This window comes from Zingiber officinale, chromosome 1B (genome assembly GCF_018446385.1).
Source record: "Zingiber officinale cultivar Zhangliang chromosome 1B, Zo_v1.1, whole genome shotgun sequence".
In the NCBI taxonomy this organism is placed as follows: domain Eukaryota; kingdom Viridiplantae; phylum Streptophyta; class Magnoliopsida; order Zingiberales; family Zingiberaceae; genus Zingiber; species Zingiber officinale.
The window spans coordinates 134439127-134510981 of NC_055986.1; the positions used below are offsets into that span (position 1 = coordinate 134439127).

At 40.8% G+C, this 71855-nt stretch overlaps 4 protein-coding genes and 1 non-coding gene across 5 annotated transcripts; 3 read left to right on the forward strand and 2 right to left on the reverse strand.

The window, feature by feature from the left end:
• Window positions 1-592: 592 nt before the first annotated feature.
• On the reverse strand, window positions 593-8665 carry LOC121980362 (ABC transporter G family member 41-like). The gene is made up of 23 exons (XM_042532372.1): window positions 7962-8665; window positions 7736-7859; window positions 7490-7569; window positions 7295-7382; window positions 6891-7050; window positions 6731-6807; window positions 6526-6579; window positions 6330-6420; window positions 5870-6171; window positions 5503-5784; window positions 5114-5427; window positions 4682-5024; window positions 4450-4603; window positions 4224-4364; window positions 4046-4119; window positions 3651-3983; window positions 3208-3498; window positions 2721-2804; window positions 2139-2272; window positions 1783-2010; window positions 1390-1561; window positions 1052-1306; window positions 593-934 (listed from the first exon to the last, which is right to left on the reverse strand). The coding sequence occupies exons 1-23, from the start codon at window positions 8465-8467 to the stop codon at window positions 668-670; spliced, it is 4554 nt and encodes a 1517-aa protein (XP_042388306.1). The 5' UTR covers window positions 8468-8665; the 3' UTR covers window positions 593-667.
• Window positions 8666-23154: 14489 nt separating this feature from the next.
• LOC122042400 lies at window positions 23155-25332 on the forward strand. The gene is made up of 5 exons (XM_042602511.1): window positions 23155-23385; window positions 23488-23688; window positions 23773-24002; window positions 24198-24384; window positions 24568-25332. The coding sequence occupies exons 1-5, from the start codon at window positions 23155-23157 to the stop codon at window positions 25330-25332; spliced, it is 1614 nt and encodes a 537-aa protein (XP_042458445.1).
• On the reverse strand, window positions 23528-23633 carry LOC121994251. Its single transcript, XR_006115659.1, has one exon. It is a non-coding gene; the product is annotated as a small nucleolar RNA R71 (small nucleolar RNA).
• Window positions 25333-45211: 19879 nt separating the features above from the next.
• LOC122000753 (probable tyrosine-protein phosphatase DSP2) lies at window positions 45212-49702 on the forward strand. Its single transcript, XM_042555240.1, has 5 exons — window positions 45212-45550; window positions 45669-45762; window positions 49087-49138; window positions 49212-49255; window positions 49334-49702. The coding sequence occupies exons 1-5, from the start codon at window positions 45315-45317 to the stop codon at window positions 49565-49567; spliced, it is 660 nt and encodes a 219-aa protein (XP_042411174.1). The 5' UTR covers window positions 45212-45314; the 3' UTR covers window positions 49568-49702.
• Window positions 49703-59969: 10267 nt separating this feature from the next.
• LOC121980371 lies at window positions 59970-62176 on the forward strand. The gene is made up of 2 exons (XM_042532382.1): window positions 59970-61849; window positions 61943-62176. Exon 1 carries the CDS (start codon window positions 60039-60041, stop codon window positions 61818-61820), a length of 1782 nt encoding a protein of 593 aa, XP_042388316.1. The 5' UTR covers window positions 59970-60038; the 3' UTR covers window positions 61821-61849; window positions 61943-62176.
• Window positions 62177-71855: the final 9679 nt, after the last annotated feature.

The window sequence follows — 71855 nt, forward strand, 5'->3', positions numbered from 1 at the left end:
AACAAGCATGTTTGTCCGACAAAAATTAAAATATTCGTCGTTACAAATTACGATGGATATTAAAATATCCATCGCTACAGTGCCAATGATTGATATCTAACATGATAGTGCGCTTTCCGTCATTATTCCGTTGTAATATGTCTTTAGCAACGGAATAGTGACGGATAATTATTATAAAATGTGAAGGAAAAAAATGAAAAGGGGAATTCATTTTATTTTATTTTATTTTATTTTTATAATTACCCAGCTAACATATTTTATATAATAATATATTAAAATTTAAATTATTGGAATGAAGTTTTACATTATAATCTCACATCTAATGTGATATGAGGATACCTCATCGTTCAACCATGAAACAAAATTGGACTAAAATATTTCAAAAGAGAACAAAAGACTTTCTACAACCATTCACATCGTAACTAAAGCACAAGCCATAAAACAATAGCTATATCACATGTGAATTTGTGTTGTTTTACTGTTTTTGTTTGTGTGTGTTGTGATTGTATTGAATAATACAATCAAGAAAGCATGTGCTCCTTGACGTTTTGCTTCTCCAGATCTCTTAAATAGTTCATATCTTTTTCTCCCTTAATTCATATCTCTTAACTAATACAATCTTTCACACTATTAAAGTTCTTTTAGTTACATGTATCCCAAACTTCGATTACCTTCTCTGAAAATTTAGTTTCCCAATACAATAACCGAAAAGGAAAGCATAGGTCATAGGGAAAACAAGAAGCACAATAGCAACAAGTACTAGAAGATTGTGGTTGAAACCAAAATAATCTCCGAGGAAAGAAGCTACTGATTTGGGCTCTCCAAACACAGGAATTTGTCGCTGTATATCTCCATATTGTGAACTAAATAGCCCATGCAGTGACCAGGAAAACGGAGTAAGGTAGTATAGCCAAATCCACCACTTGGGAATTTGCTGCAGGGAAAAAAAATGATGATTATATTTTGTTGTTTTGCCATGAGGTTGCACTTGATCTATTTGTTAATGTCTAAATGCTTTTGAACTGATTTGAAGAGTGAATGTTCGACTTACAGGTCTTGGCACAACGAAGCCTGAAAAGAGATTAAACAAGCCGTAGCAAACAGATGACAATACCGAAGCCACTTGAATGTTTGGGGTCATGGCTACAAGCAACATCCCTAAGTAAACAAAGTAGAGCACCGTGCAGAACATGGTGTAATAGAACCAAAAAAACTTGGAGGCTGTCCAGAAGTAACCAATTGATGGATATGTAACAATCATATAAATTGTTACTTGTATAAGCACGTAGGGGATCTCGATAGTCACCTGAAAGGTGTAGTTTTATCTTGGTTAAACTTCAGGAACATTTAAACTTACTAGCTAAAACCCTACTAAAGTTGCTACTGAACCTGGGCGAGAGAGTAGATCCATGAGGAGTACATTCCTGCAAATTTCTCCCGGTATACAACGGTTCTCTCAATTGAAACAAATGGTAAAATGGACGAGCAGTTGTTTATTCCAATGAAGATTGCGGCAGAATATAACGACCCCAACATATTGAACAGATTTTGTTGGTTGTCTCTTCAAGGAAAAGCAAATGTTTTAAGACTCTGACATGCATTACTTAAAGATGACGAAACAAATAGGAATAAGTAGGGTGAGGTAAAACAGGCAACGTATAGAAATTAACTAGCTATTAAACTAAAAGAGAAGACAATGATGCCAAATTGATTGAGTCTCACTGCTGCATAATTACTGGTTCACAGGAAAATGGATTTTGCATGAAGAAAGGTGGAACTTACAGTTGCTTTCCTTGCTGCCAGAATACCGCACCTAGTGCAACTGATGTGCAAAGCGTAAATAAAATCCGCACCAGATTGTATTGAGGACTCCTCCAATAAGACAAACACTGTTTCCACAGGCATGCTTTATATTGAACCCAACTGTTCTGTGGATAGCAAGTCGGAAAAGTGAGCTCTTTCAAGTCGGGTGATGGTGTGCTCAAGCGTTTAACCATCTCCTTGCTTTCGCTGCGTTGAAAATTATAACAAAAGAACACGGTGAGTATTTTAGTATTGGCAAATTATTAGCTATGTCATCGTATTTTCAGCAACTGAAATTTATTTAATGCAGAGTTTGAGCATAATTGGATGCTTACTTGCAAAGAGATGATTCCTGGTAAATTTTAGCAAAGTCTACACTCAATTGTATCTCCATCGATCTATTGGTAACATCCAGCATCCATGTAGCTGGATTGTGATTGTGTCTAATCCTCGGTACTCCAGGTATTCCCTGCCATATCAAACATGGATTCCATGGTTCTAAATTATTACTCTTGCTTTATTTAAAACTTGGTCAGTATGGTAACTTGCATTCCTATCCAATGGGACAAATCATGGTACCACTTTTCTCATTAGGGTTTAGGGTTTCTGTTAGTCTACCAAGCAACAATATCAAGCCTATTGGCTAGATTCTACCAACTACTGTTCTTTATTTACAGTTTTTTGTGTTATTATACAAGTTATTCTTGTTGCAATGATATATAGAAACTCCTTTGTAGTAAAAAAAATTCACTGAATTCAACAATTACTGCTGAACTAAAATGGCAGGAAATCAAACATACAAAATGTGCAAGTTAAAACATTTAGCTCTTGTTATTAGCACATACTATCTTATAGATGTTATCCATTTGAAACAAGCAGGGAATAATTGATATTGACTAAATTTGACAATAACTTGCCTCAAAATATTCAATGATTTTACTCGAATGCTTTCCAATTGGTCCTGTATAGATCAACTCTCCTCCTCTTTTCATCAAAATTAGCTGTGGAAAAATGAAGAAAGATAATATTTAATGAGACAACATTACTGGATTCGAACAATAGATTTTTGGATTGTTTTCATTCGGGTCACTGAACTTTCAGCTTTGCTAATGGCATTCAGATGGTTTAAGGACCATATATGTAATAAATTCAATGTTTAATTGTGCTTCTTTTGTAATTTTATTTGAAATATGAGCTTAGCTTTAAGTATCTCTAGGATTTTCTTTTAGATCCTTGTACTATCTATACCTAGACATTAACTCTGTTTTTTTGCAATAAGTTGAAAGTTATCTGGATATATATATTTTATCATTCTTTTGTTGTGCTGCATAACTCCATGATAGAGGTACCATATCAGCCTAGTTACCTGATGTTTTCTTATTTTAGAAAAAAAAATCTAGTTACCTGATCGAATGCTTCAAAAATATCAATACTAGGCTGGTGGATGGTGCATACAACTGTTCTTCCAGTTTCAGAAACATTTTTCACTGCACGCATGACAATAGCTGCAGCTCGTGCATCTAGACCCGATGTCGGTTCATCCATAAACACAATAGATGGATTAGAAACAAGCTCTACAGCTATGGTTAGTCTTTTTCGTTGCTCAGTAGACAGGCCAGTGACCCCCTGTATTCCAACTAGTGAATCTTTGATTCCATCGAGCTCAATTATCTCAAGAACTTCATTTACAAATTCCTGTAAACGTTCAAAATTTAAAAGTGGTTTCAAGGAAATGGATCAATTATAAAGCCTAAGATTCCAACTCTACTGTATTAAAATTCTAGTGTTTAACAAATGCAAGCCCTTAAAGTACTATAGGAAGAGATTTCGTGCAATATGAAACTTACAGATCTTGTCTTCGCATCAATTTGAGGTGGAAGACGCAGCCATGCTGAATATGTGACAGATTCTTTTACCGTGATTTGTGGGGAATGTATATCAAACTGTTCGCAATAACCTGATATTCTAGCATATGTCTCTTGGACCTTTGTGTACCCTCCAATTCTTATGTCTCCTTCGATGTATCCGCCTGTTTTTCTTCCTGAAAGAACATCTAATAGTGTGGTTTTCCCTGCTCCACTTGCTCCCATCAGTGCCGTCAGAATTCCTGGCTGGAAAGCTCCTGTGATATTGTGGAGAAGTTGCAGTCGTTTTTCCGCAAAGCCTTGCTCTCTAAGTTCCTGTGGCATACAAAGTACAAATTAAACCAGATTTTAACTGATTAATATTGTTACTGCCTTACCGGAGTGGTGTCGACATAGTAATTCACATCTTGAAATGATACTGTGAAGGGAATAAATGGTAAAACCATGTTTCCTGCACCATTAACCATGATTGTTACCCAAGTTAATATTGTTTTCCCTCTACGCCTTTCCTCCTTATGTTATAAAACCACAACAAGAGTTTGTAGACAGTTTTACCAGTTCTCTTAGGCTCTTTCAAGGTTGTAGGTGATCTAATCGTAGAATGGCTATTTCTGTTTTCTTGTCCCTCTTCATTTTCCATGTTTTGTATCTGAGCGAGCTTTTCACGAGAAATAATGGCCCTTGAAACGCCGACAGCTGAAAATAGAACTTGCTATTGCTGTTAAGTGAAGAAAAGAGTGCAAACATGTGAACTGTTTGTAGCTACGACCATTGGACTTACGCTTTTTAAGAGTTAAAGCCAAAGTGAAACCAACATTCATCAGAAAAACTGATAGTAGAAGTGCCCCTATCGCTATCCAGTAGAAGTAGCCATTATAGTTGAGTCCACGGCTGGATAAAACTTGGTTCCCTATTGTCTCATTTCCTGATAATATCTGTATTCAATATTTGTTTTATTTATCCAAATATTTGCTATTTGCTGTATTCTTAATCGAAGACAAATTTACTATCACCTTTTGCCATCTTGATGCACCAAATTCATTAACAGTTAAACCAATCTCTGTGTAAGACAATGGAGAAATCCAGAAGCCCCACTTTAACCAACCAGGTAAAGATGCTGCGATGTGAAAGAAAGGTAATATTATGTTTATCAAAACTAATACCAGCTTTTTAATCAAGTTTGGAGATGTCTTACGTTTTGGAACAATGAAGCCGCCAAATAACAAAATTACTAGTAAGCATAAGATGCCATTGACTGTAGAAGCCACTGCTGTCTGAAAATAGGAGGCGACGAGGCGATATAATGATAATGACATTTGATGCTCACAAAAGAGTAGAAGCAATTGGCGGAAGTACCTATATAGCATAAGGAGGAGAAGATGATTTACAAGTTCTGTTAAACAGGAAATGGCTAAATAAAGTTATAGAATCTTACTTATCCTTACCTTGTTGCCTCAGGACTATATCCAATAATATAATAAGTAATTGTTGTCCAAACTATTGATTCTATTAAAGAGACAGGAATCTTAAGGAGAGCAGCAGGAATAGAATATGCCCATGCAGGATAGAAGTAATAGTCTCGTTGCTTGTAGAAAACTGGAAGTCTTGAAACTGTCATAGCCAGCTCAGGGAATCCGTTTACCATAAATAAGAGAAGTGCATAATAGAGGGAACCCATGTAGTAATTTGCATGAACTATGTCCACTCCCAAGCGTGTTCTCAAAAAGACAGTGGAGGTGATGATTGCATTCATAGCAAGCTGCAAGGAAGATAACTACCTGAGTTTCTGATTATAAGTAATAGACTAATAGTGATAACATAAAGTAGTACCTACCTGGGCTGTTTTAAATATGTAAATAAATGAGTTTCTTCTCATCAGGAGATATTCTCTTTCCATGCAAGCTTTAAGTAGTTCCCATTTTGATAAAGAGTACTTGTTGAAAGATAGAGCATGTTTATGGCACTGAGACTTATCATAAGGCTTTGACAGTTCCTCGCTTAGCTTTTTTCCTACTTGAAATGATTTGAAAAGTTTTGATAACTGATCTATAGAAACATAACTATAGTTTTCATGCGAACGAGACCAGTATTGCCCTTGATCTTTTCTTGACAACACCTGAATGCACAAACATGCTTGTATAAGCAACTGATGTGTGTGCATGAAAATAAGTTTTTTTGTAAGCTAATGAAGTTGATAATACCTCCTGGAGAAAATCAGCTACTCCTTTCCTCTCGGGGCATTTGAATCCACATTCTTCAAAGAAATCAAGAATATGACTGCGAGGACCATGGTAAACAATCTTTCCCTCTGCCATTAAGATAATGTCATCAAAGAGTTCATAGATCTCTGGTGCTGGCTGAAGAAGTGAAACCACAACAGTAGATTCTGTTATGTGTGCAAATTGATGGAGACATGTAATTATCTGATATGTTGTAGAGCTGTCCAAGCCGGTTGATATTTCATCCATAAAAAGAGCATTTGTTGGTCCAACAATCATCTCTCCTGTTAGACAACAAGAGACAATTAGAAAGTTTTGTAGGTTGAAAACTATCCCATTTACAGTGTGTTTTTTAGTTGAGCCTGGAGAGCTGAAGTACAAATTTATAAATTAGCAACGGCATGCAATGTGGAATGTCATTTTCACTGTGCTTTGATGATACCTGTTGTCAGTCTTTTCTTTTCACCACCTGAAATACCTCTTCTCATAGCATCCCCTACCATTGTGTCTGAACAAATGTCCAGCCCCATTATCTGGAAATAAGCCAAGTCAAAGTAACTAATCCAGGATTTATATGCAATACCAAACACTAAGAGGAGAAGTCAGTGCTAGTTTCTTTATTTTCTGAGAGCAATTACCTTCATGATATAATCTGTTACGAGGCTTCTTTCTAATCCTTGAACTGATATTGCCTATACAGAAAGACTACCATTATATGTCCAAGGTCATGATGCAGATATGTTTAACTTGTAAAATATGTCACACAGTGTTTTTGTAGATGACAAACCAATTTTCTTGTTATATAACTTGAAGGCAATCTAAATGAAGTTAATTGTGGCATACCTTCATGAATGTATCTATGTCAGGATCTGGTATGATTCCTGCCTGCTTCTCTCTTCTACTCACTTCCTTCATTATCTCTTTAAAATTCATGCTCAGTAAGCTTTCGTGTTAACTTCGGATCTCATGTTTCTAAGATACTGAAAGATGGATAATGTCTCACCTGCTCGGCTACCAACCCCCTGAAAGCGTGCAGAAAAATCCAATGTCTCCCTCACTGTCATCTCTGGAATGTGGAGGTCATATTGGCTTATATAAGCTGATGTTTTTCCTGGAACAAACTCTTCCAAGGCAAATCCATTGTAAGATACTTCTCCTCTGACCTGTGAACACATGCAATTTTTCAATGAGAAACAAAGATTCCATCATTTCATGTTGACTCTACTTTGTAGAATGATCCCTTGTTTTTTGTGAAACCAATTTAAGCCTTAGTTCACTTAGAATTTTTATAGAATAATTTGAAAAACACATGAGGTGCATCTTCAGTTGAATACTACGTGAACTTTACCCTGGGAGAAAAACTTAAGACGCTGAAACTAAAATTTTTTAGTAGGCAAAAATACACACCTTGAGAGATTTATTTAATTTCCCTGAGAGAGCTAGTAGGAAGGTTGTTTTGCCACATCCTGGAGGTCCAAGTAAAAGAGTCATCCTGCGTTTATGTATGCATACCATTGTCAGATGGAGTTTTAACTAGTTTAAAAAGTTTGTTTTTTTAATTTTTTTCCTTTTAAAGTTTGAAAGTTCTTAAATACTTTCCTGGAAGGCTTGATGACTCCACTGATATCTTTGAGAATGTGAATCTTGGTTTCTGTCTTCAATCCTGGCAACATTATGAGACCCTGTTTTGCAGAAACTTCAAGCTTAGTTCTAATGGATTCAGTAAAATGTTCACTCTGACCTTACAACCATTCCTTCCAGAATTTATATGTTTTGTGTCATAATATATGCATCAGAATATATATGAATCAACAATTTATGAGATTTGTGGTGACTCAATAATCTTACTGATAATACGCTCTTTGCGGTATTCAATAAAGTCGGCAGGGGCTTTCCGTCCACGACTTGGCATTTTGCTTCAACAGATAAATTCTTGTATCGCACCTCAATTGTGGGCAATTTCACATTTACTCTGAAATTATTCATGATTACTTCAGATTTTATACAATCCATCGAACTTACTGATTGCACACATAAATCATATACAAGTAGCTTATATGCAACAAGAGCTCACCTATCTATTCTTTCTCTCAGCTTCTGCAACAGATGGCGGTTATCATTTTCAATATGCTTGATCATATTTTCAATAAGCAAATGTCTTTCCACTGCTCCTAACTTCGTGACATCAACTGGCTTTTTCCCACTTTTTTCTGAACTTCCATTTTGATTATCTAAATGATGAAATAGAGATGTTCTTACCCGTTCAAAGGTTGGCAATCTCTCAATGGCAGCCCAAGTCAACTCATATTCATCTTCATCTTGAACTCTAAAGGAACCAACACTGGAGCTTCTTCGAGAACTCGATACGGCATTCTGAAATGAAGATCTGATGCTCCTTCCTATCTCAGCCTGCTCAATTTCGAGGGGCTCACCTTCGCTAATGCTCAACTTAGCCATCCTACAAACAACAGATGAAGATGAAACATACAGATCTCCTTCTGCCTCACTGCCTCTATTTATGTTTGAGCTCACTTGCTCTTGTTGAGTTCCCACTTCTCCAGACTTGTTGGATTTCAGCATTAATCAATGTGCTTTTGTCAATATATTTGGCTGCGCCGGCAAACCTGAAGATCCACACTACAAGGCTTCATTTTCCCTGTGACGACTGTTAAATCTTTCAAATCTCAAGTGAGGTAAATATTTTGAAGATTCATTTTTAAATGTGTATAAAATACATTCCGGATTTATCAAATAGATTAACTAGAAAGGAAGATCGTCTAGGACTCATGAACAGTTGCTTTGCCAGCTGCTATGTTTGAATATAAACAGCTTGTGTTTCGAAGCAAAATGCTGACAGCCACATTTTTATAGTTGTTTGACCAGTTTCTCATATATTCTAATTTTAATCATCTAAAATATCGTATTTTAAATAGCGAATAAAATACCTTAAGTTGATCCTGGACTCGAAAATGTCAGACAAATGGCCACTGCATGCGATTCCATTTCATGCATCGGATCCAGAGATGGAAGTCAACTGCCATATCCATCGCCCAGAAAAGTGATGTTCGTAAGCCATGACGAAACCTGATGCCGTTGACTTTTACTTGTAATCCAATCTTCTGACTATCGTCATTCTTGAGATCCAGACTACTATATTCATCACTTCATGCTGCATGTGCATGCGTTTTTCTACAGTTGACGTCTCGACTCGAGGTTGTATTTAGAGCTGTAAATGAATCAAACATTCGTAAATAAATTTGATATTCGATTTGATAAAAGTTTATTTATGTTCGTTCAATATACATAAGATTAATTAAGTAAACAAGTTTGAACAGCTCGTTAAGTTAAACAAATAAACTTGAACACATATGTGTTCAGCTCGTTAACGTTTGTGAACAATGTTCGTGAATAACGTTCATGAACATTGTTCACGAACCATATTTATTAATAAAACTCTTTTCAATATGCTAAATAAATAATAAAATAAAATAACTAAATTTAAATTATCAAACTCAATAACCAATCAAATAACTAAAAGTTTTAAATAATCAAACAAGCTTGAATCAAAAACTTGATAACATCTAAACGAACCAAGCTCGAACCAAGCTCAAGCCAAGTTCGAACCAAGCTCAAACCAAGTTTGAATTGAGAACTTGATAATATCTAAACGAATCAAGCTCAAGCCAAGCTTCAAACAAGTTCAAGTTTATAAAAAATAAACCAAACCAAGCTTGAACACTCATTTCAAAAGTTTGTTCATTTTAAACTCGGCTCGGCTCGGCTTGATTACCTTATCAAACAAGCTTGAATATCCCTAAACTCGATTCGACTCGACTTGTTTACAACTCTAGTTGAATTGCCTCTCTCAAAACATTTTTTCTAATTTTCATCGTCACATATTAATACGACTAAAACAAATGATAAAAAAAAAAAGAATATATGGACCGGTTAAATTAAAATATAAATTAAATAACATTAAATTAGAGTGTTATTTTGCTATTTGTATTCGAGGAAAAGGGAGACTTGACAAGCAAGGCAAAGGGGTTGGATGGATACATTTAATAAAATCAAGTAAATTATATAGGGATTAGATGGTTTTTCACCTTGTTATGATTCAATTCTCTCTTTCTTTAACCAGCTTAATTACTTTGTTCAAATAATTGTTGTAGAAAGCAGTAGGTAGATTTGTGATTTTATATATTTACGTTCAGTCCAATCGTCCCTCGTAACTTATTTCTAGATTACATAAAGAAAAATAAATTACATAATCTAGCTGACTGTTTAATGACTCAGTCATTAACTTGGAAGGATTTTTTTTTTCAAAAATATACTCCCGAAACGAAATCACCTTGTTACTTTTACTTCATTAATATAGTTGACTTCAAAAGTTGATTATCTAGTACATTTCAGAAGCTCATTTAAATGGTCAAAAGTTGTCGTTTTATTGTAGGGCCTTTTTTCGAAAATTATTAATATCTCCATCTATATTTTTTTTTTAAAAAAAAACATATATTCCTATAGTTTATCTTACTTAATTGAAGTTGTTTTATCTTCCTAAACTTAACTATCGGATTGAGATAATCGAAAATTTAAAAAGTTAAATAGAAAATAAAATTTAAAAAAAAAAAACTAATGTTGCCCTGGGTGCAAAGGCGCGTACAACATGAGGAACAACATAACACATTAATTCAATAAAATAACTCTACAAAAAATTAGAGACGGTAGTATAGTTCAAAGACATCATATCTATTATCAATCATTAAACAATCAAATCTATATAAAGAAATATTCAAGGGTAAAATCTATTTATTATATGCTTGACTTAATTGTTGAATATTATCATATACTTTATTTCCATTCATGTGAGAGATTGTTGAATATGTTTGAATGGAGAAGAGGTGGAAGAGGATAGAAGTTCTATTGTGAATGAGATTTTAGTCCCATATTGGGAGCTTTAAGATATGTTGGTTAGTTTATATTGATTCATATGCATTTAAGATGTGAATAAATACATGGGAAGAGGCTTGCCTCATGCGTTAGGGTGGAATCGGATAGAGGCCCGAATGTTTGGGATCCCCATCTCTCAATTCAATCTCGTTGACACAATGCCATTCAGAGAGGTTGTCCTTTTTCTCCTCGCCACTGTTATATTAGCTTGGCTTTTATGGGTTCGTGAATGACTGCGTTGACAGCGCTCGCCATCTCTGTCGGCGACCTAAACCTGTCGTTGTTCATGTTATCAGAGTTCACAATTCAATTAAGTATATTTAATCATGTGTGAACATTCAGAGCATTCTGAGTTTTTGAAACAATAATAAATTAGGAGTTGGAATTTTACTGATTGTGAAATTAGAAGTTCAAAGCATCCACTATTTTGCTAATAAAATAAAATTTCAGATTTTATTTAGCAATTTATCAAAGGGATACCGTATTGACACAAAAAGTGGCAACATTGGGAAGTCAGATTTTTTTCTTAGCAAGTATAAGGTTCACAAGGGGCAATTACAAAAGCAAACTTGATAGACATTAGGACAGCCAACTTTTCCTGAGACAATAACTAGTTGCTACTATAAAAGTAGAATGAGGTCCTCCCTCGAGTCAAGAAAGCTCCATCAGAAAGTACAGAACATAAGATAAACATCATCAGCAATCATGAGATACCAGAACGTTTGTTAACTAGATACCTTGGAGGATAGATGGTGTCATATGAAACTGGTGCAAAATGTTTGGATGCAAGGCTGTCTCAAAATTTAGGGTCCTGGCAGCAAGAAATGCAGCTCCAGCAGCGATATGACGAGGTTTAAACTTTAAACTGAAGGCAAAGTGAAGTTCTATAACTGCAGATCAAAAAATAGTCAGTGAGCTGTATATTTGATAGTTAAATTGGTATAATCAAAGCATCATAGAATGAAAACTAGGAAGAGTCATCAGCCAAACCATTTTGTCGCAAGCAGAAAAGTGGCAATGCTACATGAGGTGGTCGGTGAATTAAAATAAACATATCAGATGTGTTGGCAAATAGAAAGATACAAGCAAATCAGGACTAGAGCAAAACATACAATCCTAGATACAAAGACTCCTTACCAAAATCAAAGCAACAGTCCATCTGATAATCTTCAGTTGAAATTCTATTTTAGTGCAAAACATCCACAATTAAGCATTGACGGTATCTACAAACAACAAATATCATATAAGCATAGTCTATATTTTATAGTCTATACAAAGATAAACAAATTAAATATTGACTTACTTGTGACCACTTCTTCACAATCTTTATAAAAGTTGAATTCATCTTCTGTCGGCTCCTTGTATAAGTTAATTTCTTCACCTCTAAACCAGTCAGTAGTGCACACTAGTGCCTCCACCATTTTGGGATGCAATGATGCCCTAAATGGATCTACAACCCTCCTCCCAAGGCTAAAAGCATTCTCACTAGCAACAGTAGATGAAGGGACTGAAAAAAATATCCTTGGCAATCTTAGACAAAACTGGAAATGTCGTTGTATTTCCTTTCCACCATTCCAAAATATCGAACCTTGAGCTCCATTTCACAAAAGGATCCGAGAAGTACTTGTCCACCTCATTGGTTATTTCTGCTTGCTTTTGAGCTTTTCTTAGTTGAGCCATTTTCAGATGATAGTTTAGTTTAATGGGATCATTCTTATACATTTCCATCAAATCTTTATTTACATCGCCATCATCAATCCCATTAATATGATCCAAAGGTGAATTCCCTTTATATGCATGATACAACTCCATTAGACAATTCTTTAAACCGTCAACAAAGGATTGTATTTTACTAACATCCAATTTCATATCTCCCAAATGGATTCCAATCATTTGAAGTTTATAACGAGGATCTAGAATGTGACCTAGGAAAACAAGCTTGTTCACCTTCTCAAGATTACCCCAATACTTATTGAACTTACTCTCCATTCTCTTAGCAACTTCTTGTAATGAAGGATCAGTAGTGTCAAGTATTGTCTCATTAATGATCATCCTCATTGCAACTATTTCCTCCCAAATCAAGGGTGATGTAGTTTTCTTGGTAGCACAAAGTTGCAATGTAGTATCATGAAACCTCTTGAGAAAATTCACAAAGACTTGTGCCTTCTCCCAATCTTTTTCCATAGGAGGCCCCACTCTCTTTTTCTTCTCTGAACCATCTACTTCTTCAAAGTATTCAACAAATTGAACATTCTCTGCCATCCTACCAAACACTTTTTTAAACTTGTATGCAACAAAAAGCATTGTATAGGTGGAATTCCATCTCGTAGGCACATCCATTGGAACGGTTGACATTTTATCCATCTTCAATAGGATAGCATACTCTCTAAATTGGTCCAACCGTGTCCCAGAAGAGTGAATATATTTCACACAATTTCTAATGGACTCAACTGACTCATTAAGAAACTTCAACCCACTCTTGACAATTAAATTTATAATATGGCAACAACATCTCAAATGCAAGTATTTACCATCAAATAATAGAGTGCCCATTTCCTTTAGCCTCTTTACCTTGTACTCCACCGCTTTATCATTTGTGCTAGCATTATCAACTGTGATAGTGAAAACTTTATCTATCCCCCAATCGCTCAAGCATGCTTCTAAAACTTTGCCAATGTCATCTCCTTTGTGAGAGGTAATCTTGGTGAAATTTATTATTCGCTTATGCAACTTCCAATCATTGTCCAAGAAATGAGCTGTGATTACTATGTAATTGATATTCTGAATTGAGGTCCAAGTATCGGTCATGATACTTATCCTTTGATCACCAATGACACTCTTTATCTTAGCCATCTCCAGTGCATATAAATCCCATACAAGAGATGCAATTTTCTTTCTGTTAGGAATCTTGAATCGAGATTGAGCTTCCTTCATCATCTCTACAAACCCTGCCCCTTCCACTACCCTAAATGGCATCTCATCTTTAACAACAAATGCAACAACCTTATCTTCAAGCTTTTTTTGGCAAAAGATGTGGGGTGTCAAAGCATTATTCATGGATGATTGTGTTAAGATTGGTTGAGAAGAACCTGACTTCACCGCATTATGAGGATTCTTTTTGCATTTCTTCACATGCCCATCAATGCCATTATTCCCATGTGTTTTGCTATGGGCAGGAACTTCAGTTTTGCAATAATTGCAAATAGCAACAACAGCAGTGACCTCATTTTTGTCATTTCTCCTTATAATTTTCTTGGCGTGTGGCCATACATCCACTACTTTTTTCCTTTTACCTCCAATATCTACTACTTCCTCATGAATGATTGATGTTTTGGATGGAGATACTGCTACTGTGTGAGGTTGAGTGATGGAAGGAGAGCTACCACTTCCACTAGATGCATCCATGAATGAACTTATGAATGGCTACAATAATATGAATATCGTTCAGAATAAGATAGCTGCATAGTTAGAAACATTCAAATATTACTAATTAAAGAGAATGCTAGGTGAGCAAGATTTAAGAAAAATAGAGATTGACAATTTGACATCATGTTAAAAATGTATATAGAAATATATCGCAAGACAGAACACTTTTGAATCAACACTTTATTGAGCCCCCAAGGAACTTATCATGTTAAAAATGTATATAGAAATATTTAGATAGTTGTACTAGACAAAATAGCATACAAATGCATGTTCATGATACTCAAGTAATTAGGGACCAAGATTTAAGAAAAATATAAAATCTATATAACACATAGAAAACATTATAAGAAATTCAGTTCATCAGAAATATAATACACATACCATCATGGTGAACAAATTGATTGAATCCATATGAAAGCAACAACATCAAACATAAGTTATTACAGTAATACTCATGCTAGTAAGTAGTAACTTGAACACTAGTCATACAATAACAAAAAAAATTGACTTGGATATTTCCATAAACTACCATAACCATACAAAATTCAACATGATCTAGGACCAAAATCCATAGCCACAGGCAATCTGATAACTATAAGCAAAAATTGCCCCAAGATCCATTTATAGTTATTGGACATATCACAATGAACAACTAGAAATTACATCCCTATTCACTATAGCTTACCGCTGAAGGTGCCTGCTAACTGTCGGAAAGCGACTGTCGCTAAAGGAGGTGTGGCCGTGTGGGCGTCGGCTAGGGTTCCAGTGGAATAAATCGGCGAACGACGAAGGGCGAAGGGTGAGGGAGAGACCGCGAGGGCGAGGACGAAGGGAGAGGGCCAGACCGCGAGGGCGAGGGTGAAGGGCGAGGGCGAGACGCGAGGGCGAGACCGCGAGGGCGAAGGGCTAGGGCGAGACCGTGAGGGCGAGGGCGAAGGGCGAGACCGCGAGGGCGAGGAGCCGAGGACGAAGGGTGAATGGTGAACGAGCGAAGGGCGAATGGCGAACGACAGATTCACGTGTGGCGTGAAGTGAACGAGGAGTGAATGAGAATTTGAGAATTGAGATGCATAACAACGGAACCCTAGTTTGCTACTTTACTGAATTACTGTTTAGTTATTTTTCTATTTTTCTTTTTTTATTTTTTAAAATCATACTTCAGTTAAAGTTTGATATTTTAATTTTTAAACCTATTTATTATATTATTTTTTAAAAAAAAGTTGAATTAAAAATTATTATTAATATATTCGGGTCGGGAAGCCCGTCGGGTAGAACTTTTGTACCCGATCCTGTTCCTGATTTTAGTCGGGTCGGGAAAAATCCCGACCACTTGGGTCGGGAAAGATTCGAGTCGGGAAAAATTCGGGACGGGAACGGGTTGGGAGTCGGGAAGGGTCGGGAATTATGTAAAAAATTCCAGCCCTACAACTTGCATGCCGAATGCCGGACCGGTTGGGGCAAAATTTGCCCAAGTAGAACAACCAACATTGTGTCACGTAAACTTTTTGTTGCTGTGTAACGGATGCATTAAATCAAGATTGATGCAGAATCATAACGGTTGAGTGATAATGAGTGAAACGATGGGTGTTTCACTGCTCGACGAGTAATGGTCATTAATCGACCATCAACATTGTCGTTGATCTAAGCTCCTATATAAGGAAGCTGCGATCATAGGCAGAGAACACACAAGTAACAACTCTCCACCTTCATTCCCTCCTCTATTGTGCAACTCTTGCTGCAGAGTGCCTGTGACAGCAATCTGGTCTCACTCAGTTCGTCGTGACCACCAGTGCTTGGTGGGGATCACGATCAACCATTGTATCCTGGGAAACAAACGACCCAAGTAAGCCTCGAAGCACAGTCGGAGGTGGGTGAATCTGTTTCAAGGAAACTGTGTCAATCGTAGGCCTCGGTCAGCTCGCCTAGTCTCTTCATCCGCCTGGTCGGCCTCTCCACTCGCCCGGTCGATCTCTTTGACCGCTCGACCAACCTCTTTGATTGCTCGGCCTGTCTGCTTCGCCCAACCGGCCACTTGTTCGGTCAGTCTCCTCGCCCGGTCGGCTTATCTGCTTCTCCCGACCGGCCACTCGCTCGACTGCCTGTCTGTTCGCTCGACCGACCTTTAGCTAGGCTTACCTACTCGCCCGGTCAGCTCTCTGTCTGGTCGAGCTTGCTCAGCCTTACTTCTCGGTCAGCCTCTTTTTGTTTGCCCGGTCGACCTCTTTCTGTCCGCCTGATCGACCTCTTTCTGTCCGCCCGGTCGGCCTCTCTGCCCGCCCGATCGTACTGCTCGATCAGCCTCTCTGATCGGACGGTTGCTCTGCCCGATCAAACTCTGTGCTCTCGACTGCTCGGCAACACAGGCTAGCATCTTAGCCTATCTGCTCGTTTAGTGACTCAGCCTGATCTGCCGCTCTTGGGCACATAGCAAAAACCATCCCTTGCTGACAGCTTGAGATTATTCGCTCAAGTCATCTCGACTATAAGTTGAATTTAATTCAGTGTACTTTAAATTCAGCTAATACCCCATAAATCTCCGGCAACAGATTGTTTCTTCCAACAATCTTAAAATAAATTCGGTTCTGTTGAGATAACCAAAGGATAGAATATTGAGGTGCAACAGACTCAACACCTGAAGGATCCCTCCGCCCCGATTGAAACTGTGTCAATTAATCATCGGGAAAAGCCAGAGAAGTTTAGTGGACTGAGCTTCAAGAGGTGGTAGTAGAAGATGTTCTTTTACTTGACCACTCAACCTAGCTCAGTTCTTGACCGAGGACCCTCCCAAGCGTGCTGAGCATGTTGATGCGCAAACCATCAGTGCAGTCAAGACATGGACTCATTCTGAGTTCCTTTGCCAAAACTACCTCCTCAACTACATTGCCGACTCACTGTACGTTGTGTATAGCATGAAGAGAACGACTAAGGAGCTATGGGAGTCCTTGGACAAGAAGTACAAGATGGAGGATGCAGGGGCCAAGAAGTTCATAGTGGGTTGATTCTTGGACTATAAGATGGTTGACTCCAAGACAACGATCAGCCAAGTCCAGGAGCTTCAAGTGATCTTGCATAAGCTCCACTCAGAAGGGATGATTCTGAGTGAAACCTTCAAGGTGGCTGCTATTATTGAGAAGTTGCCCCCCGGTTGGAAGGACTTCAAGAACTACCTGAAGCACAAGAGGAAGGAGATGAATGTGGAGGAACTCATTGTTAGACTTCGCATCGAAGAAGACAATAAGAGCTTAGAGAGAAAGGTGTTCTCTCATGCTACTATGAAAGCCAACATGGTCGAGCACAGTCAAAGCTCGAAACGGAAGAACCCCAAGTCTTCCAAGTGTTGGGATTACAAGGTTGCAAACATATTCCCACATTGAAAACACATGGGAAATATCATGAGTTTATAAGAGAAAGATACCTCCATTGGCATGAGGCCTTTTGGGGAGAGCCCAAGAGCAAATCCATGAGGGCCTAGGCTCAAAGTGGACAATATCATGTCATTATGGAGATATCTAAATTCTTTTCGATTCTACACCAAGATGGGGCCCAGAGGAGGCATCAGCAAGAAGAAGTTATCTGGGAAGTGCTTCAACTATGATAAAGTAGGTCACAAATCTTCGGAGTGTAGAAAGCCAAAGAAGAAGCAGGAGGCTAACCTGAACAAGGGACCAGAAATGGACGACCTTTGCGCAGTGGTCTCAAAACTGAACTTGGTCGGTTCAAAACCGCAACAATTGTGGATCGATACTGGAGTCACCAGACATGTGTACTGCAACAAGGAGTTGCTCCACAACTTCGAAGAAATCACTGGAGACAAACTGTTCATGGAAAACTCAACAACCTCAAACATCATGGGCCAAGGAAAGGTGGTGCTGAAGATGACCTCAGGCAAGGACCATACTCTAAGCAATGTGTTGTATGTTCCAGAGATTTGGAAGAATCTAGTGTCCGGATCACTGTTAAGCAAACATGACTTCGCATTATTTTTGAGTCAAACAGGGTTGTATTGTCCAAGAATGGAATGTTTGTAGGAAGAGGCTATGTATCTGATGGGTTGTTCAAGCTCAATGTAATGACCATTAGGCTTAAGATGAATAAAAATGTGAGTTCTTCTCCTTATATGCTTGAGTCTTTATGTTTGTGGCATGGTAAACTAGGACATGTTAATTACGATGTGTTGCGTAGATTCCTACATTCCATCTTGACCCGAATCACAAGTGTGAGATTTATGTAGAAGCGAATTGACAAGGTCATCCTTTCAACATGTTGAAAGAAGCAATGAACCACTCGGGCTAATCCACACCGGCGTGTGTGGCCTTAAAGGTACACAAACACGTGGTAGGAATAAATACTTCATCACTTTTATAGATGATAACACAAGATACTATTATGTGTATCTTCTCAAAAGTAAGGATGAAGCTATAGAGAAATTTGCTCTTTATAAGAATGAGGTTAAAAACCAACTTAATAGAAAGATTAAGGTAGTTCAAAGTGATCGAGACGGTGAATATGTATCACCGTTTGTTGAGTTGTGTGTTGAACATGAGATCAGACACGAAACAACAGCTCCTTATACTCGTTAGCAAAATGGAGTTATTGAGTAGAAGAATCAAACTCTAAAGGAGATGATGAATGCTCTTCTATTGAGCTTTGGATTGCCAGAGTTCATGTGGGGAGAACTCTAAAGGAGATGATGAATGCTCTTCTATTGAGCTCTGGATTGCCAGAGTTCATGTGGGGAGAAGCTGTGTTAACAACTAATTATCTTTAAATAAGGTGCTCCGGAAGAAAATAGATAAGAGCTCTTATGAGTTGTGGAATGGAATGCAGTCGTCCTACAAATATTTACGAATGTAGGGGTGTCTTGCCAAGGTACTGGTGCCTGATCCGAAAAGTATTAAGGATTAAAGAATATTGATTGCATATTTATTTGATATACACAGAACATCAGTGCTTATTAGTTTGTTGTGTATGAATCATAAATATCGGAGATACACAAAAACTCGATAATAGAATCGAGAAATGCCTCGTTCTTCGAGCATGTGTTTCCATATAAGATCCGAGAGAATACTAGCTCCTCAAAACGAGCATATGAAATATAAGGTGAAGATGATGATGAGAAACCAATGGATGTTGAGCTTAGACAGAGCAAAAGATCTCGAGTAAAAAAATTCTATGGATCGGATTTTATCACTTTCATGTTAGAAAGTGAGCCCCAAAGTTACTCAGAAGTTATAGGCTCTCATGATGAACCTCACTGGAGAGAGGCAATTGTATCTGAGATGGAATCTATCTTGCAAAATCATACTTGGGAACTTGTTGATCTTCCTCCAGGAAGTAAACCACTAGGTTGCAAGTGGATCTTCAAGAAGAAAATGAAATCAGATGACACAATTGTTAAATATAAGGTCAGATTGGTAATCAAAGGATACCGACAATGAGAAAACCTTGATTAATTTGATATATATTCTCCGGCATCGAGAATAACTTCCATTAGAGTATTGTTGGATATTGTCGCTCTATGAAATCTCGAAATATATCAGATGGATGTAAAGATAGCCTTTCTTAACGGGGATTTAGAAGAGAAAATCTATATAGAGCAACCTAAGGGATTTTCTGTGCCAGGATAGAAAAACAAGGTTTGTAGATTAGTGAAGTTATTATTAGGCTTGAAACGAGAACCAAAGTAGTGACATGAGAAATTTGATAATGCTATGAAAAAATGTGGATTCAAGATTAATGAATATGATAAATGTGTTTACATTAAAGTCACAAAGAGTGACTATATCATCTTGTGCCTATATATAGATGACATATTTATCATTGGGAGTAATGATAAGATAATCAAATCCACTAAAGATATGTTGAACTCAAGATTTGACATGAAAGACATGAGCCTAGCTGATGTGATTCTAGGAATCAAAATTCTTAGAACGACAGAAGGACTTGTTCTTAGAGTCCCATTACGTTGGCACGAACACCGATAGATACAAGTCAACATCTATCGAAAAATTGAGGTGAAAGTATCTCTCAGCTAGAGTACTCTCGAGTGATTGGAAGTCTGATGTACTTGATGAGTTGTAGACGACCATACTTGGCCTACGCAGTAAGTAAACTGAGTAGATACATGAGTAATCTAGTGTTGAGTACTGGAAAGGGATAACAAGAGTAATATTTTATTTAATAATAAATCCTTTTTTGTTATCTTAGCGTTGCTAGTTCCTTCGTGCAGCTCGATCAATTTATCCCATAGATCTTTAGCGTTTTGATGCGGTCCAACCCAGTTCGGCTCTTCTCTTGTTAATCCGCATTGTAATGTATTGATCGCCTTGTTCTCCATTGACGCCTTCTTCTTTATGTATGCTGTCAATTGTTCTGGATCAAGCAAATTTCCGGAGTTGTCAACTGGCAGTTTGTAAGCTTTTGTGACACTAAGCCACTGGTCGAAATCCGTCTTGAGATACACCTCCATCCGCTTCTTCCAGTACGGGAAATCATCCCCGTTGAATAGGGGAGGTCACACTGTGCTGAAGCCTTCGATCTGAAACATCCTACACACAAGAGAGTAGCGACAAAAAAATTCCAAGACTTGGTCTTGGATTTAATAGTGCGGGAGGGAATAGAATTAATAAAGAAAACTAAATTGGTGTTACACCAATGTAGATTAATTGCAACGAAAAAAATTTCCAAAAAGGTAATAATACCAGTTTGAAATTATACGAAAAACTGAAAGCCGAAAGAAGAGAAAAAAAAATTTAAAATAGATCCCCCCTTTGTCTGATTGGTGGTTGCACCAAATCAGAGCGGTACCTGCTCTAATACCACTTGTTGGATCGTGAGTGAATCGATAGAGGGAGGGGGGGTGAATATCGAAAAATGTTCGAGAAGAGTAAATGTAGCAGAAAAGTAAAGTACAAAAGAGCAAAGCTAACACAGGTTCTTTTTACTTGGTTCGGAGCCTGTGTCGACTCCTACTCCAAGGCCCGCACTCATCGAGTGCTTTCGTTGGGCAATCCACTAGCAATTCGAATAATTGATTACAAGAATTAAGTACAGAAAAGCTAGAAATAAAATACCGACAAATATAAAACAATAGGAAAGGAACAGAGCTTTGTCGGAGTAGCGTCGCAATATCGCAGGAGCGCAGGAGAGTAGATCGTCAATTCTCAGAGTTGTTGTTGAAGCTTCAGCCTTGACCCTCCTTATATAGGAGGGTTCGGGGCGCCTGGAACCTTTAGGGTGCCTCGATCATGACGTGGCTAACCCAACCAGCGTGCTCCACGTGTCGATGTCGCGTCAGAGGATAAGACTTGTCTCCGGGCGCCCGGACCACCTTTCTCCAGGAAATATCTTCTCTTGCAAGACAAGGTTAGTCCGAGGCAAATAAATAATGTATATCCTGTAAAACAAAGTGTTAGCATAGTTTATAATTAGACAGAAGAAGTATGACTTAGATTCCGTCTCTCCGAGACCAGAATCTAGTCAAGATCTCGACTTAGAGTTCCGAAATGGTTCTAAGTCAGATCGGCGCCTAAGTTCTCTTCCCGGGAATGCGTCCTCACAGTCACTCCATTCCAGTGACTTACCTTTACTCACCTGCGAAACGTCCGGTCGGCCCTTCGACCCGTCTGGACTTCTCGCCAGCTATCCGGTCAGCCCGTCGACCTAGCTGGACTTCATGTCAAGCGTCCGGTCAGTCTGTCGACCCATTTGGACTTCTCGCCAGCTATCCGGTCGGCCCGTTGACCTAGCTGGGCTTCGTGCCAGACATCCGGTCAGCCCGTCGACCTGTCTGGACTTCACCTGCACACTCGATCAAAGTATTAGACAACGACAAACCTAACTTAACCTAATTTATCATTCATCAAAACCTGAGTTAGACCGTTAGTGATAACCGTACCAACAGATTTACATTATGTCTTCGAGCGTTTCTCTGATACTTATGGAGTAGATGCTCTGTTCTAGGAGTAGGGAGTAGTTGAGAGTTGGTTTGATATAAAACTCGCAGTTTGTCTATCTGCGTTGGATGATCTTTCATATCTTGCTTCAATTGCTTATCGCTTGATTGTGTAGAACTTGCCGACCCCGCATAGGAATTGTTTCTAGATTGTACACCCGAGGGGCCCTAGTGACAGCGGTAACCCGTTCACGGACATTTAGGGCACTTCCCTGAAATGAGAGGCAAATTCTCCTCAAGGAAATGAGAGACCACACTCATCTCTTAATCGCTATTCTTAACCTACCAATTAGAGTCGTTTCCTTTAGATTCGCTAAGGCACCCTAGTGACAGGGGTAAACCGTAACAGACTTTCTTAGGAATCTTATTCCTCTTAGTGTCTAAGTGTAGCCGCTTTAATTTCCAGCAACTGCATGGTAAAGGACAACGAGGATAGGATAAATTGCGACACATCAATACCACCACAACAAAACCGACCTCCTAGAATAACTCGTAACCAAGTGAATACTTTAACTTTCTAGTTTTCGATTCTTTTTCCCAACCTCTCTCTTTAGATTACTCGAAGTTATTGGTAACTTAGCTAACCCTAAGTGAACAACTGCTAGTGCTTGTAACCAGTCCCCGTGGGATCGATATTTTTATTACTGACGACGAATCCGTGCACTTGCGGAATCGTAACAAGTTTTTGACGCTGTTGCCGGGGACTGCGTCTATAACATTAGCATATTCATATTGGATTAGACTAGGTTTTATTTACTGCATTTTTATTCTTTCCCCTATCATTCTTTATTTCGTATTGCCATATTCTATATCTTGCTTTTGCATGCGTAGAGCTAACCTTTCAGGACAACTGCTACCATTTGACCTAGAGATTGACTGGACCTTTATGAGGAGAAGGAATTTACAAAAAGCTTTCCAAGCAGCAAAAGAATCCTCAGGAATGGCCGATAAATTGTTGAAAGATTATGCGGCACCATGTGCACGAGGAGTCCGATCCAATATCACCCGACCAACCACCGATGCTGACAACTTTGAGATCAAGCCCGCAGTAATTCACATGGTCCAGAAAAATCAATTCGGAGGAGGACCACACGAGGACCCGAATCATCATCTAGAGCTGTTTTATGAAATCTGTGGCATGATGAAGGTGAATGAGGTTCCTCCAGAATCGGTGAGACTGCTTCTTTTCGGATTTTCTCTGAAAGACATGGCCAAGTAGTGGTTGAATTCTCTACTGGCAGATAACATATCATCTTGGGAGCAATGTGAGCAGAAATTCTTAGACAAATTCTACCCTCCAAGCAAGACTGCCCACATGAGAAACCTGATCGCCAGCTTCAAGCAGATAGACTCAGAATCCCTATTTGAAGCCTGGGACCGATTCAAGAGCATGCTGAGACAGTGTCCCCATCATGGCCTTGAGAAGTGGCTGGTTTTACACATCTTCTACAATGGAATAAATTATCATACGAAGGTATCATTAGACTCTGCGACAGGAGGGGCGTTGATGAACAAAAACCTTGATGAAGCAGAAGAAATAATAGAGAATGTGGCACAGAACCACCATCAGTGGGCATCTGAAAGATCAGGTGGTGCGTTCTCAGGACATCAGACGAAGGCATCAGGGAAATTCGAGGTGGATGCATTTACGCTCATGTTTGCAAAGCTGGATGCCCTGACTAAGAAATTTGAAGCAATGGGGAGCAACACAGCTAATGCCATAGTCTGTGTTTGCGACATCTGCGGGAGCACGGACCACGCTCAAGACACTTGCCCCCTTGGGTCAATGTAAGCACAGATAAACCAACTTGAGCAGTGCGATGCAATAACTGGCTACAATCAGAGGCAAAATAATCCGTACTCCAATACCTACAACCCTGGATAGAGGAATCATCCCAATTTCTCTTACAGGAATAATCAGGATGAAGGATCAGCACATCAGAATTATCAGCCTAGGTAACAACCACCTTCACAACTATCCAGGATTGAAAATATGCTTGAGGAAGTCCTCTCAGAGCAAAAGGAGATGAAAAGTGAGATCAAACAACTGACCCAGAGGCTAGAAAACTTTGAGAAGCATCAAAAGATACAAGACAACCAAATAGCCCAGATAGCTCAGTCCATCTCAAGAACACATGGTACATTTCCTGGTAAACCAGATTTAAATCCGGTAGAACATTACAATCGCATTGAGCTGAGGAGCGGACGTACCGTGGGTGGTCCCCAAATCATTACTCAGAAGGAGCTTGAACCGGAGAAGGAGCCCTCTCCTCTAATTTCCAGTTAGACTCCAAATAGGGATGGAGAGGAGGCTACTAAAAAGGTTGAAGAAACTCTTCAAGCTTCCCCACAGAATCTGAAGATCCCTTTTCCTCAGAAGCTTATAGCATCCCGGAGAGACGAAGAGTTCAATCGTTTCCTAAAGAAGATCAAAGAAATCTGCATAGAAGTACCACTGATAGATGTGCTGTACCAAATGCCGAAGTTCATCAAATTGTTAAAGAGAATTTTATCTAATAGAAGACAGAAGGGCGACTTCGAGACTGTAGAACTAACAGAGAATTGCAACGCCCTCCTTATGGCGAATCCTCCCCCTAAACTTCAAGATCCAAGAAGTTTCTCCATACCGTACAAAATTGGTTCTGAACTCATACCGAGAGCTTTTTGTGACTTGGAAGTCAGTGTCAGCCTACTCCCATACTCCTTATGCAAGAAGTTGGGGTTCCAGAATATTAAATTGATCACAATGACACTACAACTAGCTGACCATTTATGCAGATACCTAATGGGAATAATGGAAGATGTGCTAGTTGAAGTGGGTAGATGTATAGTTCCTACAGATTTCATTGTCTTGGACATGGAGGAAGATCCCAAGATACCGATCATCCTTGGAAGACCATTCCTTGCCACGACTGGAGCCATCATCGATGTGAAAAGCCATAAGCTATCCTTGGAGATCGGCAAGGAAAAGATTGAATTTGACTTGTCCAATTCTTCCATCTGCAACCCCTCCTCTCAGGAAAATTCTCGCAAAATCAACACACACAGGGAAGGCGAGTGCAGTTTTCATAAGAGTTCCCCTCCAGCAAGAAGCAAGAGATACATGTATCCTGTATGAGAAAAACTGAAGGGGCAGGCTGAAGCATCGAGCCCAGAAGGAGAGTCGTTCTCCCACAGGCTCAGCCCACACTGACTGAAATGGGGTCGAGCTAAAGACCTAAAACAAGTGCTTCTTGGGAGGCAACCCAAGAGTTTTTAATTTTTGTTTGTCGTTCTGTTATGTGTTTTGTTTCTTTGATAAGTTTGATCTAGTGCTTTGTTTTTTATTGTCCATTTTCAGGATGTGCATTGTCCTCTATGAGCTAGTCGTGAGTAGTTCATGGGCATGGGGGCGTCAGAGGAACCGAAACCAAGAAGGATGAGTCATACCGAGCTATAAGCCACAGGTCGTGCAACCCTGCATAGCCGTGTGGCTAGTGTAGAGAAGAGAAAAGGAGAGGGCGTGCCATTCAGCACGACCGTGCAAGCCTGGCCGAGGGGAGAAAAGGAGAGGTCGTGCCATTCGGCATGGCCGCGCAGCATGTGACCCACCCATGCCGTGGCTATAAGACACGGTCATGCGGCGCCGCCTGATCTCTCCAAGAAACCCTAGCTTCTACTTTCTTCTCTCCCAAAACACTTCCCATCCCCATTACAGTTCATCTAACCCTAATTTCTCCCTCTAGAGTTCACCTTTCCTTAGATCTATATCTAGATCTAACTCATTCCCAAGCCACAACTTTGTAAAGAGAAGCTAACCCCTTATTCCTCCTCTCCCTTCGCTCCTGTCCTCAAGGACTCACCCCCACGAAATTCTAAGCTAATCATGTCACAGATCTTGAAGAGACTTCATCGAAGAAATGGTGGATCTAGAGAGGGAGATGCACCGAGAGCTGACAAAGGCAAGGGGAATGCTTCATCATCAAAAGGCAAAGGAAAGAGGGTGGCACGCGACGAAGGTAACGAAAACGAGTTTAATATTATTTTTAGAAATCATGATAAAAAAGTTAGATATAACAACCTTGTCACTAGAAAAATTGTTTACACTAAATATATGGATCCTGTCACTATGGAGGTGCTAGGAATTAAGGATGACATTGATTAGATGATTAGCTCCTTAGATTGGAACGACATTATGTACTGTCGTGTACCGACTTACCCTCGTCTAGTCCTTGAGTTCTTAAGTTCGATTGATGTTAAATATTCATCTGAGGAGGACTACATAGGGATAATAACTTTTAGGATTATGATCAAAGAAGTTCGGTGGACTTTTAATGATTTTAATGATTATTTTGGTTTACCTAGTGGTGATCCACGAGGATTTGATGGTGGGATTAGATGGAATGAATTTTGGAGGTCGATAACCAGATCAAATGGCCCTTATGAACCCTTTAGAGCCAAGGCATCCCGTATGCAAAACCCGACCTTTAGATACATGCACCGAATGATGAGCAAAACGATCTTCGGTCGAGGGGATAGTGACGGAGTGGTTAGGAAAATAGAACTCTATTCTCTTTGGGCAATGTTGAAGAAAGTTGATTTTGATTCCGGTTTCCATTTCTTGCAAACTCTGGTAAAGGCAGCTAAGGCATCTTCAGGAACGATAGTGTTTGGCAAATTGATCACTCTAATAGCATTCAATTTAGGTTGTGAGCTTGATGGATTAGAGGTTATTCATGGCAATGACAAGATCGACATCGATTCTTGTCTTGCAATGAAAATGATTTGTCGGGATGAGAATGAGTTTGCCTTTCCTAGAAATGTTGGTTTTCCATTACCCCTTCCTTGTCCCGAGCGCACTTTAGTTCGCAACCCCATGAATTGGGTGGTCAGTGAGCAAACCCCTGAGATTTTTCTCCCTTCTGCAGAGACCGAGAACCACCAGGAACCTTCGCCATCAGGTGCCCCGCAACCTTCCGGCCATCCGGATCTCCCTAGGCACTCTTTTGCTTACGGTTCGGGACCCTCTAATTTCGATTTTTCTGACTTCCACACCTCTTTAGAATCCCTTCATGAGAAGCATAATACCCAACGACAATTGTTGGAGGGTCGCTTCAAGCTATCTAAAGGCCAGTTTAGGGAGGTGCGAGACCATTTTGAGTTCACTAGAGACTTTCACAGTCAGGTGATGGAGTTTGTTCAAGATTATGAGGTTGACCAGGAAAGAATGAGGAACTTTATGGATGATATGGATATCACTCGACAACAAGTAGGCGCTTTATATCAATATCATCAGCATATAGGCCATCTCCCTAGTTTTCCTAGATTTCCCCCGGGCCCACACCAGGGACCTCCTTATCCTCCACCCCCTCCACCATATTGGTTTCATCGAGGCAATGAAAGATTTAAGTCTAGGGGGTGTTGTTGCACAACTTGAGAGTTGAGTTTTCATTCTTAGTTTCAGTTTTTTCTTTTTCTTCTTGCATAGTTTATTTAGCTTGCTCTATTTTTGTTAGTCATATTTTGTCAATTCGCATTTTATTTACACTTTCTTCTTTTAAGACATATTTGAGAACATCAAACCTGTTACTTTTTCCCGACTTGTCCAATAGCAAAATTGCTAGTATTTTCTTAGTTCATGGGTTATTTGATAGTGTTAGTATGTTTGGTGTATCTCCTCTCTCTATCTTTAGTAGCATGAAATAAGCTAAGTATTGTACGGAGTCCGGTACAAATTTTTGGCCTAACCTTAAGGACCTTATTTTTCACTACACTTAAGTGTTTAATCTTGGAAAGTAGAAATATTTCTAAAATAGTTATGATTCATCCAAATTGTTTAGTACTTTTGTTCCCATGGTGATTCCTTAATTATATTTTGGTTACTGGAACACCTCAGATCATGGAAGCTCATTTGGAAAAATCTAAATCCCAACATATACATCATGCATGTGTGTTTTAATATATATATAAGGGATAAAAAATAGTTATCGTGAGTGGAAACTAACAATTCACCCCTTTGAGACCGAGTTAGGTTACTGGGGAAATGAATGTTATGTTTCTCTTAATTCCGAGTAGTATCCTTTGAGACCTTGTGTGATTTAAGGAAAACGAACTAAGTATGTGGCAGGTAAGTGCCTATCACCGGGAACATTAGGAACTCAATTGTATGATGGCTTAACTAGGACAGAGAATTGAGACTTGAAGAGTTTGAGTTACTTACTACACTGAGCACAAAGGACTTATGCTTAGGCCATACTTAGGGTACTCCACAGTCATGCTTATCAATGAAATTAGTTGATAGAGGACAATCAAAGGTTCAAGTCTGGGGGTGTGATGTGCGCAAATATTATGATCATTTATGCATGTATTTAGCGCGCATTCATGGACTTTATGCTTATATATTCGTTGCATGATTGTCTCTTTTGTCTTGTATTCATTATATATGTTCTTTTGTTCGGATATCTGCTCTTTGTTTGGTTCTGTGTTGACAAGGACGACTTTCAGAGTAAAAATGGCAATTATCTATGCACCGAAATAAGCCGAAGAACGTGAACATGCACGACCGTGTGACTACACAGGAGGGAGCAGTGCACGGTCGTGCACCCTTGCACGACCGTGTAGCCATGGCAGAGGCAGAGCAGCACACGACCGTGCATCATTGCACGGTCGTGCCACCCCCAGGCCGAGATGAAGGAATGTCCGGCCGTGCATCCTTACACGACCGTGCCTCAGGGAACAGGAGCCAGAGACCACACGGCCGTGCATCCTTGCACGACCGTGTAACCCCGCCAGAGGAAGAGAAGAACAAGGTCGTGCCATCTTGGCACGGCCATGTCGCCGCGGCCAACCCTAGTGTATATAAAGGGTTTTTAACCCTTCTACGAGGGGAGGTGAGCCGTCAGGGGAGGATTCATCTTGGAGCCATTCTACGTTGTCTCAGAGCCCCTTCCCACGATCTTCCACCACTACATCAACTCCAGAAGCAGAGAATCGGATTCGGAGGCCACTCGTCGTCATCGGAATAAGCATACTCTCTCCTCCTCGCTCTATCTAAAGATTATATGTCGATTTATATTATGTCTTCGAGCGTTTCTCTGATACTTATGGAGTAGATCCTCTGTTCTAGGAGTAGAGAGTAGTTGAGGGTTGGTTTGATGTAAAACTCGCAGTTTGTCTATCCACGTTGGATGATCTTTCATGTCTTGTTTCAAATGCTTATCGTTTGATTGTGTAGAACTTGTCGACCCCGCATAGGAATTGTTTCTAGATTGTACACCCAAAGGGCTATAGTGACAGGGGTAACCCGTTCACGGACATTTAGGGCACTTCCCTGAAAGGAAAGGCAAATTCTCCTCAAGGAAACGAGAGACCGCACTCATCTCTTAACCGCTATTCTTAACCTACTAATTAGAGTCGCTTCCTTTAGATTCACTGAGGCGCCCTAATGACAGGGATAAATCGTAACAGGCTTTCTTAGGAATATTATTCCTCTTAGTGTCTAAGTGTAGCCGCTTTAGTTTTCAGCAACTACATGGTAAATGACAACGAGGATAGGATAAATTGCAACACATCAATACCACCACAACGAAACCGACATCCTAGAATACCTCGTAACCAAGTGAATACTTCGACTTTCCAGTTTTTGATTCTTTTTCCCAACCTCTCTCTTAAGATTACTCGAAGTCATTGGTAACTTAGCTAACCCTAAGTGAACAACTGCTAGTGCTTGTAACCAGTCCCTGTGGGATCGATATTTTTATTACTGATGACGAATCTGTGCACTTGCGGAATCGTAACACCAGATAAACTTGATGTCTATCTGTTCGGTTATCTTTGCTAGCGACTCAGCTTCCACCCATTTTGAAAAATAATCCACCATGACAAGTAAGAATCTTCACTGACTGGTTGCCATTGAAAATGGTCCAACGATGTACATGCCTCAATGGTCGAACGAGCAAGACACCATGGATACCTTCATCTCCTCGGTCGGATGGTGCGGAATATTGTGATATTTTAGGCACGACAAACAAGTGGCTACTATCCGAGCGGCATCATTTTGAAGCGTGGGTCAGAAATATCCAGCGAGGTGAATCTTTCTGGCCAACGATCGGTCATCCGAATGACTTCCACAGGGGCCTTAGTGCACTTCCTAAATGATGTATTCTACGTCCTCCGGTCCAACACACTTGAGCAGGGTCTAGAGAAGGCTCTTTTATACAGCTGATCCCCGATCAGGGTGAACCGTCCGCCCCTCTTTTCAGTAAGCGAGCTTCCTCCTAATCAGCAGGTGTGATGTCCGATCGGAGGAACTCTATCAGTGTTGTCCTCCAGTGGCTTGGGAAAGTTATTCTTTCCATTCTATCAATGTGCGCCACCAATGAGACTTGCTCGATCGACTGCTCTATCATGATTGATGACAATGAATTGGTTAACCTAGCCAATTCATCCGTAGCTTGTTTTTGTTACTGGGGAATCTTTTGGATCACCACCTATTGAAAACCGACTTTCAACCTCTCAAAATCTTCTACATATAACTTGAGTCGAGAGCTACTTATTTCGAACATCCCTAATAGTTGCTGAGCATCTAACTGAGAGTCTGAGTGGATGAGGACTTTTGTAGCTTCGATATGTCGAACTACCTATAAGTCATCTATCAAGACATCATATTCAGCTTCATTATTCGTCGATCGATAATCCAGCCGAACGGATAGCTGCATCCTATTCTCCTATGGAAAAATTAGAAGAATGTCGATCCCGTTGTCTTGCCGATTGGATAAGTTGTCCACATATATCTTCCACGTTGCGTTTGGCTCGATGTTCTGGACCACAGTAACGAAATCAGCTAAGGTCTTGGCCTTGATCGCCGTTTGGGGTTGATTCTGTATGTCAAATTTGCTCAGCTTGGTTGTCCATTTGATTAACCGTCCAGATGCTTCTGGGTGGAGAAGGACCCTTCCCAAGGCATTGTTGGTCATCACAATGATGGGATGCGAAAAAAAGTAAGGACGGAGTCTCCAAGTGGTAAGCACTAGCGTGTATGCCAACTTTTCAAGACAGGTGTAGTGGGACTCTGCATCTTTTAATATATGACTTAGAAAAGTCATAGGTTGTTGCTCAGGGTTGTTCTTCCTTACCAATGCCAAGCCAACCACATACTTGGTGGACGATAAGTAGATCAAAGCAGCTTGATAGCGCTCAGCTTGGCTAGTTCAGGCAAGGAGTTAAGGTACTCTTTGTGACTAGCACGACATTGGCCAGCCAGCTTGGGAATTAGACTTTACGGATGTGGTCGACCTCTAGTAATTTTCCTATCTCCGCCTAGATGATCTGGTTTTGCTTCGTGTTGAAATCTCTCTTCTTCTGCTTGATAGGTCGAGCGTCCGGTCGGAAATGAAGCTCGTGCTAAGCCACGCTTGACGAGATGCCTGGGAGCTCGTGCGTCGACCAGGCAAACACATCATGGTTTCACCTAAGGCAGGCGACCAACTCTGCCTTCTTCTCGCTTTCCAGGTCGGCGACGATAAACGTAGTTCCCTCCGACTGGCTAGAGTGGATCTGGACCTCTTTCTCCTTATAGACCAACGTGGGGGAGGGGCTCCTCTATGATGGCGTTCACCTCCAAGCGCGGGTTTTTCCCTATGGCCCTTATTTCGGATTTGACCATCTTGACATAGCATCGTCGAACGACCAACTGGTCGCCTTTGACTTCGCCCACCTCGTTGTCCACCAGGAACATAATCTTCTGGCAGAAGGTGGATACCACTGCTCGGAACTCGTTGAGGGTCGGTCGGCCTAATATGACGTTGTATGTGGATAACACGTCCACCACAATAAAGCTTGTGGTCCTTATCCTCTTTAGTGGTTCCTCTCTGAGCGAAATGGCCAGCCGTGCTTGACCGATCAACAACACTTCATTACTTGTGAATCCATAGAGCGGGGTTGTCATTGGCTACAACTCACTCCAATCGATTTGTAGTTGGTCGAACATCTTCTTGAATATAATATTCACCGAATTTTCTGTATTAACAAAGATTCAGTGAATAGTATAATTAGTGATTACCATTCGGATGAACAGGGCATCGTCGTGAGGGATCTCCACTCCCTCTTGTTGATGCAATATCCCCTGGGTCAAGGTTGACCTGATTGACTAAGCTTGAGTTGGCTCAAGTTTGAGTCTTGAGTTTCGATATTTGACAATATATGGAGATTGCATGAGCAATCATCCAATTGAGGAGATTGTTGATACAATTTCCCTCTGGTCTAGGACTGATCAATTAGATGTGAAGAAGAGTCAAGTAGGTCAATGATTTGACTGGATACTTGACTGAGAAAGTCTTAACTGGAGGTTAGGTAGGTGAAAGACCTAGTGAGTGAAGCTAGGCAGTTGAGAAACCCTAATGAGTGAAGTCAGGTGAAAGACCTAATGAGTGAAGGTAGGCATGTGAAAGTCTCAGTGAGTGAAACTGGATAGTGAAAAAATCCTAGTGAGTGAAGCTAGGTGAAAGTCCTGCGAGTGAAGCCAGGAAATGGAAAATGTTGGGACCGAAAATGTAGCTAGAGGGGGGTGGGGGTGAATAGCTCGTCGCGTGCTCGTGTGCTTCGTTGCTTGTTTCTTCAAGGATGTGCAGCGAAAATACAAAGAAACAAAAGCATACAATGCTAACAAATGAATTTTACTTGGTATCTACCTCACAAGAGGTGACTAATCCAAGGATCCACACACTCACGCACCCTCCAGTATGAATAACACTCCTTTATGGTAACTATCAAAGGCGGAGAAGCCCTACAAGTTCACACTACAAGAAAAAAAGGAAAGGGAAACAAAATACAGCACAAGCTTACAAGAAAACCCTAACCCTAGCTTTCTTCTTCAGCTGTAGATCCGCCTCTTAACTTGGAAACCCTCCAAGAACCTTCTAGAACTGGCGATCTGAACTTTGTGGAGAAGTTGTGGAGTTGCTGTGAAGATCTGAGATGAATGTCATAAGCTCTTGCAAAGGAATCGAGCGCCTGCAGCTAAATACGACGCCAACGGTCGGATCCCGATCGATTGGAATGCTCCCAATCGATCGAGGAGGCTTTGGATCGATCATTGGATCGATCCAGAGCGCCTCTGTGCTCTGCGGGAAATGCCTGGATCGATCGGCCAATCGATCCAGCCTTTATCGCGTAAAAACGCGCCACCCCAATCGATCCACTGATCGATTGGGGTCTCTGGATCGATCCACTGATCGATCCAGAGGCGTTCTGTGCGCTCTGCGACTTGCCCACTCGAGGCTTGTCGCGGGGACCTTCCCAATCGATCGGCTTATCGATCCAGACTTGGTTTTTGCCCAAAACCAAGTCCCAAGCCCCCAAACCAACATCTAGTCAATCCATGACCTGTTGGTTCATCATGCCTAGCATCCGGCCACCCTTGACCTGCTAGGACTCCCTCACCAAGTGTTCGGTCAATTCCTTTGACCAACTTGGACTTTTCCTCATCGTGCTAAGTATCCGGCCACTCCCTTGACCTACTTGGACTTTTACCTTCTTGCCAAGTATCCGGTCAATCCCTTTGACCTACTTGGACTTTCCTTTCTCGTGCCAAGTATCCGATCAATCTCTTTGACCTACTCGGACTTTCACCAGATGTCTGGTCAACCTTGACCCTTCTGGATTTCCCTTACCTGGCTTCACTCACCAGGATTTTCACCTAGCTTCACTCACTAGGACTTTCCAACTGCCTGGCTTCACTCACCAGGACTTTCACCTAGCTTCACTCACTAGCACTTTCACCTAGCTTCACTCACCAGGACTTTCCTCCTGCCTAGCTTCACTCACTAGGACTTTCTTCTGCCTGGCTTCACTCACCAGGACTTTCCAGTCAGGTATCCGGTCAACCTTGACCTACTTGACTTTCCTTCATATCTCAATTGGTCAACCTTGACCAAGCGGGAATTGTATCAACAATCTCCCCAAATGAACAACTGCACCTGCATTGTCCATATCACCTAAACCCAATATATTATCAAACATCGAAACCCAAACCAAGACTCAAGCTTAGTCAACCAGGTCAGTCTTGACCTAAAGGATATTGCACCAATAATCTCCCCCTTTTTGATGTTTGACAATACCACATGTTAAGTTAGGAAATTAGGCTAATCCCATAGCCTCAACTCCCTTCATGCTAATATCTGAATGATGATTCCCTTCATTCTTCTCCTTTTCTAGAGGATAAACTCCCCCCTTTAGGTACTGAAGGCCTAACTTAACCATGCATTCTCCCCCTATTGGTACACATCATAAATATGCCCCCATCGTTGGACACACATCAACAAATTCACTTGTTGAAAAACTCTCCCCTTAGAGACTCTCCCCCTAAAGAGTTGCTCATCGGTGTTCACAACTTCACTCGTTGTGATCACCACGACAATGAAGGTCTCATACCCTTCATTATCCTTAACCCTATATTCTCCCCCAATGTAGATAAATGTCCAACCTTGAGCATTTACAACTTACACAATGAAGATATCCACTCTCCATTGTAATCCAATGCTCAACCTTGAGCATGTTCTTAAAAGAAGGTTAACCACCTTCCAAGGTTTCAGTAAAATAGTTTTCATGTCTTTAAAGTGTACCTCCCCCTAAAGACATGGTCATACCTTCTGTCATTGCACCAACAATAACTTTGAATCCCTAAACCTTTAGGAAACTCAAATTTAGAAGTTTTGAGGTTCAAAAGTTCAAAATTTGAATCAAACCTTAATCTAAACTTCAATTTAGTCTTCCACAACCAATCCATCCTTGTTTTCAACATGAAAACACCCTTTTTATGTATACAAATGTATTTTGAGGGGTTAGGAATGATTTCCTAGACTAAAATAGATTCAAAATGCTGAAAATGAGCTTTCCCAGCCAAAATCAGCATCTTCGATCGATTGGAGTTGGGTTCCAATCGATTGAACCAGCTTGAATCGATCCACTAATCGATTCAGATAGTGTGGATCGATCGGTGGATCGATCCAGCGAACTTATGCTCGCGGGGTTTGCCTTCTCAATCGATCGCCCTATCGATTGAGGCACTCCAATCGATTGGGTGATCGATTGGAGTTCTGATAGTTGCTAAAATTCCATTTCAGTCAACTTCAGAAACCCCTAGAAAATTCTACAAAAATCCAAAAATTGTGAAAATTTGTGTAGACATTATTTAGGGTATACTTTATCATGGAAAAATAGTTTTCTATGAAAATATATCATATTTTCAAAGATTGACACAAACTTGCAAAAGCTTTAGTGTTTTCTCCAAGTTTGTGTCTTAACTATTCAATGGTGATTACTATCAAAAGACAACCTTCACCAAGGTTTTCCAAAATCATTTTAAAAACATTTTCAAAACCAATATCCCACCATGTTTCTTGGGCGTAATGCATATGACTTGTACATTAGCTTTTCCAATGATGGGAAAACACATAACTATGTGTTTTGATGAACTTAAAACTCAAAGAAATACACTAAATCAGCATGTTGAGTTTTGTTCATCATCCTAACATCTCACTTGTATCTATTGTGCACAAAACACATACACATCATCTTATAGGTCTATGTGAGGTGTAAAATTTTGGTTTTGCCCTACTCTAGGGATCATGCATATCTATCTAGGCATTTTGTAGATATTGAACATCCACATAGGATGTCACTTGATGACTTGTTGGTACTTGTTGATAAATGCCCTTTGTCCTTAATTTTAAGGAAATAAACATAATGCATGATAATGTTATGACATACATCAAAAAGAAATAACTTTTAAAAGAAAATTTCCTATAACTACATGATGTATGGATGACATGACATAGTATTTTTGTGTTTTTCATAATAGGCATGAGTGCAAAATACAAAACTAAATATGATGTCATGGCATATAATGGGCAAACAATCATGGCGAGGTTTAGCATAAATAAATTACCTAGATTACCTATCTAAGTGTCCTTAAACCTTAGCTAAGTTAAAAATTAACCCTAGATTGCCCTCTAAAACTTTCAAGAAAATGTCAAAACCTAAACTGGCATTTCTAGTTCTCTTGATTGACTTATGCCAACTGAAATTAATCTTATTCCTCAAATGTTGGCATAATTCGTTCTTCCACAAGAGTAACACTAAGAAAATACCAAAATCCCAACTTGGTATTTCTTATATTTTCCCAAATTTTGTCATTTTAAAATAAAATCAATACTTCTCAAATTTTGGCACATTTTACTCTTTCAAAGAGTAAATCATAAATTCATTTCATTTTCAAAGGTTAATAATAACCTTGAAAATGCTCCTTGAGTGTCAATTTCTTCAAAGTTGAGTTAACTACCCTGCTTCTTAGAGTTGACACTCTCTAACCCATTTATGGGGTAGAGAAGATGCTCCTAGGAACCCAAAACCTATTGGTGCTCCTTGGATGCTCTAGGTATTCACTAGGGATAACTTCTCTAGATACCTTCCTAGTGACCTTGTTTGACTTCTTAGAAGCCTTGGTCACATTTTCTAGGTCAACTCTAGGGATTGCTTCTCTTGTGACCTTCTTTGTGACTTTCTTAGACTTCTTAGAAGTCTTAGTCACTCTAGTTGCAAAAATACTTCTAGGGATAACTTCCCTTGTACTTTTGACTTGACCCTTAGACTTAGGGTTGGTTCCATAACTATATGGAACCCTATGGTAAGAAATTACATCCTTCTTGGTTTTAGGTTTGTATCCCAAACCCTTATGACCATTGGATGACTTTGATATTTCTAGACCTAGGTTTTGACTCTTTGACCCTTGTGTCATATTTGTGATTTTTCTAAGAGTCCTCTCTAATTTATCAAGTCTTGACCTCAAGACTTGATTTTCCTTCAATAATTCTTCAACCTTAGGGTTTTCACTAAAACCTTGATTTTTCTTCTTCTTAGGCAAATACCTAGAATCCTTAGGGTTCTTGCCTAAATTCCTATCTACCTTTCTAAACCTAGGTTGAGAGGTTTTAGCATGATAAGCTACATGATTTTCCTTAACTTTATCATGCCTCCTATTTTCATGGTAAATAGCATTAAAATGATATAAATTAGAACTAGCATGCTTTTTACCATTATTTAAAGGGGTAGGCTCAATAAATGTTACCTTCCTTTTTACCTTGGAAGCTCTCCCTTGAGTTGAGCTTCCTCCTTGAGCCTTGACCGCTTTCTTCCCCTTGGGACATTGACTCCTATAATGTCTCGTTTGATTGCAAGAGAAGCACACAATGTGCTCCTTGCTCTTCTTGGTTCCGGGAGCGGTCTCCTTGGGCTTCTCCTTGCCCTTTTTTGCCACTTGGCCCTTCTTCTTGGCCAATTTAGGGCATTTACTCTTGTAATGCTCATGTTCCCTACATTCAAAGCATATGATATGATTTTTATTATTAATTGACACACTTATACCTTCATGTGTAGGGATGACACTTGGTCCTCCATGTGATGTGGATGTAGAGGTTTCCTCTTGATCCGATAGTGAAGCTCCTCCATTTGATTTAGCTTGACTTGTGGAGGTGGAAGCTTCTTCATCCTCTTCTTATTTTGACTCGGATGTGGAGACTTCTTCTTCTCCTTGATCCGGTGTCACCGAAACTTGCTCCCCCTCAATCCTAGAGGTGGAGGCTTCTTCTTCTTCTTCATCCTCTTGCACATTAAACAAGGAGTATGCTCCTTCCTTATTCTTTTGGCTGTACTTCTTTGAGGATGATGCTTCTTGGACTTCTTCTTCTTCGGAAGTTGAGCATCTCTCAACATCGGAGTCCTCTTCCTCTTCCTCTTGATTTAGCTCCAATGAGTCACCCTCTTTGGATTCTTCTTGAATTGGTGCAGTGGAGGGGATCTCATGAATTGATGCCAATTTGCTCCATAGCTCATTGCCATCCTTGAACTCTCCAATTTTGCATAGAATTGTGCTAGGCAATAAATTAACCAATAATTTGGTTACCTTGTCATTTGCTTCGCACCTTTAGACTTGCTCCGGGCTCCATTTGCTCCTCTTGAGAACTTTTCCCTTTGAATTCGTTGGAGCTTCGAATCCTTCCATAAGAGCAAACCATTGCTCTATCTCCACCATTAAGAAATTCTCGATCCTTGATTTCCAAAGATCGAAGCTTGTTGAAGCGTATGGTGGAGCCACCCTTGTGTCAAATCCAAGTCCATCTTGGAATTGCATCTTGAAGTTGAGCTTCTTGAATTCTTTGACTTTGATGAAATTGCTCCAACTTCTTCACCCATCTAGCTTTGTTTGTTTTGTTTGCCCCTTCCGATGATGATTCCGGTGAAGAGCGACATCGCTCTGATACCACTTGTTGGGACCGAAAATGTAGCTAGAGGGGGGTGAATAGCTCGTCACGTGCTCGTGTGCTTCGTTGCTTGTTTCTTCAAGGATGTGCAGCAGAAATACAAAGAAACAAAAGCATACAATGCTAACAAATGGATTTTACTTGGTATCCATCTCACAAGAGGTGACTAATCCAAAGATCCACATACTCACGCACCCTCCAGTATGAATAACATTCCTTTATGGTAACTACCAAAGGCGGAGAAGCCCTACAAGTTCACACTACAAGAAGAAAAGGAAAGGGAAACAAAATACAGCACAAGCTTACAAGAAAACCCTAACCTTAGCTTTCTTCTTCAGTTGTAGATCCGCCTCTTGACTTGGAAAACTTCCAAGAACCTTTTAGAACTGGCGATCTGAACTTTGTGGAGAAGCTGTGGAGTTGCTGTGGAGAAGCTGTGATGAATGACATAAGCTCTTGCGAAGGAATCGAGCGCCTGCAGCTAAATACGACGCCAACGGTCGGATGCTGATCGATTGAATTGCTCCCAATCGATCGGGGAGGCTTTGGATCGATCAGTGGATCGATCCAGAGCGCCTCTGTGCTCTGCGGAAATGCCTGGATCGATGGCCCAATCGATCCAGCCTTTATTGCATAAAAACGCGCCACCCCAATCGATCCACTGATCGATCCAGAGGCGTTCTGTGCGCTCTACGACTTGCCCATTCGAGGCTTGTCGCGGGGACCTTCCCAATCGATCGGTTGATCGATCCAGACTTGGTTTTTGCCCAAAACTAAGTCCCAATCCCCCAAACCAACATCCGGTCAATCCATGACCTGTTAGTTCATCATGCCTAGCATCCGGTCACCCTTGACCTGCTAGGACTCCCTCACCAAGTGTCCCGTCAATTCCTTTGACCCACTTGGACTTTTCCTCATCGTGCCAAGTATCCGGTCACTCCCTTGACCTACTTGGACTTTTACCTTCTTGCCAAGTATCCGATCATTCCCTTTGACCTACTTGGACTTTCCTTCCTCGTGCCAAGTATCCGATCAATCCCTTTGACCTACTCGGACTTTCACCAGATGTCTGGTCAACCTTGATCGATCTGGATTTCCCTTGCCTGGCTTCACTCACCAGAACTTTCACCTAGCTTCACTCACTAGGACTTTCCAACTGTCCGGCTTCACTCACCAGGACTTTCACCTAGTTTCACTCACTAGGACTTTCACCTGGCTTCACTCACCAGGACTTTCCTCCTACCTAGCTTCACTCACTAGGACTTTCTTCTGCCTAGCTTCACTCACTAGGACTTTCCAGTTAGGTATCCGGTCAACCTTGACCTACTTGACTTTCCTTCATATCTCAACTGGTCAACCTTGACCAAGCGGGAATTGTATCAACAATCTCTTCAAATGAACAACTGCACCTGCATTGTCCATATCACCTAAACCCAATATATTGTCAAACATCGAAACCCAAACCAAGACTCAAGCTTGGTCAACCAGGTCAGCCTTGACCTAAAGGATATTGCACCAACAGAAAAGTCCTGGTGAGTAAAGCCAGACAGATGGAAGTTCTGGTGAGTGAAGCCAGGCAGATGGAAAATCCTAGTGAGTGAAGATAGACAGATACAAAGACCTGGTGAGTGAAATCAAATACGTGAAAATCTAGGTGGGTCAAGGTTGACCAGACACTTGGTGTTGGGAAGTCCAAGTAGGTTAAAGGAGTGACCGAATACTTGACACAAAGAAATCCAGATGGGTTAAGGGTGACCGGACATCTGGTGGAAGGAAGTCCAAGTGGGTCATGGAGGACCGGACACTTGGCACAATACAGTAAGTCCAAGTGGGTAAAGGTTGACCGGACACTTGGCACGAGGAGCAAAGTCCAAGTGGGTTAAAAGATTGACCGGACACTTGGTGAAGAAGTCCCAGCAGGTCAAGATTGACCGGATGCTAGGCATGAAGAAGTCCCAACAAGTCACGGTTGACCGGATGTTGAGTTTGGGAACCTTGGACTTGAGTTAAGCAAGGCAAAGGAAGATCAATCAATCAACCGATCGATTGAAGGTGGGTTGCGATTAAAGGCTGGCCCAATCGATCGATTGGGAAGCAAAATTGCGAGCACAGAATGCTACCCAATCGATCAGCTGATCGATTGGGCATCGCCAATCGATCGGTCGATCGATTGGGGCTGGTTTTCTCGTGCAATCGCAAGAAAGCCTGAATCGATCGGTCAATTGATTCAAGCCTCCCCAATCGATTGGTCAATTGATTGGGATGTGATCGTTGCGAAGGAAGCGTCGATTTTAAAGCCGTCTTCCTCGCAGCGACTCGGCATCTCTCCATGCTCTCTTCTCTCACGATTCTCACAGGTTCTCACCGGTTCTTGAAGCTTCTTGGAGCAAAGTGTTACTGCACTTCCAAGGTCAAGAGGCGTTCCACACAAGAAGAAGCTAGCTAGGGTTTCATTTATGTAAAATCTTGTAAGATTTTCTTTGTATTTGCTTATTCTTTTCTTCTTGTTGTATTGAGAGATTGTATAAGGCTTCTCCGTATTCGGTAGTTATCGAGAAGGAGTGTTTTTCTTAGTGGAGAGTGCGTCGTGTGTGGATCCTTGAATTAGTTACCTCTTCTTGAAGTGGATACCAAGTATATCTACGTGTTACCGTTGTGAGTTTTGTTTCGAGTTCTTTCCACTGCATATCAACAACACCGAAGAAAGAAAACGAAGCGCGACGATCTATTCGCCCCCCCCCCCCCTTTAGCTACAAATCAGCTCTAACACCTCTAAGTTCCGGGGGGCGAAGCTGATCTCAGGACTTTCGGCCTTCTCCTTGTTGCACCCAACAGCGTGGATCTCCAGTCGTCGAGTGTGTGATTTCCTCGCTATGTTGGAATCACCGTCTGTCGGCCCACCGACGATCATTCTAATTTCTCCTCGAGTGGCATTGCTTCTATTCTCCTCCTCTCGAGCTGAGTCTCTGTTCTGCTTGGCAAAAGCTCCGATGAGACTTGTGGTGTTCCTCAACTGGGGATGATGATGAAGGCGCTCAGACGCCCCTCTCTCTTCCTCCCTTCGACTGGTTGACCGACTCTGTGATGTCGATCGGGTGATGGTGATCGATGATGATATCCTCGAGGAGCCAGTTGGCTTGCAATCAGAGTCAGATCATAACAGTCGCATGTATTGTGCGTCGTCGACTGATGGAAGGAGCAAAATAGTGGCATCCATGCCTTGCCTTTTGCAGCCTTTAGGCGACTGGCTGCCACGTGTTGCACGACATGTGTCCTGGGCTCGTGGTGTGGCTGTGCCCCCCCTGGTCCAGGTCCCTTGGGTGGTTGATGGCTACTCGATGGTCACCGCTCAGGCGCTGCATGGGCTTGGCAGGTGCCTTATTTCTTCTGGCCGCTTGAGCTTCTTCCACGTTTATATATTTCGTGGCCCTCTTGAGTAGATGGTCGAAGTCCCTCGGCCGCTTCCAGATGAGTGATCGAAAGAATTCCCCTTCGATGAGACCCTAGGCGAAGGCATTCACCAATACCTCTGAGGAGACCAATAGAATATCCATGGCCACCTAGTTAAAGCATTATATGTAGTCCCTCAATGCTTCTCTGGGCCCTTGCTTCAATGAGAACAAATTGACGCTTATCTTTTAGTGACGGTGACTACTGGCGAAGTGATGTAGGAACACCGCTCGAAAGCCACTGAAACTATGATTGATCCGCTCGACAATCACTTGAACCATCGTTGCGCGGGTCCGGAGAGGGTGGTGAGGAAGACCCGACAATTCACCCCGTCGATGTACTGATGAAGTGTGCCCGCGCTATCAAACATGGTCAAGTAATCATCTGGATCGGTAGTTTCGTTATATTCTCCGATCGCCAACGAGGTGTAGTACCTGGGCAAAGGGTCATCTAAAATCCCCTGCGAGAATTGTTGATTGATCTGCACGGGCGAATCATCATCCCTTGGTGTCTTCCCTTTTCACGTGTGTCAGATGGGTGCGTCATTCGAGGAAGACCCCCGGTCCTTGTCCGCTTGACTCCGTTCCCCTGATGGAGTCCGGAACAGCGCTCAATGAAAGGGGATCAGCGCATTGGGTGCCTCCCCATATGTGCTGGTCGGCTTCTTGTTCTGTCCCCGAACGGATGCCTGCTCTGCTCAGTTTCCGTATCCTGCTTGATGCTCTACCGCTGATGCCTCGGGCTCATGCGTTTGGTGCTCGACCACCGCTTGTTGTTGTTGTTGCTCAACTATCCTTGCTGTTCAGGCTTGTATAAGCATATCGAGCTCCTCCTTTGTCAGCGTCACCGTGGTGAGTCGTCCAGTGTCTTCCATCTTCTCGTTTCGGATGCAGGCTATGTTTCCACATATGGCGCCAAAATGATCCTGTCTGAAAACGGGAAGGTGGCTAGCTGGGGATGAGATTGCTGTGCTGACTGGCTGTAGACCACACTTCGCTCAGCAAAATAAGCAACATCGGTGCCGAGCCAGGGAAGGGGTCCCCGACATTAGTCCTCCGACGCTCAAGTTAGTCACTGAAACTGTAAAAGAAAGTGGAGCAACAGTAACACTAGCGCAAACAGTGAATAACACGTACCTCCACTGGTACTTGGACCCCCCTTTAGATAGAGTCCTGGTGGACGACGTGCACGCTCCTCGAGGCATGGACATATTCTCCAATATATCTTATGAAAGGATCTGTCAGGAAAATGCCTCTGACACCATACCTTAATAGGGCATGCATATCCTTGACAAGACAGTAGAAGCTTTCGTCATACGATTCGCTTGTTGACCATGCCTCATGTCAACGACACTATCTCATAAAAGTATATCAAGAGATATAAAAATGGTCCCACTGCTTGGCAGACCGAGGTAGCCGCTCGGTCGAGACACCTTCGCTATGTCAGCCTCAGCTGCTCTTCCTTGCGGTGACTAGCGTAGTTGCTTGTCCCTCCCGATCAGACAAACTCTACGGTCTCCTCAGCATCTTGTCGTTCCACACTGAGCATCTGGCTATCTTACCGTATTATCCCGAGTTGGACGGGTGGTCAGCTCAGACAAGACTCTTTCTGATCGGACATTGATTTCCCCGACCGGCCTTACTAAGGTCCTCCGCTCGCCCATTGTAGGCGAGCCTTTTGACACCCTTTCATTAACCACCTTGACTTGTACCTCCACCTCGGCCCCATTCCTCCGATGGAGTCCAGAACAGCGCTCGATGAAAAGGGATCGGCGCATTGGGTGTCTCCCCATATGTGTCGGTCGACTTCTTGTTCTGTCCCTAGGCTCATGCGCTTGGCGCTCGACTACCACTTGTTGTTGTTATTGCTCAACTATTCTTGCCGTTCAGGCTTGTATAAGCATATCGAGCTCCTCCTTTGTCAACGTCACCGTGGTGAGTCGTCCAGTGTCTTCCATCTTCTCGTTTCGGATGCAGGCTACGTTCCCACATACGTGCCAAAATGATCCTGTCCGAAAACGGGAAGATGGCTAGCTGGGGATGTGGCTACTGCGTTGACTGGTTGTAGACCGCGCTTCGCTCAGCAAAATAAGCAACGTCAGTACCGAGCCAGGGAAGGGGTCCCCGACGTTGCCCCTCCGACGCTCAAGTTAGTCACTGGAACTGTAGAAGAAAGTGGAGCAATAGTAACACTAGCGCAAACAATGAATAACACGTACCTCCGCTAGTACTTGGACCCCCCCCCCCCCTTTAGATAGAGCCTTGGTGGGCGACGTGCATGCTCCTCGAGACATAGACACATTCTCCAATGTGTTCTATGAAAGAACCTATTAGGAAAGTGCCTCTAACATCATACCTTAATAGGACATGCATATCCCTGATAAGATAGTAGAAGCATCCGCCGTACGATCTACCTGTTGACCATGTCTCGTGTCAGCGGTATTATATCCCAAAAGGATATCGAGAGATATAACAATGGTCTCGTTGCTTAGCCGAGCGGGTTGGCAGTTCAACCGGGACTCCTCTACTCCGTTGGCCTCAACTGCTCTTCCTTGCGGTGATTGGACATAGTAGCTTGTCCCTCCCGATCGGACAAGCTCTTCGGTCTCCTCAACGTCCTGTCGTTCCGCACTGAGTGTCTGGCTGTCTTACCGTATTATCCGAGTTGGATGGGTGATCAACTCAGACAAGTCTCTTGTCAATCGGATACTGATTGTCCCGACTGAGCTTACTATGGTCCTCCGTTCGGTCATTGTAGGCGAGCCTTTTGACACTCTGATATTGATCATCTTGACTTATACCTCTATCTCGACAATTGATCCGTGTCGGACGGACCCCTCTTTATCACCCCCAACATAAGTAAAACTTTAATTTTATTAATAAAAATATAACAATTATACTAATATATATTAACTATTAGCTTCAACGGATAGGAGAAGAGATCGGTCGATGGATAGTGGTTTCGAGCCCGCATGAGAGTCTTGGTGAGGACGCTTCTTTTCGTTTTCAATTCAGTCACTTGAATCCTTTTCGATTCGCACCGCAGAGTTTCTATAAAAACAAAAGGGGCAAGAATCCAAATTTTTTATATTAAAAAGGAAGCGGATTTAAATGGAACACGCGTAACCAAAACAAATTAAAAGTCTTAAAATAAATCTCACAAAAATGAAAGAAATCGCTGAAAAAAAAAAGAAAAAAAAAGAGTAAACTTTCTTGCCGAAACCGTTCCCGTCGTGCTATTTATATGCGTATTTCCTCCGATCATTTGTTTTCTTTTCTATTCTTTTTTCGTAAAAAGCGTTCAAGATTCTAGAACCGAGAATCCGAAAGAATATTCCATCATTTCCCTCTTTAATATGGGCGAGCGGCAGGAGGTCGAGACGGCGGAGCGGCTGACGGAGATATTGGCGATGAAGGCCGAGCCGATCTGCGACATGTTGGTCCTTGAGCCCTGCCCCAAGGGGGAGCTGGCAGTCGACCCCTTCGTGCCGCCGCTCAACTTCGCCATGGTCGACCACGGCATCTACCGCTCTGGCTTCCCGAGCCCAGACAACTTCCGGTTCTTGAAGACGCTCAAGCTTCGCTCCATCTTGTGCGTGATCCTTTTTCAAGTTCCCTGATGTTATTGATTTTCCTCCATTTTGTTAGAGTGCAGTGAGGGTAGAGCTGAGGGTTTCTGTCGATGGATAACGGATTACAGTTGTTTGTAGGTGCCTTTGTCAGGACCCCTACCCGGACATAAACATAAAGTTCCTTCAAGAGAACAGGATTACTCTCGTTAAGATTGGGATCGATGGGTCTAAGGTACAAGTTTCCCCCTTCTGGGATTTGCCTGATTTACATTGTTTCTTGTGAAAAAAATGCTATTTTTTCTCTATATTCTCTATCATCCTGGGAAATTTATCGCACTATTTCTGCGTTTTCTTTTGTCTATTTGGTGTTGATGGTTGCATCCTCAAGTTAACACCATGCCCTTGTTAGTTTACTATTTTTAAAATCTTGAATTGGGATGACAGTTTTTAATGCCTGTCGAGATTGACGATTCCAAACCCCTGCTGATCTCCAATTGGTCCTTTTAATCAACCAACTTTCAAAATGATTGTTCTGTTTGCATACTATTTGAATCTTCCTCCTAGTGGTAATGTTAATATGTTTCTGTAAGTTTCTCTGTAAGTTCAATAAATGGTGATATGTGCCTGTCGATATTTTCCTTGTTTGTTGCTAGAGATTGTAGATTTAAAACTCTGATGTCCTCTTGTTGAAACCTGATGTTTAACTACCTCCTTGTGAGTTTATTTCTATTCATATTTTATTCAGAATGCCAATTTTACATGTTTATCTATTTCCTTGATTTGTAACCCCATTGTGTCACGAGTTTATCAGTGTAATTATCTTTGATAGTCTAATGCTTTTTCTTATCTTAACCATGAACAGTAAGATTTTTTTGTCTCCCAAAAAATCTTTGATGTTACAAATGTCGCAGGCTTCTTGACTTTTGAATTTTATAAAAACTTAAAAGTATCACATTCCATCTCGTTGTGTACACCCTACTTTAGTTATATAACCCAATATCCCAATTAGATGGTATGCCAAAGGTTCTTGATACTACTTGCAAAAAATGGTATCATTGCGAATAATATAATTTTGCCAAATTTTGAAATATGGAGAACTAGTGTTTTTTTTTCAAATAAACTACAAAGAAATGAGAACAATAGTGCTATCAATTGAATGACTCCTACTTCGACTTGAATATATTTCTTCTGGTGTGTGTGTGTGTGTTTGAAAAAGCTGGAAGACCTATAGTTGGACAATGAATCATGGTTAAATATGTATGATCAATTAATACGAAGAAAAAACTATTAAATTGGCATATGCAATCCTAAAAATACCTTTTCTTTTCTGGTTAATGAGTTATCAATATTATCACAATTCCCACATTTCGACCAATGTCATTCGCACATATCACTAATCAGTGTGATTGTAGCGCACAGATAAATCATTTACCAAGTTTACCTTCAACATGTCCCTCATTAATTGTCTTGTATTTATTATCCTAAATGAGTTGTTTTTGTAATTTCCAATATGCCACATTATAGGCATAAAAACCTGCTACTCTTTCCACGATCAAAAAAACCTCCCTACAAACCTCAAACTTCATTATTAATTAATTACTGGATCCACTTTCATTGTTAATTTCAAGACAAAAAACCAAGTTTGAGTTGCTCTTGAACTAAAAACCCCAAACCTCATACCCACAATGGTTCGAGCTTTTTTGTTGAGCTTTTTGGTTTGACAAACCTCTCCAAAAAACCTTACATTGGAGATACTCTTTTGATAGTTCCAGGTTTCGGACAATGAATGTTATGGCACATATCAATACTAGTGTTGTGGACAAATAATCCATTTACCAAGATCATGTCAGCCTAATCCTCATTAATTTTTAGCGCTATCCCTGAAATTTCAATATGCAGTTTTTTTTATGTATTATCACTGCCTTTTGTTTGTCTCTCCTATTGCTGTTCAATGTCTTTACCATGATGTGCTACTGGCGTGCTATTGTTGACATGGCACATGCTAGAAATCAATATAGTTAAAGGCTCAAAGCTTAGGACATCTTCAATCGTTAAAGCTCTAAATGAGTTTTTTTTTATGATTTCAATATGCCATGTCAATATTGTAAAACCTCGTTGAAACATCTCCAATGGTTAAAGCTCTAAGTGAGTTTTTTTATGATATAATTCATAGTATGTAGTTACATGGCTCCATGCATAAACATGAATTTCAATACAAAAGAGCAGGTTTGAGCTTTCACTACTGCTCTTGAACTATAAACCTCAAACCTCGTATCTACAATGGTTCAAGCTTTTTTATTCAGCTTTTTTTATTTTAAAACCCTCTCACAAACCTTGCATTGGAGATGCTTTTAGAGCATCTCCAATGCAAGCTTTGTCAAAGGTTTGTAAAATTTAAAAACCTCATTAAAAAAGCTTTTATGATTGTGTAGGTGAGGGTTGGGGTTTTTAATTCAAGAGCATGTTTGAATTTTCAAACTTGCTTTTTCTCATAAAGGTGGAGTCAATAATTAATGTACATGATTGACCCTTTTTAAATAATTTAAAAATAAATTATTTGATGAGCTAATTATAATGTTTCAGTTTATAAATAATTAGTAATAATTAAAATTATATTTTTTTTTCTTTTAAAATAAATATATTTGAGATAAGTTAAAAAAATATACAAATGATTATAATTAAATTAAATTTATAAAATAATTAAATATTAAATAAAATGATAAAGTATATTAAATTAAAAATTAATTAATTTATTAATTGTTAATTATAAATAAATTAAATTAAAGATTATAATTAATTAAAATATCAAATGAAAACTATATAAAGATATTAAATGAAAAATTGTTTTTTTTTAATTGTGGAGAGAATAGTAGATTTGTATTGAAATTGATATAATATGCATAGAGCCATGAACTACATGTGGAGAGAATTATAAAAAAAAGCTCACTCAAAGCTAACAATTGGGAATGTTTCAATGAGTTTTTATAATATTGATGTGGCGTGTTAGAATTCTAAAAAAAGGTCATTCAAAGTTTTAACGATCGGAGGTGCCCTATGGTCTCCTAGTATCTGGGGTTGGCAGCTTTGAACCTTTATCTAATTAAAGCTGGTATGACTTGAGAGCATATTAGCGTTTCATGAACTAGATTAGATTCAATGTGCTTTAGGTCTGTCAGGCTAAAATCAACTCATGGTTTACACGATAAATCAGGATTTCTGCCCGAACGGGCTAACTACCGCTATTCCCTTTGGAATAATACTTCATGGCACCTTACCGTTGCGGTGTAGACTGGGTGCCTATGGATATAGGATCGGCAAGTTTCTGGTCATAATTATTTTAGTAACAATGTGTTTTAGCTTTTAGTTTGTGTTTTTCTCTCGAATGTTATTTAATTCTAATTTTGGTAAACATTCCCAAATGCGGCTTCAAATCTTCAACAAGTTTTTATAAGTTCAATGGAACTATGACTCTCACGTCTACTCTTATCTTAAGCCCATCTCTGTAGTTCTATACTTCACCTAAAGGTACTTCTGATCACAACAATTTCCTCTGCAGGAAGCCACTATTCCAGAAAATAAGATTCGGGAGGCCCTTAAAGTTGTTCTTGGTACAAAACCTTTGCAGACCAAGTTTCCTTAAATTGTTTCAGTTTCAATTAAATGTTCGTGCCAACTCTGCAGATGTCCGCAATCACCCACTCCTTATTCATTGCAAACGTGGCAAGGTAAGCTCTTGCACATTTCCCTCTCTACGATCACTTTGATCCATGCAAAACTTGGCTCCACATCGAATTCTTGTGCAGCATCGAACAGGATGCGTTGTGGGATGCGTAAGGAAACTGCAACGCTGGTGCATTGCCTCAGCTATCGATGAATACAATTGTTACGCTGCTGCGAAAGCGAGAGTTTCTGATCAAAAGTTCATCGCAGAATTTGATGAAACAAGCATGGACCAGTTCCAGTTGCACGCCAAGAAGACCAGCTTTTCTACTCCCGATGAGGCCCTGCATCATCCTGAAATTAACAGGGAGCAATAGCCCTTTCATGATAGTAAAGACTTGGAGGATTCTTTTTCCCTGACAGGATAATTTTTGGCTGAGATATAGATTCAGTTGTGACCCCAATCGTATGTTCTTTTTTTCCGGTTCTAACAAAAACCCTCGTGTTCGATTGCACCCAGTTCTAATAATCAACCAACTAGCGCTACCATACGACCATAATCCAAACCTTATTTCCAAGGTTTAAACCCTTTCAAAGGTTTTTTTAGTGGGTGCTAATCAACCTACTGGCGCTACCATACGACCATAATCCAAACCTCATGTCTAACGTTTAAACCATTTCAAAGTTTTATTAAGTTGATACTGTGCATTTAATTTTTTCGAACCGATTAATTTTGGGACGATCGGTTTGGTCTTATAAAAATTTTTCACCGGCTAACAAAGTAAATCGAAAAGCGCTCAAGGAGGATCATCCAAACGGTCAACATTCTTAGGTTCACTTTTCACTGGAGGAAAAATACCTGTAATGCGTCGCAGTTGAGATTCAAACTTTAGATTCCTTTGTTATATGATGGAAGTGTTGGTATCTCAAGGTATTTTTGATGTGATAAAATAAGTTAAGTTAGGTCCTGTTGTGTTTAACTCTATGTCTAAGTGTGCAGGAACTTAGGAGCACAGGAAGTCGAGCGAAATACGCAATTAGCGCAAAGGACGGCACGGGAGAAAGCCGACGGGCTCGGTGCGTCTGAGGGACTAGGTGTTGCGGAAGAGTACACCGACGGACGAGAAGGGAGCGTGCGGTGTTTCTGAGGGACGAGAAGTCGGAGCGGAAGATTGCTCGAGGAACAAAAGACGCAGCTGTCCAAGGGACGAAAAGTTGTAGAAAAGTACGCTGACCGACGAGAAGGAAGCAAGCAACGATTTTGAGGGACGAAAAGCCATAGCAGAAGTTTGCTCGAGAAGGCTGGAAGTTGGGTTCGGGTGGGCCCTATTCCGGATGGCCGAAATCACCCAAGCGAGCGGAGCCGGAGCGGAAGACTCAGACCGAAGCGAGCGGAACCGGAGCAGGAGAGCAGGACCAAAAATCAGCAAAAGTTGATTTTTGGCCTCAGGGCGCCCGGACCAGTTCAGGGCGCCCGGACTAAGGGCGTCCGGAACCCAATTCTTAGCCAATTCGACGTGGCGTTTGAACATTGCGTCAGGAATAAAGTTTTATCCATTGCTCCCAGAAGCTGACAAGAACAAGAATTACAAAGTAACAACACTTGTGCTTGAGTTTATCTAAGTTTAGCTTTCTGATTCTGTGCGTTCATTGCTGCAAGAGGCTTCGTCGCCTAAAGGAGATTTTTAGAGCGCTTTTGCATCTGCCTTGGATTAACAACCTCCCCGTTGTAACCAAGTAAATCTGTTGAGTCTCGTCTTTTTAGTTTATTATTATTTCTATGTTTATGCAAGTATTTTAATTAAGTTATAAGTTCGAAAAAGGTCCGGCCGCCAAGGGTCCTAACAAGTTATATCAAAGTCAGGATACTTCAACAGGACTAACTGTCGAACAAAGCACACGAGGTGGTCAGATCAAACATCTGTTGGTGCAATCGACCTAGGTTTTGATCGGTACGATCATAGTTTTGATGTGTGTGTCAAAGAGTTTAAGTTAAGTTCACCCTTGTATTTGATATGTGTATTTAAGTTGTGCAGGTTTGCATGATACACATGTGACTCAGGTTGATGGCTTCGGGTCAGGTGAAGGATGAAGCATCCGAGGGACCGTGGACAAGGCAGCGAGGACAAGGGCCGAGGGAAGTGACTTCGAGGCATACGCGAAGGATGACATTGGGGACGAGCCGCGGGCTTCAATGCATCCGAGGGACGAGAGCTAAAGGAAGTAGGCTTGAAGGCAAGAGGTTAAAGCTGCAAAGGAAGCGTCAAATGAGTCGTAAGGATGAGGGTACGAGTGCATGAGAAATTGTATTCGGAGTAAAATCCTAATTTTAAGGTTTTACTGTAGCAGTACTGTAGCGTTACGGTAGCAGTACTGTAGCGTTAATGTGGTAGTACTGAAGCGTTACTGTAGCAGTCGACTGCATGTTTTAGCAGTCGACCGCGCAGTCAACTGGGTGCGAACAGAATGGTTCTGTTCGTTCGGTCAGTGTGGACCAGTCGACTGTATGTTTTAGCAGTCGACCGGTAAATGACCGTTGGTGCTGCAAAGTAGCCGTTGGCTACCTCCAACAGTACCACCAGTCGACTGATGGTTTTGTCAGTCGACTGGTGTCGAGATGAGTTGATATGATGATCAACTCTCTCCTCTTATTTTTTTAGGAGCTTTGGGGCTTGAAGGAGGTTACTCATGCTTGTTGAATAACTCCTTGTCATTGCCCAAGCTTCCAAGCCTACTCTCTTCCTCCTAAACCTAAGTTCATCATTGTAAAGAGGAAGAGATCCTTTGTGAGAGGTTTGCTCCACCGAGAAGGAGAAAGCTCTAACCAGAGATTATCGGGGATTGATCCACCGAAGGATCAAGGGCTCGTCCACCTCAAGGACACGCCGTGGAGTAGGAGCAAGCAATCTCCGAACCACGTTACATCGAGCTTGTTAGCAATTTAGTATTCTTTCTTTATTGTTTTCATTAGTTAGTTGTATTTCCGCGTGTGCACTAATCTTTTGTAGAGAAGAAAAGAAGTTGGGGGTGACCTAGCTATCCAACCCCCTTCTAGCCGGCCACCGATCCCTTACAACATCTACCCACCAAAGTTCGAGGGGGAGTTCACGAGCTAGTAAAAGCGAATGAAGGTATTTTTTAAAATCGATTTTGAATTACTTTTAATGATAAAGTTCGATTTTGCAGCACCCGAAGGTAAGGAAGAATACCAGTGGATGAAGAAAGAGCAGGCCGACTTCGTGGCAAATGGCAAAGCAGAGTTCCATCTGCTAAGCGTCCTACCTCCACAAGAAGTTAACCGGATTGGCGCTTACAACTCAGCAAAGAAGCTTTGGGAGAAGTTCCTTGAGCTACACGAAGGGGCGTTCGAAGCTAAGCTCGTGAGACGATATCTGCTAAGGAACCAGCTGAGTAACATAAAATTGGAAGCAGAAGAAACCGTTGCACATCTTCACTCGAGAATCAAGGAACTAATCACCGGACTCACAAATCTCAGAGAAAATGTAAGCAATTGAGATTTGCTAAGGTACGTGCTTAATGCATTTCCTAGAACTACCGAGTGGGCATCATTAGTAGATGCTTACTATATATTTAAAGATTTAGAATCTGTCACCTTAGAAGAAATGTTTTCAATATTTGAAGTCCATGAAACGAGATGTGTAAATTCGAAGAAGGAGCTGAAGCACAATATGTTGGATCGAAACGCGCTAGAGGGGGGTGAATAGCGCTCGTGGCTTTCACTTTTCGTATTCGGAAAACTTAACAAGTAATTGCAGCGGAAAATAAAACAAACACAGAAGGACCCCCAAGTATTTTTACTTGGTTTGGAGCCTTGGGTGACTCCTACTCTAAGACTCACGCTCGTTGAACGTTTACTTTGGGTAACAACTATAATAGCGCAAAAGATTACAAAAAGATATTACAAAATAATATCGAGAAAGCTATACCAACAACAAAGAAATGAAATTTACAGCTTCGGGTCGTCGGGTTCTTGCTATAGACTTTCTGGATCGTCTTTAGAGCAGTGCACAGCTGAAAAATCGTTGGGGAGTTGATTGAATGGAGCTGCTGGTCGAAACCTCCATATAAGGGTTGTTGAAGGCGCCTCCAAGCCCCTTGAGGGCGCCTCCATCACCACCGGATCCACAGCGCAGATAAGCTCCGAAACAGTCTTCGCATATCCTCTTGAGGGCGCCTCCAATCCCCTGGAGGGTGCCTTCAATGCTGTCCAAGGCGCCTCAAGCCTCCATGAGGGCGCCTCCTGCCTGGCTTCCTGCGCAGCTTCTGTCTTGCACCCGAGGCGCCTCCAAGCTCCATGGAGGGCTCCTTGAGTACTGTTCATCCGAGGCAAACCTTGTTATTTTATCCCTGCAAGATATGTTAGTCCACAAAACAACAACATATCCTGCAAAACAAAGTTAGCACATAATAATAACATACAACTAAATGTGTGACAGTCAATGGACTGTCTGGTTCTGACTTCGAATTTTCGACCGGAAACCCTAGGTCGAATCGACGCCTACTGTTCCCTCAGCGGGGAACGCGTCCTCACCTACTCCATTCAAGAGAGTATACCTGTTTGCCAATCGGTCCTCCAGACTGACTGGACTTTTGCTCAGCGCCCGAGTCTTCAGGTCTTTCCGTTGGACGTCCACTCCACGACCCGCCCATATTTTTCACCTGGTTCGCGACACCAGGACTTTTCACCTAGGGTTACCGCCCCCTAGGACTTTTGCCCGAAGCTTCGACCCGCCAAGACTTTCCGCCTAGGGTTATCACCCCCTAGGACCTAGGGTTACCACCCCCTAGGGTTTTCCCTTTGCTTAACCGTAGCTAGAACTTTTCTTCACCTAGGGTTACCACCCCCTAGGACCTAGGGTTACCACCTCCTAGGATTTTTCACCTGCCTAACTGCAGTTAGGACTTTCCTGCAAAGCTCATTCATCATATTAGATAACAAAACACCTTAACTTTGAACCCTTTGACATAATCAAAACACAGGTTCGATCGTTAGATGCTTCCTGCACCAATATAATATTGCCCTCAAGGCGAAGATGGATGAATTAGATTCAGAATCCTCTCTCGACGACGATGACGAAACGACAATGATGGTAAGACAATTTTAAAAATTATTTAAATCTAGAAAAAAATAACCATCTGCAGGATAGAAAGAAAACAAAAATCAAATGCTACCACTGCAATGAAGAAGGCCACGTTAAAGACAACTGCCCTAAGTTGAAGAACAAGGACAAGGGCAAGGACAAGAAGCATGTCCAATCTAACAAGTACAAAATGCTAAAGGCAACGTGGGATGAAACGTCGTCCGAATAAGAAATTGAAGTCATCGCCAGACTTGCGTTAGTGGCAAGTCATCAAGAAGACGAAAATGAAGCAAGCTCGTCCGAAATGAGCATTCAGAGCATCGATGACGAAGTAGCGACATCTGAAGAAAGCAGTAGTTCAGGGGGGGGCTACGGATAATAGGATCGACAAGGTAAGTCAGGTACGATTTCTGCCTCTCGATAAATTATTCAAGTTTGTTAAATTATTGTCAAAGGATTGCTATAAGCTAGAAAAAGAAAACCAATAGTTAAAATTAATTTTATCCAAATCTTGTCCATTAGATGAATTTGACAAAATAAAATTGGAAAATGATAATTTGCAAAAAGAAATAAAGAACTTGAAAAATCATATATGCTCATATAATAGAAGTATTAGAAAATTTAATGGTCTAAATTGGTACCTTAATTACCACAAGGAACAAATTAGGAAAAAATTTCAGAAATATATTCCTAAAAGATTTTTAATCAACCTAGTTGGAAGGAACCTATATTGGGTTCCAAAATCATTCTTGGATTAAAACTTTAAAGTTAGGGCTTTCAGAGAGTAGATTAAATATTTGATTTTCTTAAGAGACTTTATCTAGAAAGTAGTTGTTGCTCCAATAATCAAAAAGGTCTAGTGTCTCGCCACAGCTTGAAAGCCAATTAATGAAATAAAATATTTAATCGACTAACTGATAAAGCATTTAATTGTAATTAATACTTTAAATGGTTACTCAAATATTTTTTCTACTTAGAATTTTTTTTGTAAAACTTAAAGTTTCTAAAATTACTGTAAATTTTTTTGTGTTATCAAAATTATTTTCAAAGTTTTCAAAAAACTTGATAAGTTTTTCAAAATGTTAGAAAATCAGATTTTTTTTTTTTTTTAAATAAAAACTATCTTATTTTTGAAAAGTTACCCTTAGATTTTTCTTTTACCCTATTTTTTATGTGATCAAAGGGGGAGAAGGGAAGATTAAGTCTAAGGGGAGGTAACTTTACTTTTTTTTAATTTTTGCACTTTATTGCAAAATTTATTTCTTTTACTTTATGTTGGTTTACCCTAACTTAACTTGGGTTGCTCACATCAAAAAGGGAGAAATTGTTGGTACCTGATAAACCCTAATTTTGTCGTGAAATGGGAATCAAAATAATTAAGTGACCGAATCCATTCTACACTAATGTAGCATAGAGATAACTCGGGTCGTCTCCCAACGAATGTAACGATGATGGTATTTTAGGATTGATTAATTGGATATGGGGTTTTGGATTTTAAACTATAAATGCTAAAAGACAAGTAGTAAAAGATAGCCTATCTAAACTACTGATGGAATGAATTAAAGAAGAGCAAAGCAACTAAGGAAACTTGAGCACTTAATTGAAACTGATCTGACCTACTCGCATTCTGAACAAACAGCAAACAAGAACAACAATCAAACACAAACAAGATCAAAGCATGAATTAAGCAAAGTCATAAATGGCAAACATGAATCAAGATCATGTAACAGAATCAAACTGAACTCCTTCCACAACTGAACTAATGAAACTAACCAATACTTCTCAAATTAAACAGTGCTAACAAAATGAAAACTAAGCAAGAACAAATTGAATTATGAAAATCAGATGCATAATGGATCAAGCCAACCATTCGTCACATGGAAGGAGATCTACTCAGATTGTATTGGACGAAGATGTCCGACGCAAACAAGTGATGAATAACCGATCAAATCATATGAAACGCAACTGAAACTAGAAATCGATGCAGAAATCATAGGAGTCAGAAGCAAACACTCCTGATGGTTCAGATGGGTGCGGAGCTTCAGGAAAGAAAAATCTACGGCCGGAAGACAAAAGAATCGGCTGAAACCACCAGATTCTTCACCTTCTCTGCTTCTTCTTTCTTGCACGAAGTCGTGGTAGTGGGTTGAGATCAGATGATCGAATTGGCATCGCCGGTTGCTTGTGAAAGATCACCGGAGGAAGGGAAATGCCCTTGACCTCGGTTGCTCGCCGGCGGTGGAGTGGATCGGAATCGCCAAAGAAGGATCGCACCCCCTTTGTTCTTCGTGATCCACTGTAGAAGTTTACGATCCCCATGTAGCTTCTCATTTCCCATTTAAATCAAATCTCAGTTATGTGATGGACGGCTGTGATTATTCTGCCTCTGATCCAACGGTGGATCTTGATCTAAATTTGATCCAAAGGTTCAAATCTTCATCAAGGTACCTGATCTATTCTCTCATAGCTCGGATGAACTAGATCTTCAATGGATGGTTCAGATCTCTCTTGATCTTGAATGAATGGTTCATGTAGCTCCAAAGCTTGGTCTTCCCATTCAAGCTCATATTTGAGTTCAATCTAGTTTGATCAACCTCGGATCCATGATCCCTTGATGCCTACAAAGAATATAACCAAATATTAGCATAAAAAACCCACAAATATGATATAATTTACAATTAAGTCCACAAATGGCTCTAACTCATGAAACATGATGTAAACATGACTTAAACATATGAGAAGATTAAAAATTATGCCTATATGAATCACAATATCATGACAAACTGATGATTATCAGTACCCCAAAGTAGTTTTGATGTGATCAAACAAGTTAAGTTAGGTTCTGTTGTGTTTAACCCTGTGTCTAAGTGTGCAGGAACTTAGAAGCGCAGGAAGTCGAGCAAAAGACACAGCAAGTAAGAAGGACAGCACGGGAGAGAACCAACGGGCTCGGTGTGTCTGAGGGACGAGGTGCTGTGGAAGAGTATACCAGCGGACGAGAATGGAGTGTGCGGTGTTTCCAAGGGACGAGAAGTCGGAGCGGAAGATTGCTCGAGGAGCAAAAGGCGCATCTGTTCGAGGGATAAAAAGCTGTGGAAGAGTATGTTGCGCGGATGAGAAGGAAGCAAGCAACGATTCTGAGGGACGAGAAGCGAGAGCGGAAGTTTGTTCGAGAAGGCCGGAAGTTGGGTTCGGGTGAGCCCTATTCCGGATGGCCGAAATCACTCAAGCAAGCAGAGCTGGAGCAGAAGACCCGGACCGATGCAAGCGGAACCGGAGAAGGAGACCGGGACCAAAAATCAACATTGCTAATTTTTAGCCCCAGGGCGCCCAAACCTGGTCAGGGCATCCGGAACTCAATTGTTATCCAATTCGATGTGGTATTTGAACGTTGCATCAGGGATAAAGTTTTATCTCATTTCAGACGCATGGAACCCTTCCAGGTGCCCCGAGCAGGGCTATATAAGCAGGCTTGCTCCCAGAAGCTAACAAGAACAAGAATTACAAAGTAACAACACTTGTTCTTGAGTTTGTCTGAGTTTAGCTTTCTGATTCTGTGTGTTCATTGTTGTAAGAGACTTCTCCGCCCAAAGGAGATTTTTAGTGCGCTTTTTCATCTATCTTGGATTAACAACCTCCCCGGTTGTAACCAAGTAAATCTGTTGAGCCTCGTTTTTTTAGTTTATTATTATTATTTCTATATTTATGCAAGTGTTTTAATTAAGTTATAAGTTCGAGAAAGGTCTTTTTATTTTATCTTTGTGCAAGGGCTATTGACCCTCCCCCTCCTTTAGCCGGCTGCCAAGGATTTTAATAGGAAGGTCTAACTATTACACCATTATCCAGGATCAATCACTTTTAAAGTTATTGATAATAGAGCCAGAGTAAGAAAGTATAACTTCTCTCATCATATACTAGTATTAATATTTTTAATGTATTTTTTTTCAAGATGTAGGATTTAGACTAAAGGAAGTGATGTTTTTTTAAAAAAAATACTAGGTGATTATGGATGGATGTGTGAATAACAAAACTCTCGCCTTTATATATACCTTGCACACTTATTTATTAACATCTCATGATGTTAAATATTTTTTATTATTTTCATTTCCTTTATTCTAAACACTATATCTTAAATCCTAAAGCCTAAACACTATAGCTTAAATCATAAATCATAAACCTTAAACCTTACAAAAAAAAACATAAATCCTAAATAAAAAAATTAACGCTATGTGCTCACAGATCGATCATAGATAGGTGTGCAATGTAAAATATATATATATATATATATATATATATATATATATATATATTATTTTGGTTTCCCTACCCACTCAATCTCTTGACAATCCATGAGTACTTAGCGTTATATATGTTTTTTAATTTTCACTGTTTTTTAACTTCAACACTAAACTTCAAATCTTAAAAAAATAATAATAATAAGGTTAATAAAAGTATATATATTTATTTCCCCTCAATTAGACTCATTAAACAGAACAAAACTAGATTAGGTCTTACTTGATCCATTTGGTGCCAACTCATGAATTCCCTAAGCATAGCTGGTAGCCATAGTTTGAATATTGTTTTGGAAGTAACTAAGTAAGCAAAGTTTGTTTTGTTTTGTTTTGTTTTTCTTAGTTTTTTGCATGCTTCACAAGATTCAAGAGATATGCATTATTACTTAAGCACGGACATCACAATTGTGCATAGTGCCAGCTGCCAGCTTATAACTCAGTCTCGCATTAGTTCACCAAAAGCAAGCTATAAACCGACTTCGCCCTGCAATAACGCGAAGAAAAACATTAAACACAATCTTAAAAAAAAATAAATAACCAGAAGACAGGCATGGTGGGAAATTAAGGGACCAAGGGAAGGTAAGAAAGTTGGTATGACCAAACTCGCTAAGCTTTTGTTACCTGATAAAGCTCTCACTTTTTTCACTTAAAGCCCAAAGAAAAAGAAGACGACTTTAGTCTCCTCCTCTTTCATGGCTTCCGTCAATGCATTTTGCTACCTGCTGCGGCCTCCACTGGTTCAACTCAACCTAAGCGTGGTTCAAGAAAGTGACCTCCTGATAAAGTCGGTGAAAACAAAAACAAAAAAGATCACCGTGCCACGCTTCACGTATCGCTCTTCTTTTTCTCCTCCCTAAACTTCGCCTTGCGTTCATCCACTGTACTGTCTTATTTTGACAGTCGACTCTACACACTATCGGGCAGTTCTCCGACGATCAATACAATACTAGGTCATCTAATGATCCACTTCCACCCGACTGTGTACATTTCTTTTTTATATTCTTGCGATGCATCGTATCAATTATGTTGCCTGCTGTTAGTTTAGTTCCCCATCTAATTAAACCGCCGAGCGATTTATTTATTGATTTATCATTTCTCTTCGAAGCCCACACAGCATGTGGCCGCCATGTGGGTGTTCCCTCGGAAGCAATCCCATCCGTCCATTTCCATCGAACAGCGTCTAGGGAAAAACGAGCTTTTTCACACCGATTTCGGGAATGGAGTGGGGGAAGGGAAGGACGTGTTTAATTGGATGCGGGTCCGTTTACCTGCTCCCTGGCTTGGAACGGACGGCTGGTGACGAATCCTTTACTCCACATTCACACACACCTCTTTTGCTTTCGCCTGTACTCCCAACTTCCTCAGTGACCGCTCCAATTAACGCAACCTCCACCGAATAGTTAATAATAATAAAAATAAAAGAAAAGGGTGGGGAGAGGGAGGGCAGCGAACCTATGGCGTCCGTTGCTTCCGCGGCCGCCGTTGACGACGACGGCGACGAGACTCTCGCGTCACCGGCTGAGTCCCTTGATCTCATCCTTAGTCGTCTTCTCCCTTTTCTTCTGTCCGCTGCTCTCTCCGCCCGGACTCTCGTTGGCCGATGGCGTCTCCTCCACTCCAAGCTCTCCCTCCTCCTTTCCGCCCTTACCGACGCCGCCGGCTCCCCCAACTGGCCTTCCAACCAGCTCTTCCGCGATCACCTGCTGCCTGCGCTGATCTCTACCCTGCGTAACCTCCGGTCCCTCTCCGCCCTCTGCCTCGACCAGGACCTCCCTGGAGGGAAGCTCCGCCTACAAAGCGACATCGACATCGCCGCTTCCGCGCTCTCCCTCCACCTCCACGACCTCCACCTTCTCCTCCGCTCCGGCCTGCTCCACCACGACGCTTCCCTCGCGTCGTCTGCCGATGACTCCGCGGCGATTGTTCTTTCGCTCCCGGCTCCCTCCGCTTCCCGCGCCGTGCTCGCCCTCTTCGTTCGCGACGTTTTCGCTCGTCTTCAGATCGGCGCGCTAGATCTCAAGGGCAAGGCTCTTGATTCCCTCCTGGAGCTTCTCGCGGCCGACCCCGCGAAGATCTCCCGCCTTGTCGTCGAGGAGGGAGACCTACCCTCGCTTCTCCGCCTCCTCGATCCCTCCGCCCACTCTCTGTTACGCGACAGCACGGCGGCGGTGGTCTCCCTCCTTGCCACCGCCTCCGATGTCTCGCGCCGCGCCGTGTTCGAGGAGGGCGCCCTCGGCCCCCTTCTGCGCCTCCTTGACTCTGGACCTGCGGTTCTGAAGGAGCGCGCTGCCACGGCGATCCACGCACTGACAGCGGACCATGCCTGCGCCTGGGCAGTCTCTGCCTACGGCGGCGTTTCGATTCTCGTTGCCGCCTGCCATTCTGGATCCGGATCGCCTTCCGTCCAAGCCCTCGCAGCCGGTTCCCTGAATAACGCGGTAGCAATCGACGACATTAGGGCAGCGATGGTGGAGGAAGGCGCCGTGTCAGTACTCCTTGACCTCCTCCTTTCCGGCAACCTCGAAGCGCAGAAGAACGCTGCCCTCTGCTTGGCATCCCTGGCCGCGATGGGCGGTGCCGAGATCTGCAACGCTATCCTTCAAGAGAACGGTCCCGCCCGTCTCCTCCAACTCCTTCGAGCCGTGTCCGACCCAGAAACAATAGACCACACTCTGAAAGCGTTCAGTGCCCTTGCAGTATCTCCGAAGGCAACCAAATTCCTCTCTTCATCCCCGCCACTCTTCGCCCAACTGACGGATCTGATCAAGCGTGGGAACGCCGGGATCAAACACTCCGCGGCGGCTCTTGTAGCCGACCTATCCCCTAGCGAAGAGACAAAGCGATCGATGGCAGAATCCATGCCGGCGTTGATCAAGATGATGGAGTGCTCCAAACCCTCGAGCGCGCAGGAGGCGGCAGCCGCGGCATTGACGTCGCTGCTGGCGGTACGGGCAAACCGGCGCGAGCTATCGAGGGACGAAAAGAGCGTGACCCGGCTGGTCCAAATGCTCGAGCCGACGAGCGATGTGATTGCCGGGAAGGAGCTCCCGGTGGCAGTCGTGCTAGCTCTCACATCCAGCAGCGGCGGCGGGGCACGGAGGCGGCTCGCTGACGCCGGCGCGTGTCAGCACCTCCAGAAGCTGTCGGAGGCCGACGTGCCGGGCGCAAAGAAGGCCTTGCACCGCATCACCGGCAGCCGTCTCAAAAACCTGTTCTCCATTTCATGGCCGCAGTAACGAGCGTCTCGCCATTATTGATCATCAAGGTCGTGTTTCACACAATACCTACGTCAATTTATTCAAAATTAAATGGCATTGGATCGCATTTGACGTAGTTCAATCGATTGCGCTTCTTTCAGGTAGATTGCTCAAGGCGGGAAGGCTAACTATCAAGGCGAATGCAATGACACGAGAAAATAACAGCAAAAAGGATTGTGTTTAATCGAATTGCAAATAGAGCAATAGTTATTAATTGGATAGTGGTAGTTAGACAGCGGGACGATAGAGGAAGAAGCATTTTTGGATGCGAGTTTTAGCGTGTATCCTTGTGCTATTTGCTGTTTACTTAATTTTGCTTGGGCTTTTTTTTCTTATATATAAATATCTGTTTGGTGAATTTGATGTCGTGCTGTAATTATTTTTTCAAAAAAAAAAAAAAAAAAAAAAGTGGATTTGGCGTTTTATAAACGTTTGGTTTGTGAAAGGAGCTGCAGTCATTTGGATTTTTTGTGTGGGATTTGTCTTTGTGCAGATAAATATTCTGCGCGCGCTGCGGTAAAAAGTATTTGATTAACTCGCGCCACATTTTTGTGTCGTCTCATCGATGATCCTGCGACCATGTACATTCACATGAACTTGTCCTCCTACTGCTAAAAGATAAAATAAAGCTTGTAAGTATCATCAATCTTAGTGTCGTTTTCTTTTCTTTTTTTGGCTTTCCTCTGTGAATTTGTATTCTCTCAATTTCGATCGATTTACCTGTATGGTAAAAGAGCATTCTACTGAGATTTAATGACTTGAAGGAGGTAGTTAAATGAATTTCTGAAACTTTAATAGGCACATGAAAGCTCAGCAAACTCCAGTAGGAACAAAAAAAAATGAAAAATTCCTTTCCAGTTAGGAGTTTATAAACTTTGCTTACTTTACACTCCAGAATTTTGCTCTCTCTTAAATCTATAATTATAAATCGTGTACATTTTAATGCTTTTGAGTGACAAACTATGAGCTGCAATTTTCAGAAAGAATAAACAACTGAAACCTTCAACAAAAAGAAGAATGGCCTTGATATTTTCCTTCGTTTTTCGTTTCCCTAGGGTTTTTGATCACTTATCTAAAAATCTTTCTACGACTATTAAAAACAATCTATTTCAGACCCTTAGTAAATTTTTTTCTGGACCTATCAAGAGTTCTCTAGACCCTTAGTAACATTAGCTAGCTGGGACCATCTTCTCCTTCGTCATGCAATAAATATGCAGTCTTAGTAAAAAAAGGTAATTATATTTACTCTAGACCCTCGTAACTCTTAAAAGAAATGGTAAAGTTTTTTAAAAAATAAATAAAAGGAAGAAGTGTTTCAAATTTATTCCCAAAATAAATCAAGAAGAAATATTTATTTTCAAAAAAATCAGATAAAATTATAATATCTGAATTATTAAAAAAATTTATTTCTTTTGTTGCAAAAATCTTCCCTCTATTTACTGTAAGATGCGAAGCGTGGCTGGCTGCCGGCAAGCTGTAAAGTGGATCACGGATAGCAGAGTTTAATCCACCGGTCATTATTGCTCACTCCCCTCTTCTCTTTCGCGCCATTGTTCCCAATTTTATTCTGTTTTTGAAAAATTATTTTTTTTGACTCAATTAATTCTGAAAATAAATATTTTTTTTCTAATTCACCTTCGAATAAATCTTTAAAAAATTAATTTTTTAAATATTTATTACTAAATGCGATGGAAAAACTATAGATTATAAGAATAAATCATATAGGTTTACAAATTTTAAGCATAAGACATGTGAAAATAATTTAACTAACTGTAGGCTACTTAGCTAAATTTTAGTTTAAATTGTTTGTATGGGAACTCCCTATTGCATAGTTGATTTTCCAAATTTAATAAATTAAAAAATATATAATATAATATAATATAAAATGTATAATAAAAGCCATATATTAATTTCATATATTTTTACAATAATATTTTTTAAGATTTCATATTTTATTTTATAAATACTAAATAAAAATTTCATTATCAACTATATCTCGCTCATATAATCGAGATATAGTTATAAATACTGAATAATGTAGATGTTCTGACTTGTAAAGGTTAGATTAGGGATAACAATTTGGTTAAAATGGAACAAAATTAAATTAATCAAATTTTTTCCAACTAACTAAATCGATCAAATTTTTCAATAAAAATTAAATAAACCGAACTGATAAAATATTAATAAATTTGATAAAAATCAAATTAATTAATTTTTTAGAATAACGGGAGGTTTAATCAAAATTGAAACTGAATTGTTTTTAATAATAATAGAATCACAAGAGATTTACAAGTTCATTTTTTTTATTTTGATTTATTCGATTTATTAAGTTTAACCGAATAAAAAAAATTTAAATTGAAATCGAACTAAATTAATCAAAAAAAAATAAGATTTAGGAAATCCAAAATACTAAATTAACTTAACCAAATTTATAAAATTAATCAATTCAATCGATTTATTCGATTGAAGTAAATTTCTCACAACACTGTACCAATAAGTTTATTAGTGGAAGTGTATATATCAAATTAAAGAATTCTAGATTTCATTTAATTTAATTTAATTTAAGAAAGAAAATATTAAAATAATTAACCATAAGTAAAGAAATAAATATATATGAATATATAAAATTTTATTAAAGATTTTCAGAATTAAAAATATTTTTTTAATATTTTAATGGGATAGTAGGATATAGTAAATGTCTATTATATTTAAATGATGAGTATATTAAATTATAATCCTAATTTTAGATGATTAAGACTTAAAGTTTTAATTAAAATCTACAGCCTCACCCGTGTATTTCTACCGCCATACTGTACTGTCGTTCACCGTATCTCGTTTTCACACGCTCATCGTCCCCGCAACACCAAGCACATGACCGGCACCACCGATTCCTACTACCAATCAGGCACCACGGTAATGAAACTATTGTATTATATTTAATTTTTTATATAAATATTTTTTTATTAGTAAAAGTGTTTTAAATATCATAATTATTTTTTCCAAAAAAATGGAATTCAAATTTTATTTATTGAAAATAAAGAAAAAATATGAGTAGTCAAAACAAAATCTAAATCCGCAATGGATTTAGGTCATCGACCATATTGATCTAATTTTTACCGATTTTATCTTACCATTGTAATTCCATCGCTCCCTTCCCACTAGGGTTGAGTATTTAGTTAATTCGGTTAATTTAATATTAATTATATATATTTTTTATTTATTTTTAAAATAAATTTATTTAATTCAGTTTTAATAAAATTTTAATTCGATTCGGTTAATTAATATTAAATCAATTTTTAGTTAATTTAATTAATTTATGGACCAAATTAATCGAATGTCCACCCCTACTTCCCACCCTACCGTACTATGTAAACTCACGAAAAAACTATAGAAACACAGACAAAAGTAAAATGTTCTTCAGAGGTTTTTATCATGGACAAAATTTAAAGGTTAGTCTCCTTCAATGTGAGGTTGAAATAGTTATGGTTGATCAAAATTAAAAGTTAGTCTTATGAGTTTCCTTATGGTTGATCCAAATTAGAAAAAGAGAATTGGCTTAACAATAAAGTTATTGTAATGTGATGTAGAATTTAGAGATTTAACTCTCTATTGTAAAAGAGAACAAGACTTTATACATAGACCCTTTTCTAACCTCTCATATTCAAAAGGAGGTTTGTACATCAAATTATCATTTATTTTATTTAATTTTTTATATTTTTTTACACTCTCCTCCATGAGAAAACAAAACTTAAATTGACTAATACTATGTTTAGAGGAAAACTAACATATTGACGGCATGTTTGTAAGAAAATGTTAATCATTAAAACATGAGAAATGATGACGGAAATGTATTACTTATGTTTGGCATTGTTTTCTCTATCCCATAAGTTTGGCATTGAGTTCGGTAAGAATATATTCACTCATTACATATAAAATTAAATAAATAAATAAATAAGTTTGAACAACTCTTTAAATTAAATAAATAAATTTAAATACGTGTTCAGCTGATTAATGCTCATGAATATCATTCTTGAAAAATGTTCATCAATAAAACCTTTATCAACATATCTGATCCTGTCTGAAAATCGAGAAGATGATTAGCTAGGGATGTGACTGCTGTGTTGACTGGATGTAGACTCCGCTCCTCTCTGGAATACAAGAAATATTAGTGTTGAGCCAGGGAAGGGGTCCTCGGCGTTGTCCCTCCGGCGCTTAAGTCAGTCACCAGAATAGTAGAAGAAAGTGGAGTAATAGTGAGCATGAGCATTAATAGTGAATAATGCGTACCTCCGTCGATGCATGGACCCCCTTTATATAGCGTCCCAGCGGATGACATGCACGCTTCTCGAAGCATGGACACATTCTCAAATTTGTCCTATGAAAAAACTTGTCAGAAAAGTGTCTCCGACACCATACCCTAACAAGACATGCATATATCTGACAAGACAGTAGAAGTTTTCGACGTATGATTCACCTGTTGACCATGCCTTGTGTCAGCGACACTATCTCTTAGAAGGATATTAAGAGATACATCAATGATTCCTCTGCTCGGCCGAGCGGGATAGCTGTTCAACTGGAAACTCCTTCGCTCGGACGGGTTCGGTTGCTCTTCCCTGTGGTGACTTGACTTGGTAGCTTGTTTCCTCCCGACCAGACTAATGCTCCGGTCGTCCCAACGTTCCTCTTCTCCGTGATGAGCGCCTGATGATCTTGGTTGCACGGGCGTTCTATTTGGACCAGCCTTTGCCGGTCGAGCGATTCATGCTCGATCGGCCACTTCAGTAGAGCTTCGCTCGCCACTGCAAGAGAGCTCCACTCGGCCACTACAAGAGAGCTCCACTCGGCCACTGTAGGAGAGCTCCACTCGGCCCCCCTTTGGCGAGCCCGTTGGTTTTCTGGAGCTGACCTCCTTAACTTTAACTTCCATGTCGACTGTGATCTCTGTCCTTTGACCCGCATTTAGTAGACCCATTTTATCGCCGCATCACAAGCCTTCCCCTCAAGTCTAGTCAAAGGAAGTTGCAAGTCCGACTGACTGGACAAGTAGCGTCTTTGGTGACCTCCCCATCCGATTGAATCTTCTTTATTCTCGAGCTCTTGATCGACTCACATAATCTTAGCCATTCGGCTTTATTTTGTTGGCCTAGATGTGTAGTTGTGGCTCGGATCATACCTCATAAGGCTAGCGGTGGATTGGCTGCTCGGCTATATCATGGTCAGATATCTATGTCGATCAGGATGGTTAACAACAACACTTGGCCAATTTTTCTACGCTTTCTCGAATGAGCGCCCAATGATAGTGGTTGACGTCATCTCAATTTCTAGAAGATCGTGTAAATCTCTGATCATTATGGTTGAGCACGCCACCCATGTCTTTTAATTAAGCCTCATTAATGCCTTGCAGTAGCGGACCGCCACGTGTCCCAAGTTTTGTCTTCGCACGTTTGACGTGACAGGTGGATATCCGCTGATGATGAGACATACACCTTTTCAAATTCCACGGCCAGATCTCGTTCTAGTTTTTTGCAACCCTTGATCGGATGGCTTGGAGTGATTGGCCGTGAGGCTTATAAACCCTCATTTGCTTGTCGTCATCTTCACTCTGCTTCGCGTTTCACTTTCAAGCACGTTCTGTGATGCTTCTCCTCCTCGTCTTCACCGGCGACCTTTCTCAGTAAGCTTCTCTATTCTTTCCTTCATTGAATCCATGCTCTGCTTCTTCTCGATTTCTTTGTTTTCAATAGCCAATTATCCACAACCTCCTATGTCCATCGCCAGACTCTAGTATACTTCTACCGAGTCGAAGTTCAACGGAGATGAGATAGACCAGATGAGGTTCACCTACCATTTCCCCTCTGACTATCAGATAGTCATTCCCTCCACCTATGACCGGCCCCATGAGCCTCCAGCCGGCTTCCTACCCTTCGTTATCCTTTTTTCTGTCGTCTGTAAATATTTCCATATCTCCCTACATCAATTAGTCTCGAACTCCTTTAGGTTACTGTGTGGAGTGGTCATGTTGTTCTGTCTGCACGACATTCCCCTAACCCCTCAGCTATTTCATTATTTTTATTATCCCAAATTGTCTAAGCCAGAAACATTTCTGTTTCAAGCCTGAGTTGGCTCCATCATTTTTAATATGCCTTCCTCTAATAAGCACTAGAGAGAGCACTATTTTTTCGTTCGATTTCCCGTTCTACGAGACTTCCCGATCAGTTGGCAGATGGAAGTGATGAAGCCTCCGTCACTGAGCAGATATCGAAGTCAGTCAGACTATCTCCAGACAGCCACCAGTCTGGCTGGTCAAAAGTATCACATCCACTGGCTGCTGTTGGAGGGCGTCCTATACGTGTTCGGACTGAGCCCGATCCGAATGCGACTGTTGTCTAGCCTAGGTATGCTCTTTCTTCTCTTCATTATTGAATCTAACTAATTTTTCTTTATTTCTTGTAACCCAAATCATGCCGAGGGCATGCCTAAGCGGCAAAAGTATGTTGGTGCGGGAAGCATCCGACGATCGAACCTGAGTTTTGATAATGGCAAAGGATTCAAAGTTAAGGTGTGTTGTGATCTAACGTGCTTGACTAAGTGTTTCAGGAAAGTCCTAACTGTGGTTAGGCAGGTGAAAACCCTAGGGGGTGGTAACCCTATGCGGAAAGTCTTGGTGGGTTGAATGCTTCAGGCAAAAGTCCTGGGGGGGAGGGGGGGTAACCCTAGGTGGAAAGTCTTGGTGTCGTGAACCAGGTGAAAGACTGGACCAGTCAGGAAGCGGAAGTCCAGCAGAAAGTCCGGAAGCATCGAGCACCGAGCAAAAGTCCAGTCGATCTGGAGGATCGCACTGGCATCAGGTAAATCTCCTGAGTGGAGTAGGTGAGGACGCGTTCCCCGTAGAGGGAACAGTAGGCGTCGGGTCGACCTAGGGTTTCCGGTGGGAAATCCGAAGTCAGACCCGGATAGTCCGGAGACTGTCATTATATTATGTTATCATATTTACTGTTGTTTTGTGCTAACTTTGGTTTGCAGGGTATGTGTTTGGGACTAACACTTTTGCAGGACCAAAGGAGCACAAGTTAACCTCGGATGAACAGTGTCCGAGGCTCCTCCATGGAGCTTGGAGGTGCCTCGGGTGCGAGCTGAAGCCAGCTGTCCAGAATGGTTGGAGGCGCCTTGAAGGAAGCTCAAGGCGCCTTGAACAGGTGGTTTAAGGCGCCTTGGACAGTGATGAAGGCGCCTTGAGATGGATAAAGGGCAGCCGTCAAAGCTTCATCGCAGAATAATTTCCGGGATAAAACTTAGGGATTCAAGGCGCCTTGAAGCTTGATGAAGGCGCCTTGAACACCCTTTATAAGAGGGTCTCGACCAGCAGCTCTCCACAACTCACTCCAAGCAATCCTTCTGCGACTAGCTGCTAACGACACGATCTCGAAGTGCTGCAACGACCCCCCGACGACCCGGAGCTCCGAATCTTCAGTTATTGATATTGTCGTCGGTATAATTTAATTATTTATTATTGATTATTGTACTTCACTTGTAATTCTATTCGAGCTTATAGTTGTTGCCCACGGAAAGCGATCAAGGATCGTGGGCCTTCGAGTAGGAGTCGATCTAGGCTCCATACGAAGTAAATTCCCCTGTGTCTCTGTGTTTGTGTTTCTTTATTCCGCTGCGTGTTTTAACTCCGATAGTTTTACGAATCGAACGAAATAGCCACGAGCGCTATTCACCCCCCCTCTAGCGCTTCTCGATCCAACAATTGGTATTAGAGCGGGGTCGCTTCGAATAGGTGAAACCATCGTTCGAGCATTTTTTTGTGGCTTTTTCATCTGTTTAGGCTAAAAATAAAACCTTACGCCTTTCATTTTTTTCCCCTCCAAAACCGCTTTCAAAAAATTCATTTTCATCTTTTCACAATTGATTGGGATTAACGAAATATCGCTTTTAGCAAATTCTGAAATAATACTTTTTAATAATATTTTTTTATTATTTTATTATTTTTCCTCAAAATTTGTAAATTGTTATTTCTATCTTAATTATGCACTACTAATCCAAGACCAAGTCTTGGAACAAGCTTTCTCATTTCTTTGTGTGAAAGATTCATGTCTCAGATGGCCCATCAAGAAGGCTACAGCACTGCTCGACCCCCGCTCTTCTCCGGCGAAGACTTCGGCTATTGGAAATGCCGAATGGAGTCTTTTTTCCATACCTAGTTCGACATATGGATGATAGTCAAGACTGGAGTCGAACTTCCAACTGACGAAACCGGCAAACCAACACCATGCGAGAACTGGGATTCAATCCTAATCAAGAAAGTAGAGGCCAACGTCAAAGCAACCTACACCCTACAGTGCGGACTAACAAATTCAGAGCTTGATCGAGTTGGAAAGTTCTCAAGTGCGAAGGAGTTATGGGAGAAGTTGATTGAGCTTCATGAAGGTATGTCAGACACAAGTAAGCATGATTTAATAGATAAATTATTTGAATTACATGAGCAGACTGATACTACTCCGGCCGAGGAAGGTATTGCGTTGGTTGCAGGTACAAGCATAACACAGGAAGCTAGAAAGATGAAGGCAATATGGTCTGAGTCATCAAACCAATCCGAATCCGATGCAGAAGAGCAGACGAGTTTCCTCGCTCTACCAGTATTAGCATCCGTGGTCAAAACCGAGTCCGAGTTCGAATCCAAAACCGAGAACGAGTCAGACACCGAGTCCAAGCGAAGCCACGGATCCGTATCCATTTCTGAATGACCCAAACCCACTGTAAGCTCTTTAATGTCTAGTATTGACTTAGAAAATTCGGAAAACTTAATTCCTTACCTGCTTAAGAAATTGGCTAAATCCAACATCCGAGTCAAGTCGCTCCAAAAGGAGGTAACAACCCTTAAGGAAGCGACTGACTTGAGTGCTTTAACTGAGTCAGTTCAAATTGGAAGTTCAACTCAAGTCCAACAACTTGAGGAAGAAAATTCCAATTTGAAAACTCAAATTAAAGAACTCATGGACACGTTGGAACGATTCACCTTGGGTTCCAAGAATTTGGATCTAATTCTTAGAAAACAGCGAGCCAGTTACAACAAATCCTGACTTGGATTTAAGACCAAAACAAAATATAAATCATATCTGTCTTTAGTAAATAGAAATAATAGAAAGGTAGTTCAAGCATGGGTACCTAAGTCCAACTTGGTCAATCAAGTTGGGCTTGGTCAATATTGGGTCCCCAAGGATCAAGTCTATTACCTTGATAGACCTTATCGAGGCTATGATCCAGGGGGAGCAAAAAGAAAAATTATTTTAATTAATAAATAAATAATGAAATTCATCTTAAAAATAAATAAATAAAAATTATCTTAACAAATAAATAATTAAATTGATCTTAATAAATAAATAAATAATTATCTTAACAAATAAAATTAAAGGAATATAATTAAAATTTTAAAAACAAGCTAAAAATAAAAACATTAAAAATAAATTTGAATCAAATTAAATCAAATTAATATCCAAAGGAAGGCTCCAGAATAGCTGGCACCTCCGAACTTAATCCACCCGATAAGGGTAACCAAGAGTAGACTACCCGACAGGGTAATTAAGGATAGATTAAAATGGGCTAGGTTTAACTTGATCCACGGTACTGGTGAAGTATTGGATGATAGTACGTTGGGGAAACTTAGTCATCGCATGTCTAGGAAGATATGGCTTCGACCTGGTGCATTTGGCTAAGTGGAACTGACCGAAGCTACCCTTTATGGATCCTAACTAGTTAGACCAAGGTTTTGTACTAAGTTCAATGGGTAGAACTATTTGGAAAACCTCGAAGGCAAGGTTACTTTAATGATGTCCTTGTGACTCACCATAGGCCAGAAGTTTATCCAAAGAACGCCTACTTGTTGAACTCAAAGCTAAACTTAAATCTAACATAAAGTTAAACATAACCCTAAAATTGAACCTAATTCATCTCACAAAAATTGTAGGATTACCTGATTGAAAATTTAGATCGGGTGAGATGACTAAGGAA

Excerpts from the sequence above, each read along its gene's own strand:
- LOC122000753 (XM_042555240.1), top strand. The coding sequence starts at position 45,315 with ATGGGCGAGCGGCAGGAGGTCGAGACGGCGGAGCGGCTGACGGAGATA. Across the intron at positions 45,763-49,086 it reads TTGGGATCGATGGGTCTAAG|GAAGCCACTATTCCAGAAAA; the intron begins GTACAAGTTTCC and ends TTTCCTCTGCAG. Across the intron at positions 49,256-49,333 it reads TTCATTGCAAACGTGGCAAG|CATCGAACAGGATGCGTTGT; the intron begins GTAAGCTCTTGC and ends ATTCTTGTGCAG.
- LOC121980362 (XM_042532372.1), bottom strand. The coding sequence starts at position 8,467 with ATGCTGAAATCCAACAAGTCTGGAGAAGTGGGAACTCAACAAGAGCAA. Across the intron at positions 3,984-4,045 it reads ACTATGTCGACACCACTCCG|GAACTTAGAGAGCAAGGCTT; the intron begins GTAAGGCAGTAA and ends TGTATGCCACAG. Across the intron at positions 2,805-3,207 it reads TTTTTGAAGCATTCGATCAG|CTAATTTTGATGAAAAGAGG; the intron begins GTAACTAGATTT and ends ATTTTTCCACAG.
- LOC122042400 (XM_042602511.1), top strand. The coding sequence starts at position 23,155 with ATGGCCGATAAATTGTTGAAAGATTATGCGGCACCATGTGCACGAGGA. Across the intron at positions 24,003-24,197 it reads ACTTGCCCCCTTGGGTCAAT|GATTGAAAATATGCTTGAGG; the intron begins GTAAGCACAGAT and ends ACAACTATCCAG. Across the intron at positions 24,385-24,567 it reads GTAAACCAGATTTAAATCCG|AATCTGAAGATCCCTTTTCC; the intron begins GTAGAACATTAC and ends GCTTCCCCACAG.
- LOC121980371 (XM_042532382.1), top strand. The coding sequence starts at position 60,039 with ATGGCGTCCGTTGCTTCCGCGGCCGCCGTTGACGACGACGGCGACGAG.